This window comes from Meriones unguiculatus, chromosome 15, assembly GCF_030254825.1.
Source record: "Meriones unguiculatus strain TT.TT164.6M chromosome 15, Bangor_MerUng_6.1, whole genome shotgun sequence".
Taxonomy (NCBI): domain Eukaryota; kingdom Metazoa; phylum Chordata; class Mammalia; order Rodentia; family Muridae; genus Meriones; species Meriones unguiculatus.
In genome coordinates this window covers 40339229-40411317 of record NC_083362.1, presented here as the reverse complement: position 1 = coordinate 40411317, position 72089 = coordinate 40339229, and positions in this window count along the sequence as shown.

Here is a 72089-nt window from a genome sequence, read left to right as displayed (position 1 = left end):
AAACGACAGCCTACAGTTTGGGAAAGGATCATCACCAACCCTGTCTGTGACAGAGAGCTAATATCCAGAACATATAAAGAACTTAAGAAGTTAAACACCAACAAAGCAAATAATCCAATTAAAAAATAGGGAACAGAGCTAAACAGAGAATTTTCAATAGAGGAATACCAAATGGCAGAGAAACACTGAAAGAAATGTTCAATGTCCTTAGCCACCAGGGAGATGCAAATAAAAAAAAAAAAAAAACCTGAGATTTCACTTTACACCATCAGAATGGCTAAGATCAAACACTCAAGTGACAACACATGCTGGAGAGGATGTAGAAAGGGGAACCCTCCTCCATTGCTGGTGAGAATGTAAACTTGTACAACCACTTTGGAAATCAATCTGGCACTTTCTCAGATACCACTCCTAGGCATATATTCAAAATAAAAAATATTTTTTAAAAGTTATCTGTTTAAATGATTAATAATCATTATATACACAAAATGTTTATTTAACTTAATATAAGATGTTTCAATTTATATTATTTAATCTACATATGCAAATTATATGATCACCTAATATATACATATATAAAGCATTTAACTAAAATAATCTTAAAATGATATTTGTCTTCCAGTTAAACATTTTTTCTTATTTTTTATTGAGCTCTCCAGATTTTAAAGGGTTGTCTTTACCATGTTTGCAGTAATGAGTCAATCTGTTTAAAGCTTAGGATTTCAGATTGCAACTGCTTCAGCTCTCCTTTACTTTCCAATTTACAACAAGTAAAATTACCCAAAAGTTTGTACAGTTTAGTATAACAAAATTTAGCAAACCGGGGAAAGAATTGTGTGCATCTCTACTGCTTAAAAGAAAAATCAGGATATTATAACTTCTTTCCTGAAAACCATTTCTTACTCCTTAAAATGAAAATTGAGCTTAAAATGTTTCAAATCTAAATTAAATAATCTATTATTAGTTAATTAATATCTTAGCCTTTCCTGTGCATTTGAAAGTTAAAAGAGGTTCAGTTCCTTAGTCCTTCAGTATTTTGCTGGAGCTTTCATGCATTAAAAGCATTTTAATAAAAGTGCAGTTGGCATTACCCAAATCCATTCATATGAAAATAATATGATCAGATATCTGGACAGTTATGACATACATGTATTACATTATTTTAATCGCTTATTGTTGTATTTTTAATTCACTTTACATCTTTGTTATAGCCCCATCCATCCTCCCCTTACAGTTCCCCCCACCCTCTGTCTCTCCCTCTTGCCATCCACTTCTCCTTGGAAAAAGGGAGCCCCCTTTACCATCCACCCCAGCTCATCAAGTTGCATCAAAACTGAGCAAGGCTGTCTTGCCAGGGGAAAGTGAAATAAAAGTTGGCAAGTGAATTTGTGTCCAATACAATCCCTCTTCCTTTACAAGAGCACCCACATGTAGCCTAAGCTACTCATCTGCTACATCTTTGTAGAGGGCCTAGGTCCAGTTCATGCATGGTCCTTCTTTGATCCTTCATTCTCAGTGAGCCCCTTTGGGCCCTGGTTAATTAACTCTATTGGTCTTCTTGTGGAGTCACCTCCAGGCTCTTTTCTCTTTCCTCCCACTTTTCTACAAGACTCCCTACTCATCAACCAATGTTTGTCTCTGAGTTTAGGCATTTGTTTGGAGGCACTGCTGGGTATCTGTCTCAAAGGACAGCTCTCTCAGGCTGTCTGTAAGCTTAGCAGAGTATCATTCATAGTGTCAGGGGTTGGCACTCTCCCATAGGATGGGTCTTCGGTTGGGCCAGGCATTGGTTGGGCATTCCCTCAATCTCTGCTCTATCTGCTCTGTGTTTATCCTTGCACATCTTGTACACAAGGTAAATTTTGGGTCAAAGTTTTGTAAATGGGTTGGTGTTCCCCACCATCTGCTAGGAGACTAGTCTCTATTACCTCTGTACTAGGAGCCTCTCCTTGAGTCCCCGTCATACTCTCCCAGGAACCTATCCTGACTAAGGTCTCCAGCTTGTCACAGAGGTAACCCCAAACTGAGTTTCTCTTTTCTCTACAAGCCTTCTTTCCCCTCATCCTTGCTCTCCCCAGGTCTGACCTCTACCCTTTTAACTCTCTATGCTCCCTCTTCTACCTTGTTCCCTCTCATTCAGCCACTACCTCTATTTTATCTCCCCTTCCAAGTGAGATTTATGCATCCTCCCTTGGATCATCTATGTTACATATCTTCTTTGGGTCTGTGTGTTGTAGTATGCACTGTATGGCTAAAATGCCCAAAAGACACTCCACCATAAAACAAGGTTACTTGCTCAATTATGTTCATAGCAGCTTTATTTACAATAGCCAGAATCGGGAAGCAACCTAGATATCCCTGAACCAAAGAATGGATCAAGAAACTGACATATTTGCATAATGGAATACTACTTATTAGCTATTAAAAACAAAGAAATCATGATATTTGTAGGCAAATGGATGGAACTAGAGTGAGTTCCGTCCATCCTGAGTGAGGTAACCCAGACCCAGGAAAACACACATCATATTACTTACTAATAAGTGGATTTCCGCCATGTATTATATTTCTTTTTTTTTCATATTTTTTACACTTTATTCATTTTGTATCCCCCCATAAGCCCCTCCCTCCTCCCCTCCCGACCCCAACCTCCCTCCCCCTTCTTCATGCATGACCCTCCCAAAGTCCACTGATAGGGGAGGTCCTCCTCTCCTTCCTTCTGATCTTAGTTTATCAGATCACATCAGGAATGGCTGCATTGTCATCTTCTGTGGCCTGGTAAGACTACTCTCCCCTCAGGGGGAGGTTATTAAAGAGCAGGCCAATCAGATTGTGTCAGAGACAGTCCCTCTTCCCATTACTATGTAACCCACTTAGACACTAAACTGCCATGGATTACATCTGTGCAGGGGTTCTAGGTTATCTCCATGCCTGGTACTTGGTTGGAGTATGGGTCTCTGGGAAGACCCCTGTGTTCAAATTTTCTGGTTCTGTTGCTCTCCTTGTGGGGCTCCTGTCCTCTCCATAACCTACTATTTCCCTTAGTCACGGTCCTTTCTCTTGATTAGTTTCTTTAGATGTACAGATTTTAGTAGGTTTATCCTATAAGTCTATATGAGTGAGTATCTTTCTGCTTCTGGGACAGCTCACTCAGGATGATCCTTTCCAGGTCCCACCTTAAAGGAAACTTTAAAACTTGTACTAAAACCATTAAAATGGAAACAAAATAGCAGTTGAAATAAGACTGTTGGTCTTAATAACATCATATCTTGATGTTGTCAACATTATCCTCTAATATCTGAAATAATGCACTTCAAATTGTCCTCTAACATGTTTTTATAAATTCTTAATATCAGGATTAAACTATAGCTCATATAAACTTAATACTTGGCATTCATGTTTAAATTGGTCTTAGAAAAGTATAATATCAAAATTAGTTTTCTAATTTATGAACTTTTTAATAAAATGGAAAAATTTGAGTGTGTATGTGTTAACATTCATGGCTTTTATCCATAAATATTCCTAGTAACATAAAGTAGTAACCAGTTAGATTTCTTTAATTCAAATTAAAATTGGTACAGAATCTTCTTAAATATTTGTATACTCTAAACTAATGCAGGCCTAACTTCAACATTACCAATTTATCATTACCTAGCATGCCATACTGACTCCCTGCTGTAAACATAACATTTCTTCCCAATCAGTATATGATTTGTTCAGGTGTAGTGAGAAGTGTGTAATTTTTGTTTCCTTAAAAAGAACAGAAATATTATGGGAATATATTTTTACTGTAATCACAGGTGTAGGGATAATAGGCTGCTTCACAGCAGCTTACTATGATTTGCCTCATGCTCTAGCAGGGGTGTGGTTTTTGTCCACTGAAGGTAGTTTCTACAAGTGTGTGATATTTGGAATTCTGAGAACTGAGAAGGTATATAAATGATGGAACCACGAGAGCTGGGATGTGGTTGGTGGTTGGTTTGCTATTGGTTGCTTTTATTGGTGGTTTGTTAAGTAGTCATGCACAAAGCAATGAGAAGAAGAAATGAGGTATCCTGATGGCAAAGATCAAACTTGCCCCAAGGAACTCAATGGCTCAAATCAGCAGGAAGTAGTCTAATGACAACATCAACCTTTTCTCTCTGTCCTATTTTCTTTCTAGTGTTGGGGGTGTTAAAAGGGTAGAGAATCATGAAAGAGAAAGGAACCTACAAAGTAGCAAATGCCAGCTACAAGTGGTACCCAGAGGTAGGGCAAAGCATATTGGGAAATCTGATTTCAAATCCATAGAGGAAAAGGCAGGGAATACCACCACCAAAAAAAAAAAAAAAAAAAAAAAAAAAAAAAGCTCTTTCCATTGGATTTTTCCCCTGCTTTGTTCCCAGAGGGAAATTTTTGTTTTGTTTTCTTTTTTTCTCTTCCTATATTACGTCTCAGTAAAGGTTGAGAGAATGGCTGAGCAATTGTAAAAATGGTGGGTGGTGGTTGAAGCCCCTAGGAAGGGAGAAGCCCCTAAGAAGTGAGATCAGGCTCAGATCTGATGACTGATCAAAAGAATGGGAGTTTTCCCTGGAAGGGAATAGGAAAAACTGTGCTAGGAGACAGATCAAGCCCCAATCAGGGCCAGTCAGTTTTGGTTGCCAGTCCCAAAAGCCTCCAGGCTGGAAAAGGAGCCAGGTACAAGGAAGAGGCCAGGCAGAATGGCTGAGTCAGAGAAATGATGAAACAGCTCGTTTTGAGAGAAAGGGTTAATCTTGAACCAAGTGTGCTGCTAGAGATAAAGGAAGGCTGGCTATGGCTACAATATCATCATTAGCTTTCATAGTAGTCCCATAGCATATGCCTGCTGATGGGGTATAATGAGGTTATCATGAGGTAGGGTGGCATCTTATAAAAATCATATATCAGGGGCATTTTAAAGAGGCCATAATTTCTTATAGGATGCGTTTACCTTTTGAGAAACAAATTCTAAATAACTGGACAACTCAAAAATAGAATTATCCCCCAAGCCTAGAAGGGATTGATGACAGCTGTACTAGATACCAGTCCGCAGTTATAATGGTTGATGTGATGGAGAGAAGAAGCTGTGAATATTCAACAGTGAAATAGAGTGAGCAGAATAAATAGAGCAAAAGATCAGTTGCTCAGTGAAGAGCAGTACTCTCACATACAGATTCGGTGTGATGATGCCACTATAGACAATGTCACTTCATGGCTTTGAGAACTAGGGACAAAGTTGAGGAGCCTGGGGAAAAGGTCTACCTAATTTACAAAGATTATACAAGGCTCTTCACTGATTTCCTACAAAGATCAGTTTCAGTGTAAACAAAGCTGTATCAGACCCTGATGCAATACAGTTGTTGACAGAAACTGTCTCTGACATGAACTGATTGGCCTGCTCTTTAATTTCCTCCCCCTGAGGGGGAAGCAGCATTACCAGGCCACAGAAGAAGACAATGCAGCCACTCCTGATGAGACCTAATTAACTAGGATCAGAAGGAAGGAAAAGAAGACCTCCCCTATCAGTCGACTTGGGGAGGGGCATGCAGGCAGAGGGTAGAGGAAGGGAGGGATTGGGATGGGAGGAGGGAGAGAACCATGGGGGGGGATACAAAGTGAGTAAAGTGTAATTAATAAAGAAAAAAAAATTAAAAAAAAGAAAATGTGAATACTGAAAGTAAAAAGTTATTAGACCTTTAGAGGTGTAAACAGTGCGGATGGGCAAATGGAAAAGGGAAGCAACCATTATTTGTTTTCGTAATTTCCATGCTAATATCATAGGTCAAGCTATAGCTAAAGGTCTTAGAAATCAAAATGTCCCCATGTTTCAATTGTGTGAAGTCTAGTCATTTGCAAAGAGACTGCAATCAAGCCACTGAATCTCATAGATCTCAAAATGCTCGGTGCGTTAACTCTGAGAAATATGGCCCTTCTCACCAGAAAAGTGAACAAGCCATTTTTAACAACAATCGCTTTCCTAAATATGAAACATAAAAAAGTTCTAGGCTTCTAAAGGTACGCAGGTGAGGTGGCAAGGGCTGCCATTAGACCAACTGGTCTCAGCTCAAGAGAGATATCCCAGGCATTTTTTTTAAACAATTTATAAATGGCTTGGGGTGGGGCTAGCTTAAGGCCTTGGAGTGAAAATTACTAAGCATTTTAAACAAGAGCAGCACAAAAGACCTCCTTAAAACCTTTGCCACTGATCCAAAAAGTGCTTATTTCATGGAAAATGTCTCTGCTTATAATTTCTCACTGCACAAAGCATAATTAATGGCTTAAATTAATGGTGGCTGCTGTTGGTGGCTGCTGTTGGTTGCAGTTTGTTAAGTAATTGTATGCAAAGAAATTCGAAGAAATCAGGTATCCTGATGGGGAAGATCAAACTTGCCCCAAGCAACTTGACTCTCCTAATCAGCCGGAAGTAGTTTAAGAATAACTTCACCCTTTTTCCCCTCTATCCTTTATTCTCTCTTCTCTAATGTTAGGGAGATAAAAGGATGGAGAAGGTTGGACGAGACAAAACAGAACCCACAAATGTGGCAAATGTGGGCTACATCCAGGTTTCATGTTGTTCCATTTGTGGCTGTTTCCAGTGATCACAGGAAAAACTCAATATTTAGTGGTTTTTGAAAAACCCCTATTTTTGAGTACAGAGCAGCTTAGGATCTATCTCTTTTAACACATAGACAGCAAAGAGCCAATATGTACACTTTATTCAGTGTGATAGCCACTTTGAATTAATATTCTAGATAGTTTTGATATTAGCTAAAATCAGATCTTGTTTTCATTCAGGTTTATGTTCATCACACACATGAAATATAAGGAACACAGGAATGCCATGTCATTTCTGTGCTCTACAATAACATTTTTATAAAAAATTAATAAGACTTATTTTTACTGCTTCATTAACATCAAATTTGGTTTAACTATTTAATAATATTGCAATATCAAATCCAATAAACAAAAAACTTTTTTTTTACTAAGTGTCTCATGAAGAAGGTGTAGAGTGCAAATTTCATGACTACTGTATCTTAATGCACACCATTAATCCAATCTCTGTTAGTAAAGTACAATTTGAAGCTATGTAATTTATAAGTAAATAGGTATATTTTAGCTTATAGTTCTAGGGACTGGTAGGTCTAAGATAAGACCCCAACATCTGCTTGGCTTTCTTTCTTTCTTCTATTTCTTTTTTCTTCTTCTCCTTTTAATGCTCCTCCTTTTTTATCTTGTTTTTTAATCATAAAGTAGGCTTTAATTTAGTAGAAAGAAATATTTCCCTTTATATCAGGGATCAAACACAGGCTCTGATCCAAATTAACCTAATTCTTTCTTGCTAAATCACAACTGCAGTCTCATGTCTTTTAATTTAATTTTCATTTTCATTTCTTTATGTTTATTAATTACAGTTTATTCACTTTGTATCCCCCCTGTACCTCCCTCCCTCCTCCCCTCCCAATCTCACCCTCCCTCTTCCCACCCGTGTCCCTCTCCCAGTCCACTGAAAAGGGAGGCTCTCCTCTCCTTCCCTCTGATCTAGTCTGTCAAGTCTTATGCCTTCTAACTGTTAAGTAAAATCTAATGTATTCACAGTGCTGTAGTTCTCAACTGTTGGTCTGACCCACTGTGGTGGCGAAACAACCCATTCATAGTGGTCACATATCAGATCTTCTGCTTATTGGATATTTATATTACAATCCTTAATGGTAGCAAAATTACAGTTATGAAGTAGCAATGAAAACAATTTTAAGGTTGAGGGGTCACCATAATATGAGAAACTGTATTAAAGAGTCATCATTGGGAAATGTTAAGAACTACTATCTTATAGCAAACATGTGGAACTAGATCAGTGTTATTACAGTATTAGTGATATTTTTGCCAATAACAATTATAAATATTTTCTTATCATGCAATAGCTATTATTTCAAAATTATATAATTAGACTGCCTATTAATTAACATATTAATTAAAAAATACAAAATACATTTAACATTTTGATTGCTCTACCAGTTGACTTCCTGCACATTCATGTTGGAAATGAGTGTGTATGGTGAGAACAGAAGAAAGTGTGAGCAAGCAATGACAAATAATATGTGAAAGATTAGAAAGTATTTTTGTCTTTCAAAGCCACTGTTTTAGGAACAAACCTCAATAAGGGCTCTGCTGGAGGAAAATTCACTCAAGTCAAAGTGTAAAACATGGTGGCCATTGATAAAATGGGTATTAGATCACAGTGCTTTAATTTTTTTCTCTTGTTCTAGCATGTATTATTTGCACACTTAGAGACAGAAGAGAAGAATAAAGAAATATCCTATTGATTAATTTATTCAAAAGATTTTAGCAATGTTATCGGTGGTTAACTTTTAAAATTACACATTAGGAGATAACAACAAAAATTACACTTAGCATCTTTATCTCTTTGTTACACACTCAAATTCTGGTTGGGTTTTACTCAGAAAACACAAACAAAAAAAATCTGGAACAGAAAATAAAAGCTGGAACCATGAATTAAAAATTATGTCTGGAAATGAATCAGAATACAAGGAAAATAATATGTAGTAGATAATTAAAAAAATTGACTCCAAGAAATATTAACATTGTATCAAATCTTTTTTCATGGATTATAAGTGATCCATATTTATACTTCACTAAATTTGAGTTTTTACTTTTGAATAAAGAATCATGATTTTAATGAAATAATTGGTTTTGATAGAGCAGCTAACAGCAGTCACTAATACAAACTAATCTTTTAGTTTCAGTTTATCCAATTTTTACTTATATAATCTGGTTAGTGACATTTTTAATGTAATGTGTTAATCATAATTTTGTTATTAAAACACAAGAATAATCAAATACCAGGATAATCAAATCATGAAGAGTTTTGGAGGTTTTATTACATGATTTATTGGTCCATTCTGAGCCGATGTTGAGGAAGCAGGTGACAATGCCGAACACCGGGTCAAATCATGGGCTATATCTGGTCTGATTAAATCCCCACTTTACCTCAAAGGAAGCCTATTTCTGTATTTTGGGAAAAGATTAAAAACACTTCATGGCCAGAAAGCAAGAGAGGAAGTGTAAGAGGCCTGAGTCCACTGCTCCTTTTAGAGTGTCCTTTTATCCAAAAGACCTGAAGACCTTCCACTGTGCTCCACATCCTAAATTTTCTGCTACTACCCAGTGGCGCCTCAAGTTTTACCACACAGATTTTCCATGACACTTGTCTAAAACATGGTATATTGACCTCAATTTATGTGAATAAACAACCTTTTTCTTATTTATTGCCTAACTGCACTCATTTTCTAATGTAGTTTAGCTTTGAAGTCTTTCTTCAAAAGAAAAGATGTACTCAGAAGATCAAAGTTATTTATCAAAGAAGTCTGTCCTATCAGAATGGGATCACTGGCTAACCTCCCATCTACTTACCCTGCCGTGGCTCACCTGGGGAAGGTAGCAGTGAATCTTTGAAGAGACTAACGCATGTAAATTGCATACACAGTCACACTTAGTGAGCTTCTTTACTGTTGGTGAATCAACAGTTTCCCTCAATGTGTGCAGTGCCCAACCGTGGGAGAGCTTCTCGGGGAGATAAGGTGGTTCTAAAGGAATCTCTGAATAAGATTCTTCCAATCAAAATTCAGAAGAGAGGTATCAGTCTCTCAGCTGAAAAGCTGTTGGCAGTGGATGGCTATTGAAAGATAATGGCTCACCTATAGGAACATGATATCTCGTCAGTTGTGTGTGGCCCACGCCCATGCACATATTGTTAACTGAACTCAAGGGGTTAACGACAATAATTAATAAAAAGTGACCAAAGGTGCTAGGAAGATAGTATGGAGATACCAAAGAAGCTGGAATAATCAGTGGTGAATGTATATGTTCAAAATACTTTGTATTGTGTGTGTAATCTTCAAATAATGCCTATGAAATAGGATTTTTCATAATCGAAGTCTATAACCTTAAATGGAATATTTTCATCGCAAAATCAAAGTATTTCTTTTTCAAAATGTGAATTATCTGACAAAGTTTGTTTTTTTTTATGAACAGTGAGTTAAACAGCATCTGCAACACAAAATTTATTTTGTTTTTACTTTTATTCTTCCTTTGTAACTATCTCGAAACTAAGGTTCAATTAATTCTTTTGTGGTGACCACTCAGAAAGATGGCCATTAAATTGAAGGAATCTTTGCAAGAATGGTATCATGTTACTTCAATAGCCAGTCAAGTTGAAACATAGTGTACTCTGTTGAGCCTTTGAAAATTATGTACTAGGGGTCACACTGGAAGCTCTTCTCTCCAGGCTTCCTTTCCATGTAGGCAGCCGAGGGATAGATAAATTTTTGAGACCAACTTAAATTTGATATCCTTTTGCAATACCATTGACCCAGAGGATGATCCACAATTTCTTTCTATAACAAATGATATACTCGCAAAGCAAACTACTCCTGGGATGCCTGAAGTTTGATCTATAATTTAAATGATTTTTTCTTTCTACTTTAGGTGAAATACAGCCTACAGAAAGTCATCACTTAAAATTCAGCTTCAAATATGTTGGTTAATATTTCTACAGCATCACTTACTACCTAGATATGCCACATTCTTAACTCCTAAGTATCTGATGTTTGTGGGGAATAAATGTCACACAGCATTGTTTTTTTCTTGATGGTTCAGGAGAATACAAGGAATCCTAAAACAATTTTTGCTAATGACATTGCCAAAGTAGGAGGGAAGTCCCTATTGCTGAAGAAACAACATGCACTGAGAGGATTTGACCAAGAATTGAGCCAAAGCCTCTTATTTGTTTGTTTATTTATTTATTTATTTATTTATTGGATTATTACAATTTATTCATTTTGTATCCTAGCTGTAGCCCCCTCCTTGTCCCTTTTAATCCCACACTCCCTCCCTCTTCCCTTCCCATGCTCCTCTCCAAGTCAACTGATAAGGGAGGTCCTCCTCCCCTTCCATCTGATTCTAGCCTATCAGGACTAGTTGCATTGTCTTCCTCTGTGGCCTGGCAAGGCTACACGCCCCCCCACCCCCAGGGATTGGTGATCAGAGAGCCTGTCACTGAGTTCATGCCAGAGAAAGCCCCTGCTCCCCTTACTAGGGTACCCACTTGGAGACTGACCACGTCTGAGCCAGGGCTTAAGTTCTCTCCATGCATTGGTCTTGGTTGGGTATCAGCCTCTTCAAGGCCCCCAGGGCTCAGTTTTATTTTGCTCTGTTGGTCTCCTTTTAGAGCTCCTGTCCCCTTCAGGTCTTCCTATTTTCCCTTTCTTTCATAAGAGTCCTTGCACTCTGCCCAAAGTTCGGCTATGCATTTCAACATCTGCTTTAATACCCTGCTGGGTAGTCTTTCAGAGGCCCTCTGTGGTAGGCTCCTGTCCTGTTCCCTGTTTTCTCCTGCTTCCAATGTCTATCACATTTGTGCTTTTGAATAGGCATATATCCGAAATACTTTCAACTCTACAACAAGGAAATTTGCTCATCCATGTTCGTAGCATGACTATTTGTAATAGCCAGAATCTGGAAACAACCTAGATGTTCCTCAATGGAGGAATGAATACATAAATTGTGGTACATTTACACAATGGAATACTACTCAGCTATTAAAAACTAGGAAGTCATGAAATTTGCAGGCAAATGGTGGGAACTAGAAAAGATCATCTTGAGTGAGATATCTCAGAAGCAGAAAGACACACATGGTATATACTCACTCATAAGTGGATATTCCTGTATAATATAGGATAAACATACTAAAATCTATAGTCCTAAAGAAGCTAAACAGCAAGGAAGACCCTAGGGAAGATGCCCACTCCTCATTTAAAAACCTCCTTTTTAAGGACTAACCTTCACAGTCTCAAAATGTGATATGCATGCTGCTAAGGGAGAAAATCAATCAACAGTCCTACTTAGCTGTAACACTTATGAGCCAAAATAATGGCCAAAATGGCAAGACATCTCTGTCATAGCAATTGTTGGCATTTATACATTGTTCATTACTAATAGCTGTCTAATTAAAATCAAGGTCAACTTATCAGAAAGGAAATCATGGCTGGTACTGTAAAGCTAACAATACTTGGCTAGTGCTGCTATGAATCTTAAAGGAAAGCCAATGTCTAAACAAGCATAATTCCTAAATGCACTTACGATATTTAGTTCAATGTTCATGGAGAAGTATAGATCTGACCCTCATTGAAGAAGCTTCTTTGTCCAGAGGCAGAAGAAACTATTACAGAAAGCTATGCTTATTTAACATGCAGAGAATAACTGATGTGTCCAGCCACAAGAGATACATCTACAGCACAGCTCCTACACCTAAGGATCGGGAGACATGATGGAAGATGACAGACCATAAGAGCCAGGAAACCAGCAAATCTGCTGTAAGACAGCAACTTTTTAGTTATGACAGAGAAGCTGCACCGATGAAGTCTCAAAAACACGACTGTGTAAACAAGTACAGAAGTAGTCCCACATCAGCTGACATCCCAGTGTAGATGAGTGGAACCTCACAGGTCTCACTCCAAGATGCAGGGCTACATCTCTCTCCTGAGAGGGAGAGAATTAGTCTCTCCCAGGGATTTTGCTGCTGGTTAGTTAGCCAATACTAAATGTCGGGACTAGATTACATACATGCAGGCAAGAGTGAAGAGAATCAGAGGGTTTTATTTACAGTTAGTTGCTTATATACACATAAAACAGCAAGGGCTAAAGAAGAGGAACCTTTGATTTTGCAAAGGTGTAAACATGGGAAGAATATGAGTGTGATGTAATTATATTTTATTATATTTACTAAATATTAATAATTTAAATATTAATATATTCCATAATTGTTTGAATTCGCATATGTAATCACAAATGAGTCACTTCTAAAGCTAAAAAGTCATTTTACTTTTAAAAAATTATTTATTCACTTTCTATCCCTTCTGCAGCCCCCTCCATCCTCTCCTCCCAGTCACCACACACCCTCCCTCTTCTCCCCCTGTGCCCCTTCCCTAGGGGGGAACCTCCTTTCCTTTAACTGATGCTAGCCTATCAGGTATCATCAAGGCTAGCTGCATTATCTTCCTCTGTGGCCTGGCAGGGCTGCACCCCTCAGGGGGAGTTCATATCAGAGATTGTCCCTATACCCCTCGCTAGGGAACCCACTTGGAGGCTGAGCTATGAACTTCCTCTGAACAGAAGGTATAGGTCCTCTCCATGCACGGTCCTTGGTTGGAGTGTCAGTCTCTCCAGGCCCTCCTGGGCCTAGGTTTTTGGCTCCATTGCTCTCCTTGTGGAGCTCCTGTCCCCTCCAGGTCTTCCTATCTCCCTCTTCTTCCATAAGGTTTCTGCACTCTGTCTAAAGTTGGCTATGAGTCTAAGTATTTCCTTCGATACCCTGATGACAATTGCAGCAAAGTTGTCAGTACACTTTTAAATAAATATGCTAATTATTTAAACTGTATTTATATTGCTTAAGTCAATACATTTTACATATAATAGAGTTATCATTTGTTTAGTGGGAAAAATATTAGAAATAGGATTAATACCTAATATAGGAAGAAAATTAATATTTTAAGGCATTTCTGGAAGACCATATGGATTACAGTAAGTTTATATATAAATATAAGACAAATATAAATCGGTAAATTGATTTTTATATCTTAATTTTTAACTAAGAACTACTTATTATTTGTGTGTCAGTCACTGCAGATGAGACATCACATCAATGTCATCACTTTAAAGCTTCCAAAATGTCCCAGAGAAGAAACACAGTTTTTCAGACCAATAAAAGAAATAATACAATAGTCCATGGAAAACAAATATTCTCATATCAAGCATTATATTGTCAAAATCAGTAAGTGCACACGCTTGTGTAGTCCTTTTACTTGATGGAAAAATCTCAAAGATAACTTGTAGTCCACTATTTAATTCACCTTTTTTGGGGGGGATAATGTAGACTATCATCCTTACTATGTAAAATTGTCAACCGTTTCCTCAGTCAGAATATTATAAATAGTTTTAATATCAACTAGCCTTTTTTATTTTACTATTTTTATTTTTTTTACACTTTATTCACTTTGTATCCCCCCATAAGCCCCTCCCTCCTCCCCTCCTGATCCCATCCTCCCTCCCCCTTCTTCATGCATGCCCCTCCAAGTCCACTGATAGGGGAGGTCCTCCTCTCCTTCCTTCTGATCTTAGTCTATCAGATCACATCCACAACTAGCCTTTTTAAATGTCAGTTATATGTGAGGTATGAAGACAGTGGTTACCATTCACAGTACAGGTATGTTTGAGAGCCATGAGAATGAGATGGAGGTATGGTCAGTATAGGTTAAATTCATGTGCTTGTGTAAATTTTCAATATCTAAATTTAGTTAAGGAGAAAAAAAAACAGAAAACTTATCTGTTGATAACAGAATCAATAACAAAAAAAGAATGGACTAATATATACTTAGAAAAATAAGAATGTATGAGAAATAACTGCTCATTTAATTTCTCTTAAATTGAATACATGCAGCAACAACCATTTAGAATTTGTATTTTTTTATTTTTAAAAAATTCTTTATTAATTACACTTTATTCACTTTGTATCTCCCCTGTGGTTCCCTCCCTCCTCCAGTCCCAATTCCTCCCTTCCTCCACCCTCTGCATGCATGCTCCTCCCCATGTCCACTGATAGCGGAGGTCTTCTTTTTCTTCCTTCTGGTCCTAGTCAATTAGGTCTCATCAGGAGTGGCTGCAGTGTCATCTTCTGTGGCCTGGTAATGCTGCTTCCCCCTCAGGGGGAGGTGATTAAAGAGCAGGCAAATCAGTTCATGTCAGAGACAGTGCCTGTTTCTATTATTATGGAACCCACTTGGATACTGAACTATCATGGGCTACATCTGTGCAGGGGTCTTAGGTTATCTCCATGCATAACCTTGGTTGGAGTATCAGTCTCAGGAAAAAACCCCTGTGATCAGATTTTTTGGTTCTGTTGCTCTCCTTGTGGAGTTCCTGTCCTCTCCAGATCTTACAATTTCCCACTTCTTTTCTAAGATTCCCTGCACTCTGCCCAAAGGTTGCCCATAAGTCTCAGCATCTGCATTGATAGTCTGCAGGGCAAAGCCTTTCAGAGGTCCTCTGTGTCAGGTTCCTGACTTGTTCCCTCTTTTTGCCTTCTTCTGATATCCATCTTCTTTGCCTTTCTGGATAGAGATTGAGCATTTTAGCAAGGAGCCTCCCTCTTGATTAGTTTCTTTAGTGTACAGATTTTAGTAGTTTTTTTTTTTTATCCTATATTATATGTCTTTATGAGTGAGTATATACTGTGTGCATCTTTCTGCTTCTGGAATAGCTCACTCAGGATGATCTTTTCCAGATCCCACCATTTACCTGCAAATTTCATGATTTTTTTTTTTAATTTACAGTAAATAAAAGTAAAAATGAAAGGCAGAAAAAGTAAGCCAGGAGACTTTACCCAGCAAGATATTGAAGGAGATGCTGAGACTCATAGCCAAACTTTGGGCAGAGTGTAGGGAATCTTATGAAAGAAGGGGGAGATAGGAAGACCTGGAAGAGACAGGAGTTCCACAAAAAGAGCAACATATCAAAAAATTCTGGGCCCAGGGATCTTTTCTGAGACTGATACTCCAACCAAGGACCATGTATGGAGATAACCTAGAAACCCTGCACAGATGTAGCCCATGGCAGCTCAGTGTCCAAGTGGGTTCCTTAATAATGGGAACAGAGATTGTTTCTGACATGAACTTAGTGGCTGGCTCTTTGATCATTTCCCCCTAGGGGAGAACAGCCTTACCAAGCTACAGAGGAAAACAATGCAGCCAGTCCTGAGGAGATGTAATATGCTAGGGTCAGATTGAAAGAGAGGAGGACCTCCCCTATCAGTGGACTGGGGAAGGGGTATGGGAGGAGATGAGGAAGAGATGGTGTGAGGGCGGGGGCTACAGTGAGGATACAAAGTGAGTAAACTGTAATTTATAAAAATAAAAAAAAAATTAAAAAATGAAAAAAAATTAGAATGCCAGGGGTGATTTAATTGGCAGTTACTATTCTCTGAAAGTCTACCCAAGCGGAAAGGAGATGAGCCAAAAATTTACATATATTCAAAGACATCACCTCCAAGACAATAGAAAACTACAGGCAATAAATGTTTTCCAAACCTAGAATAAGATTAGGCTTTTTATGCAATGCATCAGAAAAAATATAAATTTTGGGAAGTAGTTGACTATTCATACTATTTCAAAAGGTTTTATTTTTTAAAGGATTAGGCTCTGTATGTCAGCTATATTGGCATTTGTTCTGGCAAGCATGAGGAATGTGTGCATGTCTTCAGAAACTCAAAGGCCAATTGGGGTCAATGGTTTGAAATAAATGTATAAAGACATAAAAATGTCTACAAATAAGAAAAGAAACCAGTAGGCTGTCTCACAGATAACTAGGAATTAAATTAAATTCTATGATTGTAATCATAGTAAAAAAAGTGATTTTAAATAATTTATGTTATTATAGTAACTAAAGCAATGCCATATATTAAGTGATCATGTTTTTAAAAATATGGTTTAAAGATACTCAGAATATTTTAAAAATTATTTAGTCTTTGATTGTATCATGAACAGATTGGATCTACACATGGAACTGCAGAATAGGAAGAAAAGAGTAAAATTTGTTGAAGTTTGACTGATTTCCTCTCATGATTTTCACAGAAATCTATGAACAGTAACTGTGAGGGAAAAAGAAAACAGTGGAGCTGATCAATGAACTTTCTCCTGTCGTGCCTCTGAAGGATGTTGTTTAATTACACATAAGCGGTGAAATGTGTTTCATATTTCACAGTCCAAAGAACAGTGCCCCTAATTTAGTAGCACCGTTATCTGATTCTTCTCATGCCTCTTTGCTGCTAACTGCTTGTGCACTGAGTCTGATTTTCCCCAAACCTGGCCTTTTTAGTAAAACTCTTCTTTGAGAAATTTTACAAAGTACTTCCACTCCCAATTACCTAGCTTCACCAGGATCGCAAACATGTCTCATTACATGTATGAGATTTTGTACAGGATGATACCTTAAGTTACTTATAATTAGCTATGGTGTTTTAAGATGATATATATGAAATTCAGCAATGTTTATTTAAAAGTAAGTTACCACATTACCCTTTCTAACTGCTTTCTCACTCCATTGGAAATCTCTTGGACAGAATATTGACTTCCCACAGTTCTCTGGTTTACTTTGCACGTTGTGTATTTCTGTAGTGATTCAGCTCTTTGTATTAAAAGGCTCTAATGGCTCTAACCTCCTTCAGGGTGTCCATATCTTCATATTCAAGTTACTGCGTTAGTGTGTCACAGTTCTAAATAAAACCGAATACACTCCAAATAACTGTCCCAGTCTGCCAGGCAGAAGCTGACTGTTGGTGCAGGGTGAAACATGGAGGCACACTGTGAAATTCCCGGTGTGACCCTGGCAGGAAAAGCCCTCCTGAAGTCCTTAAACAGCCAGGTGGTGATGAAACGCACCACCATTATGTCATTTCACAGACTGGACATAGCTCAGCATTGCTTCTCGATGGATTTCCTGCAGAGAGCACAGTTGTAACATACTCTAAGCGTTGATACATATATCTTGTGTGAAGTCGCCAACATAGCTGTGAGCTGTTGGAAAAGAGTTGAAGAGAATGAAAAAGTGGGACAAGGATATATGAGAGCATCAAGGAAATTTTTAAAAATACATGTTCCTTATTTTTTACATATTCTTTAATTTTACTGTTTGTGTGTGCTGCAATACATTAAACTTAAGGTTTGGAAGTCTATTACACATAGCAGTGTAAGCATGCTTTTCCTTTCATCCTATATCTTTGATTTAGCACTTATGTTAGAATTATTTTCAGTTGATTTAAATACAATTTCATTTGTCAATCCTGATGTTAAACATGATAGGCAATTTTATAGGGCAAATACCAAGCAAGCACAATTTCAACCACAGACATATTAAATCAACACACAAAAAAAATTAAGTTTTAACACACTGATTCCCAGCTTCTCATCTCAGTAGTTTCCCTATCTGCATCTTTTCTTTAATGTTCCTCACACATGAAGTTATAAAATGTAGTTAGGGTAAGCTTTTGAAATGCAAACTTCTTGTAAGGAAAGCACAAGATTCTCTTGAACTTTTAATTTATTAAAAATTACTGCATCCCATCATTCCAGATTATCCAAAACAAATATTTTTAATCTAAATATTTTATATAAAAATCATAGGTGTCATTGATACAGGTAGGGAAAGAGATACATATAAGCCGTACATATCTCACATAACTTAATTAGAATTTGTGTACATTTAAAATATGTAATCATGGTTGAGCAAATGTCCTTGTTGTGTACTTGAGCATCTTTTGGATATATGCGTAGGAGCGGTATAGCTGGATCTTGAAGAAGCATTATTTCTAATTGTCTGAGATAGCGCCAGATTGACTTCCAAAGTGGTTGTACAAGTTTACATTCCCATGTTTGTAGCAGCTTTTTTCATAATAGCCAGAACCTGGAAACAATCCAGATGTCCCTCAATGGAGGAATGGATACAGAAACTGTGGTACATTTACACAATGGAATACTACTCAGCAATTAAAAACAATGAAATCATGAAATTTGCAGGCAAATGGTAGGACCTAGAAATTATCATCCTAAGTGAGGTATCCCAGAAGCAGAAAGATACAAATGTTATATACTCACTTATAAGTGGATACTAGATCTATAAGATAAGATAGCATAAACATACTAAAATCTGTATACCTAAAGAAGCTAAACAAGGAGGACGACCCAGGGTAAGAAGATCAATCCTTACTTACAAAGACAAATAGGATGGACATTGGAAGTAGGAGAAAATGAGAAGCAGAATACGAGCCTACCTTAGAGGGCCTCTGAAAGACTCTACATAGCAGTGTATCAAAGCAGCTGCTGAGACTCATAACCAAAGTTTGAGCAGAGTGCAGGGAATCATATGAAAGTAGGGGGAGTTAGTAAGACCTGGAGAGAACAGGAGCTCCACAAGGACCAAATATATCTGGGTACCTGATTCTCCAACCAGCGACCATGCATGGATATAATCTAGAACCCCTGCTCAGACGTAGCCCATGGCAGCTGAGTATCCAAGTAGGTACCCTAGTAAGGGGAACAGGGACTGTGTCTGACATGAACTCAGTGGCTGGCTCTTTGACCACCCCAGCCCCCTTGAGAGCAGCCTAGCTAGGCCACAGAGGTGGACATTGCAGCCAGTCCTGAAGATACCTGATAAGCTAGGGTCAGATGGAAGGGGAGGAGGACCTCCCCTATAAGTGGACTTAGAGAGGTGCAAAGAGATGAGGGAGGGAGATACAGCTGGGACACAAAGTAAATAAACTGTAATTAATTAAAAAAATAAAAAATATATAAAAAATAAAAAATATGTAATCATATATCAGTGCTACCTATTATGTATAAAATATATTATATTATACATATAAATTTTAAACTTACACAGAAGATGGTATAGTCTCTATTTCTCAAGTGGTAGTGAAAATTTTCTCTAATTTTTTATTCTAAAAAAATCACATAAATTTAGATGACTGTAATTAACTGTTATAAGTATAGACTTGGCTACTAACAGATTATTTCATACCGTTTGTATTTTAATAAAATGAAATTAACTCACGGCTTTGGTAACTTGGGTCATAATTCAGATTTTAAGTGTTTTTATTTGTATTCATTTGTTAGTTATGAGTGATGGAAAATTAGTTGAAACAAATATTTTGGTCTACATTCCTTTAGCAACATTAACATTATCAATGTTAAATTATTAAATCTATATCAAAGAATAGATGGTCTAGAATTTGGTATTCTGCTGTTAAATCTTAAACATTGGACAAAATAATTTCAGACACTAGAATATTAAGAATGCAGAAATCTACAGCTTGGGAAAGGAAAAAAAATAACATTAGTAGTTATTGCAAGTAGTGACCAGAAAAAAATGGAAAGATATCTGAACTGCAACAGAGAAATATGTTCACTCAAAGTTGTGGAGACAAAGGGCAGGGTGATAGAAATGTATGTGGGAGAGCTCTGGAGAGAATTTTCCACAGGAAAAGAGAAAATTATTCAGATGATGATACATACTTTCTTTAAGATTTTTCTACACATAAATATTATTATAATATTCCTTACAAATTAATTGTAGATAATATAAATAATTTTAATAACAAACAATTATTTCAAAATTATATACAGGATAGTTTCTAAAATCCAGTATTTATAAGGATACAAATTTTTCTCAGCCATATTACAGACCCCTCAATAACTATGGAGTGATCATTAGAGATTCTAGAGATTCTAGATTCCAAACAGTTAAACATAAACTAGAATTGCATACCAGTAGGTCCACCCTAGTGCATAGCTCAAACACTGAGCAATCAAACTGATTTGAAAATAAGTTTTGCTTCCAGTTAAGCTCTGTGCCAAAACAAACTTTGAAAGTTTAAAAACTGTTTAAATGGGTATAAGGTGAAATCTCAGGGTCACTTTAATTTGCATTTTCTTCATGACTAAGGACAATAAGCATTTCTTTAAGTGTTTCTCTGCCATTTAGTGTTCCTCTATTGAGAATTCTCTGTTTAGTTCTGTACCCCATTTTTAAATTGGATTACTTGATTTGTTGCTTTTTAGCCTCTTGAATTCTTCATATATCCTGGATATTAGCCCTCTGTCAGATATAGGGTTGGTAATGATCCTTTCCCTAAGATTTCACCTTATCCCCATCAGAATGGCTAAGTTCAAGAACTCAAGTGACTTTACATGCTGGAGAGAATGTGGAGAAAGGGGAACCCTCCTCCATTGCTGGCGAGAATGTAAAACTTGTATAACCACATTGGGAATCAAGCTGATACTTTCTCAGAAAATTAAGAATAGTGCTACCTCAAGATCCAGCTATACCACTCCTAAGCATGTATCCAAAATATGCTCAAGTACACAACAAGGACATTTGCTCAACCGTCTTTGTATCAGGTTTACTTGTAAGAGCCAGAATCTGAAAAAAACCCAGATGACCCTCAGTTGAGGAATGGACACAGAAATTGTGATACATTTACACAATGGAATACTACTCAGCTATTAAAAAGGAGGAAATCATGAAATTTGTAGGCAAATGGTGGACACTAGAAAAGATTATCCTGAGTGAGATATCCCAGAAGCACAAAGACACATAGGATATATACTCACTTATAAGTGGATATTAAATATATAATACAGGATAAACATACTAACATCTGTACACCTGAAGAAGCTAAGCAAGAAGGAGGTAAAATGATCAATCCTCACTCATAAAGGCCAACAGGATGGACACTGGAGGAGGGAGAAAACAGGGAACAGGACAGGAGCCTACCACAGAGGGCCTCTGAAAGACACTACCCATCAGGGTATTACTCACAGCCAAACTTTGGGTGGAGTACAGGAAATATGAAAGAAGGGGATGTGGAGGGGACAGGAACTCCACAATGAGAACAACAGAACCAAAATATCTGGGCAGAGGGGTCTTTTCTGAGACTGATATTCCAACAAAGGACCATGCATGGAGATAACCTAGAACCCTTGCACAGATGTAGTCCTTGGCAGCTCAGTGTCCAAGTGGGTTCCCTAGTAAGGAGAACAGGGGCTATTTCTGACATGAACTCAGTGGCTGGCTCTTTGATCATTTTCCCCGTAAGGGGAAACAGCCTTACCAGGTCACAGAGGAAGACTATGCAAACAGTCCTCTTGAGACTTGATAGGCTAGGATCAGACAGAAAGGGAGGAAGACCTCTCATATCATTGGACTGGGGGAGGGGCATAGGATGAGAAGAGGGAGGGTGGGATTGGAAGGGATGACGGAATTAACTACAACTGTGATACAAAGTGAATAAATTATAATTAAAAATGATTTTTAAAAACTGACTAAATGTTTGACAAGTAACATGCACTGTCATTATGGAACGAAAACAGAAGAAGTGAAAGAGCAAGACAATAGAAGTATGGTAATATCTTTAGAAATTCAAAGAAGAAAGAAGAGAAAGAAAGTGAAAGAAAGAAAGAAAGAAAGAGAAAGGAGAGAAAGAAAGAAAGTGGTTCTTCTTGTGACTGAAATATTGAACTTTCATCATATTTTCCTGAGTCCATTTCTCTCCGCTACATCCATCCTAGATCTACCCTAATCTTGTGTTTTCCCAACATAGTTTCTTCCATCTGTCAAGAAATCTCAAATTCTGTTTTATTTCTTCATGTCAGGTATGGACATCTTCGTATATTCTTGACATAGTTTTCCTTTTCAAATTATTGTCACACTGTGGTTAAATATTGCAATTCACTAAAATGACTTATATTGTCTCTAGAATGAAATTAATTTGTAAAGGAAAATATATGTCATTTTTCACTGTCAGATACTAGAACAGTCCCTTACACATAGCAGGTAGTAAAAAATAGTTAAATAAATGTAAAAGAAAAATGAAAAAATTAAATAAACAAAAAATTTTTTAAAAAGGAGCAATCCCCAGGCTATGGCCACAGTGATGCTATCTTTAGAAATGTCCAAGGTGTTTCATTTCTAACATGTAAGGTGGGCTTAGCATTCACTTAATATGCACATGACAAAATTGTTTCCATTTAAGAAATGTTGTTAACTTCAGTGCTGACACAAATATCATCATAGTCGTGTTGTATTCTCATAACTGTTTAATTCCATGGTGTAACTAGAATTTGTGATTTTTAAAAAGTTCCTTTTCCCAACATTATATGAAACATGCATTGATTGAAGCAACATTTGCCCATAAAAACTTTTATAAAATCCCTGATTTTTACCTTGAAGCAGAGACCTTAGACATTATAAACATTTTTGGATAATAAAACTGTACAACATAATGTTAAAAGAAAAAGAAAAATGAAACAAATTTAATTTTGAAACAAAATAATATTTCATTCCTTGTGTTTCATGTTATAATTGATAAATATGTGACGTTAACACCAAATCTATACTTGCAAATATTTTCTAACATTTAACTAACATCTATCTCTTCCTTCTGCAGAACTGTGAGCGCATTACTGCTGAGTTCAGGATAGAGATCAATTTTAAATTCCCAAATGAGGCAAGCATCCAATACAGGATTGTTCCAACCAGTAAAATTCTGATGTGTTTGTTTATCTTCCTAATACCTTTAAACATACAGTGTGAAGGTCTGTTGATTGTATTGATCATGCCACATCCTGTGGAGTTTTGTGTTGCTCTCGTCCAAATAATAGGCTCACCTTGAAAATGTAAAGGTCAAAACATGGTAAAGGTTAAAACTTCTTGATTGACAAGCATTTATTTCTTTCATGGGATTAACTTTCCCCTAAGTCACTGTCACTGATTTTCTTCTGCCAGAAGTTATAAGCCTTGTCCAACAACCGTAGAAATTGAATGAAAATAAGGAATAGAAATAAATCAAATCAAACCATAAGAGAATCAGCAAGGTGATGAGACTCCTTTTGATGGAATTTTGCATTGTGTCACATATTTATCTTAAGTGTTGTCGCAGATTTTGACAGTTTTTAATGTTCAAAATTGCAGTTATTTATACTGGATTTTGTTTTCTGCATTATTAAACAATCATATAAGAAAGTCCTTTAATCAAATATTGTACAAGGCTGTTTTTTGTTTTTTTTTTTTCCTCAAAGACATCTGGAGACTGACTATGACATCTTCAGAAATCATCTGTAAAGTTCAACAATTCTTATCAACTAGGTTAAAATTTCAACTATGGAATATGAAGAATTTTACAAATATGCTCAGTGTTATCTCTATAATCATCAATACTATAGGAAAAACCTAACTTTTTGAAAGACTAGATAATGCCTTATGAACAGTTTTAAAGGTTAGTAAAGCTTGTAAAGTATAATTATGCCAGGATTTGCTTCAGAAACTCTAACTGGAAATGTTTATTTCATGTCATGGGTTTAGTTGAAAAAATATAAAAACAAAACAAAATAAAAACCAACATTCAAAAACAGGCACAGAGCTAGTTTCAATAGTATGTTCATGCAAAACTGCAGCAGCACTTGTTTGTTTTAGTCACTAAGTTTATTTTTATAATCTAGCATAAAGGGATATCAATTCTAATTATCACTCTACATAGAGTAATGAATTCATGTACAAGGCTTCTGTGCAGAAAGTAGACAGGGCTGCAGCTAATTTCCAAAATGAATTCCACATCTCCATTAACATGATGACTGTCATTATGAGGAACATGTGTTTATATGATTAAGAAGGAAATGTGATGGGAAAGAGTCTGGTACTGTCGTAGTCCTTATTGTATTCCAAAGGCGCTCACTCCATGGATAAGCTCAAACATGAATTGACACTTTAAAAACATATTTTAAACAGTCACCATTTCAGTATAATTATAGAAATTGGATTTTATATTAAAATAAATGAATTTGAACTCAAGTCAAAGAAATTATCCTTAAGATGAAAGCATTTAAGAAAACTGGAAATTGAAAGCAATCAAATAATTTCTTCTTTATAGTCATTCTTATAGTTTGGCAGAATAGTCTGTTTCTAGTGTTTCAAAATTGTAAAAATGTTTTTTTCTTACAAAGGATGGTCTGTAACACATTAACATAGCAACATGGTGCAAAGTTACTCACTAAAATTTTAAGATATTAAAAAATGTTAAAAATTAAACCAAATAAGAGGTGGAGAGGTCAGGAACTCCACAAGGAGAGCAACAGAACCAGAAAATTTGAACACAGGGAACTTCCCAGAGACTCATACTCCAATCAAGGATTATTCTTGGAGATAACCTAGAACCCTGACAATGCAGCCACTTCTGATGAGAACTGATAGACTAAGATCAGAAAGAAGGAGAGGAGGACCTCCCCTATCAGTGGACTTGGGGAGGGGCATGCATGCAGAAAGGGGGGAGAGGGTGGGACCGGGAGTGGAGGGACTTATAGGGGATACAAAATGAATAAAGTGTAATTAATAAAAGTTAAATAAAAAATTTAAAAAATTAAACCAAGTGAACTTGTATGCATTATGTCCTTTTCTGCATCATGCTTCAAAAAATGGTTTGAGTCTTCCAACATTACTCATTCATTCATTCATTTTCTCATGTATTCATTCATTCAATCAGTCAGTCAGTCAGTCAGTCATACTTAGGAGGGAAATTTCTTTCTTCATGACTTACATTAGCCTGAATAGTTATCTAAACTAAATTTTAAATTTGCATTTCATTTAAGTTAGACAAAGTTGGACATTTCACATGTAAATGTCAAGAAAAATATTCGTTATGACTTCCAAATTTCCCCACAGTGTTATAGATATGTGATCACCCCCAAAGTTGGAGGAATTGGAGTTTCAAATTTCCAAAAAATGACTTGACTTCAGGCAATGTATTTGTTTGCCAATAGCCAACAAAAATGTTTAAAACCTATCATTAAAATAATATATTCTATTGCAGAGTATGTTTCAGTAAGGAAGTAAATACTTTGCACTTCATGATTGTCTATATCTAAGCTTAGACAGCAGCTCAATCATGTAACACCTGAAACATCACAGGCAAATTCTGTAACTTCTTTTGCACAAATTTCCAAAGTGACCAAATATATTACAAAAGCACTTTCCTCATTGCACTACTCTGAAGCCTCTCACAATCATCTGTCTCTCCCCACTTACTCCTGTTGCCATAGCCTTAAGAGTTTAATTCTGCCAAAATATTTCTACTTCAGGAGTGGACCAATGTCGCTGTTTTCACAGTAACCTTGTTTATCTACGCGTTTGTGACTAAGTAAAATAAGTAAATCTTATAAGCGACTCTCAACTGAGAAAACAGCCAGACTCCATTTGGTAATCAGGAGCTATTTCCAAACTCTAGTTCCATTAACATTTCAGTTTACTGTAAAACTTACTTCCATTTCTCAGAGTTGGGCTCCACCCCACCACCCAATGGCCCTAAATTTTTCTGTAACAGATGTTCCTGAAAGATTTCCAGGACTGCTGCTCTTGCTTCTGTAAGTATGATTGCTTGTAAGGCACGCCCCCTCCTGCCCCTGCGGTTTTGTCCTATTCAAGGAATTTGAGAGATGTGCTCACTAGATTCATAGGTGAAGACAGCTGTCAGTCTGGCTTTAGAGGTCACCGAATAAAGCTCGCTTTGCTTTGGCCATAATTTGGGTTATTTTCTCCCTATGCTGGTGGGATTAACACAACCAGAACTGCTTTTACTGAACACTAATTTCTTCTAAAGGATTTTCAGTCTTGTGACAGCACATACACACAAACAGTGATCTTAAAAGGCCAATAGATACATTAAACAGGTTGAGTTTCCCAATTATTTAGCTACTGATATGTATATCCAAAATAAAGATATGAAAAAGGAATCCAGGTAAAAGTTGGTAGAAAACACCAACATATCAGATTATGTAAAATTTACATGTGTATGCTGATTAATAAAAACATTATAGGAACAGAAGAAAATAAATACTGGTATAGTGAGACCTACATAATACATTAATGCTTTAAAGTTTATAATACTGAAATGTTTAACTTTACACAATTTAATAAAAATAAAAAATGTAAATTGTGTTACATAGATAGATAGATGGATAGATAGATAGATAGAATACAATATAACTACTGTGTGTTAGCACAGAAAATGTTATTAAGGACTATATTTTAATCACACAATTTCAAAAGAAAACGATTTTCTGAATGTAGATTTTAAAATAACAAATCAAAATTCCACAAAGAAAAATAATTTTAATTAATACAATACCCTGTAGATTTGTTTATGTACTATTGAGAATAGTATGCACTTAATACATATTCAGAAGTGATGCCTTCATTTTAAGTACTAAGAACTGCCCAAACATTTATTTATAATCAGATATAGCTTGCAAAAAAAAAAACCTTTAATCAATAATCAACACAAATATTACCTAGGTGAGCCATTTAGAGTTTAAGAAAGTGATGCAAAAATAATAGCCAAATCTTGGGCAGAGTCCAAGGAATCATATGAAAGACAGGGAATTAGTAAGACCTGGAGAGGACAGGAGCTCCACAAGGACCAAATACATCTGTGCACAGGGGTCTTTTCTGAGACTGATTCTCCAACCAAGGACCATGCATGGATATGACCTAGAACCCCCTCCTCAGATGTAGCCCAGGGCAGCTTAGCATTCAAGTGGGTTCCCTAGTACGGGGAACAGGGACTGTCTCTGACATGAACTCATGAACTCAGTGGCTGGCTCTTTGACATCCCCCCCGCCCCCCGCCCCCCCCCCCCCGCGCCAAGGGTGGAACAGCCTTGCTAGGCCACAGAGGAGGGCATTGCAGCCAGTCCTGATGAGACCTGATAAACTAGAGTCAGATGGAAAGGGAGGAGGACCTCCCCTATCAGTGGACTTAGAGAGAGGCAAGAAGGAGATGAGGGAGGGAGGTGGGTTGGGGATGGAATGAGGGAGGGGGCTACAGTTGGAATACAAAGTGAATAAACTGTAACTAATAAAAAATTAAAATTTATTAAAAAAAAGAAAAAATAGTAAACATTTTAAAACTATGTAGTTTGAACTAAAATTTAAGTCTGCATTTGTGAGGATAAAATATTTTTTGTTTTTTATTTTAAAAAGATATTCTCATACAATGTATTCTGATCACAATTTCCTCTTCCCTAGTTCCTTCTTCTTCTACTTCCAGCTCTGAAACCATGTGTGCATCAGTCTTCTTGTGTCTAGAAAGACTTATTTCATTGTTGCCCTCCATCCAACTGGCTGTTACAATCTGTCTACTCTTTGGCATGCTTCTTTGAGCCCTTAGTGGGAAAGACCCACTGCAGACTATGTGTAGAAATTGAGAGACCTTGAAACAATGTCTTTCAACAGTGGGTCTCTTTATTTGTTCCCATCTGCTGTTGTATAAGAAAGCTTCTCTGAGGATGGCTGAGCAAGACACTGATTTATGAGTCTAGCAGAATATCATTAGGAGTTACTTTATTGCTATGTTCCTTTAGCAGAAGAGTAGAATTTGGTTTTCCTCTAGGTCCATCATCTCAAGTTCTGGGCCACACAGGCAGTGTTTGGCATGGGTTCCATTTCATGGAGCAGACTTAAGTTCATCAGATACTGATTGGTTGCTCCCATAGTTTTGTGTCACTGTTGCCCCAGCATATTTTGCAGGCAGGTCACTATTGTGTATCAAAGTGTTTATAACTGGTTTGGGGTTTAACTTTCTCCTCTACTTGTATGCAGACTACTTTAAGCACCATGAGCAATAGTCAGCAGTGGTGAAGGCTGCAGATAGGCACCAGCTCTACTTTTCCATAGCCAATTGAGTTATGTACATGGTGACTTCAAAAATAGGTTCTTACCAGAATTTGTGGAAAGCCAGCATGAGCCTTGGCAATAACTTGAGATGTTTGGGGGTTTCATAGGTCCTCTTTGGATGGCAACTCAATTAGATGTAAGCCATTTCTGGAACAGGAAATTTCATTCTGTGGAAAGATATGTCTAGTTGGAGCTTTTTCTCCCCTTTCAATTGATTTCATTTAGAATTATTTTACATATTTTTAAAAGCTTCTACTGTAGTAAGTTTCCATACAATCCCTTGTGACCGTTGGTTAAAACTGTCCCTGATATGCCTTTACTTACCCCATCTCCAGTTCCCGCTTCTCTGTCCATCCATTACCACATATCTTGCTTCTCCTCCCCAAAGATTCTTCTGTTTCTCTAATCCCTTATTCTATAACTAATGAAATATCTGAAACACTGCCTTCATGATAAAGAAATATCAAAGTAAGTAGCATTAGCAGAGAAACACACACATGCATGGTGTCATTTTAATAGAAAAGGTATGATGGGAATATACATTGCACAAAATGACATGTTCCTAAAGTTCACGTATATAATATTATGTAGAAATAGAGAAAGGATTAGACTAATCATATTCACGAATCTTCACACATAGACTATAATGTCAGTTATCATTAATTACCCTGCCTAAAAGACATGCAGGGATAAAGAAGGTGCTGAGACTGAGGAAATGTCCAACCAATGCCTGGCCCCACCTGATACTCACTCCATAGAGAGCCAGCCTCTGACACTATTAACGATATTCTGCTATGCTCACAGACAGGATCCTAGCATAGCTGTCCTCTGAGAAGCTCCACTTATCAGCAGATTGAAGTAGATGCTGAGACTCAAGCCCAACATTGGGCAAAGTATATGGAGTCTTATGGGAAAGTGAAAGGAATGATAGAAAGACCTGGAGTAACAGGAGCTCTGCAAGAAGACCAACAGAGTCAACTAACCAGGACCCAGGGGAGCCTGTGGAAATTGAAGGAGCAACTAAGGCCCATGCCTAGGCTGGACCTAGGCCCCTACACAGATATAGCCAGTGGGAAGCTCAGGCTTCATTTGGGTACCCTAGTAAGGGGAGCAGGGGTTATTTCTGACATGGACTTTGTTGCCTGCTTTTTCATTACTTCCTCCTGGCAGTACTGCCTCATCAGGCCACAGAGGACAAAGACACTCTCAGTCCTGTTGTGACTTGATGTGTTGGGTTGGGTTTGGAGGGGAGATACTCCATCTCTGAGAAGCAAGGTAGGGTAGATGAGGGGAAAAAAGGGATGGTACTACGGGAAGGAGAGGGATTAGAGGGTTATGATCTGGATGTAAAGTAAATAAATTATTTTTTTAAAAGAAAAAGGGAATTTAAAAACAACTAATAGAATCTATATCCTTCCTTGCCTCTCTTCCTTGACATACTTCCCTTCTTTCACCAACGCCCTCCCAATTCATTTATTTTAGAAGCAATTGTTATCAGGTCTCATCAGGACCTGATAGGCTAAGGTCAGATGGAGGGGAAGGAGGACCTCCCCTCTCACTGGACTTGGAGAGGGGCATGGGAGGAGATGAGGGAGAGAGGGTGGGATTGGGTGGGAATGAAGGAGCAAGCAACAGCAAGGATACAAAGTGAATAAACTGTAATTAATATAAAAATTAAAATTTTTTAAATAATAAAGTAAAAAAGTAATTGTTGAAACTTCTTGTATATAGTAGTACTTTGAAATCAAATAAATGTTATCAAGATAAGATTATAAAGTAAATTTTTGAAAATAAAATGTGAGAGAAAATTGAGAGGTGTATTATCTCATCAGAAGACTCAGTTGCATCTTCCTATATAGCTACATGACTAGAAAGGAGTTAGTCCCCTTATTAGGATCAGGAACAACGTCTTCTTTGTGTAAGGCTATTGTTAACTTGAAGCTTTGCTTTACTGTAGTGTCTCAAATACAAACAAAGCTGTTCTGAGAGGAAAAGGGTACATTTCGGTATTGTCAATCAGTTCTTGCAAAACTGTCAGACTAAGGGCGAGGAATGTGACTTTTATGTGAGGTTGCTGTGAATCTGACATTTTCATGTAAAATTATTTTCAGTGACATTTCCAAGGGAACACAAGCAGATAATTTGGTGGCTATAATTTTGAATCATTGATGTGTATGTGTTCTATGATGTGACTGAGTCAAAACTGATGGAGCCCTTAAAATTCTACATTATGTTATTATCTAAAATAATTGTTTTTTGATAAAAATTTACCTGAAATATCCCTCCCTTTAAAACATACATCATAATATATTTTGTATTTTTTGATTTGGTTGAGATTATTTTCATGTGAGAAATAATTATAACATTTTGACAAGAGTCTTGACATACAAAAAAAAATTTATGAATGAGCCAGGCATGATGGCATACACCTGTAACCCCAGCACTCAAGGAGACAAAGACAGGCAGATCTCTGTGAGTTGAAGGCCAGCCTGATCTACAAAGCAAGTCGAGGAGAGCCAAGGCTAAACAGAGAAATCCTGTCTCAAAAAACCAAAACACAAAACAAACAACAACAACAAAAACAAAACAATGAATGAAACTTAATTTTAAGGACAAAGAAAAGAACAGTGAAATTCTACAGAATTCTTAATATATAAATCATAAAGGTTATTAATTATTTCGGTACCATAATTGCCTCTTGTCACTCCTTCATACACACACACACACACACACATATGTATACATATATATATACATATATATGTATGTATATCACATGCACATATACATGCATAAATATATATTTGTAGTTGTACAAAATAAATTCAAAGAAATTTATTGAATTTACTTTAATTTTATGAAATTATAAAATGAAGGAGGAAAACTGCAAATCACTTTAAAAAAACTTCTAAATCCTGATGATATCAATGATGTACTGAATTTGCAGTTATTTATGATGCTTTATTATTTATCATACAGTGCAAACAATGTTATATGCCAGGGGACAAAGATTAATAATGCATTTCTTCATCCTTGAGGAATATCTAATGGGATTTTATGTCTTCTGAATGCGTAGTTGCTACCGTGGCAGTTTTCTCCTTTCCTTACTTTATTCCACACTCAGCACAAACTGAAGGGTGATCCTAAACCAAAGCAAACCAAGCACTATAAAGTCCAAAGAGCTCTAGAAATGCTGGGTTTCCTCAGCTCAAAGGAGAGTTTCATTAAGATCCTAAGGACTCACCCTTTTTTTAAACCAGTATTCAGGCTGAATTCTCTTTTAAGTTTTTTGTTTGTTTGTTTGTTTGTTTATTCAATCACTTAATTAGTGCATACGACTGTGTCTGTGTGCCTGTGTGTGCGCGACTCTGCGACTTTCTTTGTAGCAGATGCACATTCTGAATTTGTGCTGTCATTTTCTTGGCTAGTAGGGAAACCAGTTCCCGGTGTTTCTGCTATTTCTGCCTCTCTCGGAGCTGAGGTCACAGGGATGTGTGGGAACACCTGGTTTGTTACATTGCTGCTGAGAGAGACTATCATCCTTGTGATTTTAGGCCAGCCACTTCTGCCTGCAGAACAATCATTCTAGCTCCAATTTTTATTTTAAGCAATGAATTAAAGTAAATGGCAAATCTGGAAGTTCCGAACTCACACTCAAATAAATCTAATTCATATTTCTGAATTTTTTTTCCACAGGGAGTTTTGATGCATTATTATTTTCTGTAAATTGACCATGTATTTGAAGAAGCTCCTAGAACTATTTGAATAATAAGCATGCCTAACATTTAGACTTTCTAATATCTTATCAACATTTTGCACTTGGCAGTGCATTCATTATATCACTGAGGTGTTAAAACAAAGTTAGATATCTTTTTACTTTTTTTTTATGTTCTTTGTTATGATTCTGCCAGACTTTCCATTTCACAGATGGCAAAAATATGCCTTATCAAGCCCAGTAGAATTTTATTTTAAATTGTCATTTATTTCAAAACAGGACTGATATACTACTAGTCAAATCCCGCAGTTCTGTTTTGTATGTCAGTACAAACACCAGTACATAAACCCAGCACACAGATACATATGTGAAGATTGTATGAATTATTCAAGATTTAAAAGAAGTGAAAGTTATTAAGATGTGGCCAAAACTGAATAAATTACACATACAATTAAAATTGACCTTGACCAGTAGAACTGCAAGAGTCACCAGGTTTTCAAAAGAAATAAATCCCATGGTTCAAGAAGGCATTGCACCTCTATCATTTTGGTTTTCATCATTTATTCCTCACCTCTATCCTGAAATGATGATAATAATGGCCTTCATTGTAAACCTGAAAGCAGTGAAGGACACACATGAAATAACTTGTTCAGCAGAAGCTACTGTGAAGCCAGCAAAGTCTCTTCCAGACTGTCCTGTCGCCTCTAAATATAAATCACAGTACTCACTTGACCTCTTTGAATCACACCCTATCCACCTTTGTCTAGAAATTACATTTGCAGATATACATAACAACAATTCGTGGGGAACACTGAATTTTGTCATGACTATATGGCATGCTATTCTGTGTTTGATAAGGCTCTGCTGAAAGCTAAGTGGCTTAAGCAACATACGTGCTCACACAACATTCATGGAACTACAAAATGATATGGGAGTGGGTGGGAGTCTCGGGTGGTTTTGGTTGACACAGTCAGATAAAGTGCACACCTTATGTATCCAAGGAGAAGGACAGACATCATGAGGAAAAGTCCTTAATGCTTTCTTAGTCCAGAGTGGCAAATATCATGTTTTATGTTCATCACTATGACTAGTTGATTCTAACACCGTTAAGTACAAGTGATTTGAATACTATTGTTCTCTTTAAGAGGGAAAGTTAAAAAGAAAACAAAACTGGATGTTAGAGAAGAGGCATGGAAATTTACAAGGTCAGTGAAAGAAGGCTGCATGAAGAAACAAGATGTGTGAAGATTTTGATTGATGTGATGAGGGCCAATATGAGAAGTAATACAAATTGTGCTCAATCTAAGATTGCTTCCCCCAAGGCAGAAAGCAGTCTAGCCACCTTCTGCTGCAGAGTGAATGGAAAATAATGATGTCATTTAACACTCCTAAGAATAAACAAAGAGACCTCAAAGATTGAAAGATACTTAAAAATAACCATTTGGTCACATAGTATTTTATAATGGCTCATGGATTTTATAATTGTTTCTCACAGTGCCAGAGAAAATCAGAGTAGTACAGGAAAGGAAAAACAAAGGCAGCAGCTGAAGTCAGCAGTGACAGACGCCCCACAGAGTGCCGAAAGCTCCATTATCTTCTGTCATAGCAAGTCTTCAATCAAAGGAAATAGTGAGACGGAGAAATAGGAAATAGGAGACAGAGAAAAAAAAATAAAGCATATGCAAATTGCCCAAATTATACTAAAATGTACTAGCAAAGGCATAGTAAAAGAATAATAGAAAAGAGCATGCATTTTCCTCTTGGTTATTGCTTAAATCCCACAAAAAAATATGTGTATTTGTTCTCTTACAGGAGATAGAAGACAACCTATGAATAATCAAAGAGGTGTCTTTTCTATTTATTTTCAGTTATTAGAAAGCTCACAGTATCAGTATGTTCTCTATTTAAACCTCCCCCTGAGTGCCAGAAAATACACACTGCTTTCATACACATTAAGAAAACATTTGGAGATTCTAACCTGAGAATATGGTTGTGCATGGGAGGGCAGCTGTGTTTCAACAGAAAAGACATGAAGACACATATTTCATTATGAGAGAGCCTGGCTAAATAAACCTGACTAATTCCACGATGGGCTTCACTTTCTTGCTGAGATCAGACAAGCCTGAGTTTTCCTTTCCTCAGAAAAATAAACTGCAGTTGCAGGAAAAAATCCCAGAATATTGTTGGCCAGGACAATTAATTGGCCTAGGGAGATAAGGTTGTTCAGCTACTGCTCTGAGAAGACCCTAAACCCTGATCAGAGTCATGTAACCTCCTTGGGCACCAGCCAATCCCAATAGAGGTAAGAATTCCCCTCTCTGGCTTTAAAAGAGGCGCTCAACGCCCCTCCCATCCCCCCACCCTTCACCCCGCCATGGCTACAGCCATGTTGTGAAGGTGGTGATCCCAGCATGCTGGATCTCTGCATAACAAATGCTTTTTGTTGTTTGCATGCTATGAGAGTTTGGGGTTGTTCTTTCAGAGTCCCCTGGATCCTAAGAATTACATTGTTGTCATTGGTGGATGTTGGGGGGGGGGATCAACATTTTAGCATCATAAGGATGTGTTAGGCTTATTATCTTTTGTTCATGATACTAAAGGAAAGAACAACTTTGTATTTACAAAACAGGCCAATGAACAAGAGTAAAATTTAACCAAAATAATCTTACAATGTAAGTTGAACGCAATATTTCATGTCATTTAAATATAAATCTTTTTCAGTTTTTGAATCACAGAGAGAACTACAATCTCAGGGTTATTAATCTGATCTCACCCTTTTGTTATTTCTTTTAAGACGCAGAACTGGCATGCCAAGTCAGGAAGCTCTACACTGACAGCTGTTCAAAATGACCCCACTTCCTACAACAAAGAGAACAAAGAAACTTGCTACACATACATTCATTTATTACTTTAATCACTTAAATGATCTCTATAATTTACTTCCTTTGTAATATTCATAATTAGCCTGCCTTCTAAAACCAAGTGAACAGTTTTATTTAGTTGTATTTTAATTAGCATTAAAAGTAATGAGTTTCATTACAGCATTCTTGTCCATATTTTTAAACCAGTTTTCTTATCAGAATTCTTTTCCCAGCCTGTCTGCTCTCCTCACAGCCAGCTTTTTTTCACATGAGTCTGTGGGATTGCTTTAACATTATGTATACTTTGATATAATCCTTTCTTTCTTTCTTTCTTTCTTTCTTTCTTTCTTTCTTTCCTCTTTCTTTCTTTTTTTCTCTTTTTTTAGCTATTCTTTTCTTTGAGAGATTTTACACCACCTCATTCTTTAGTTTCATGGCTCTACCCATATCCTTTGTCTCTCTCTCTCTGTTGTGCTATCTCTTTCTCTCACACACATGCATGAACAAATCAGATTCTAAGATCTTCATATGAGAGAAAACATGTAGTACTTGTTTTCCTTAGTCATAGTCCTGTTGACTATTTTATTTCTATGCTTTTTTTTTCTTTTTTCTTTTCCATTGCCTTCATGTGGTACAATATCAAATAGGAAAGTCTTAAGAGCTAAAAATTCTAAATTAGAACTCTTGAATAGGAAAAATGGAGTAACCAGAAAAAGAAAAACAATATTTCTGAGCTGTTTCCAATACAATTGGAGTTTTAATTTATTTTCTATCAATTTAATACTGTGTCCAGATTTACAATTTTATGACGATTTTATATAGTAGTCTTCAGTAGTAGAACTCTGTATGAATGCTATGATCATTTTAGCCTTCTGAAACACAAAAGCAAGATACCTTCATATTCAAAAGAACAGCCTAGTAAATTAAGAAGGTGCAATATTTTTAGAAACAGCATGAGAGAGGCCTTGACTGTATTCTTTGAGCTATAAAAAATGATTTATGTTTTGGCACCAAGTTGCCTTCTAAATATTAATGTTTCTACCATGACATGTGCTACGCTTAACCTCAATTAGAAGTTGCTTTTTGTAATACATGACTGTGGATGCAGAGATGTATGACTATTCAGGATGTTGAGACTACAAATCCAACCCTATCCAGAACATTTATACCACACCTAAGGTTCAGGGATCATGATACAGGCTTCAGTGTTAAGAGCCTGTATATAAAGAGAAGGACTGCAGAACACTGTTTTCTTCATCATACACAACACCTATAAACTCTGAATGCCTGCAGTTATTCTTACTAAGACTAGGCCTGTCAGCATTACAGACTGATGATGGACTCACAGAACACTAACTTTCCCTGTGAATTATTAGATACTGATGGATTCTGGGGAAGGACCAGTTATTGTTTCTTGTTGTGTATATTCTGAGGAACCCAACAGGTTCTTCAAGATATCATAAACACATAGTCTTACAGAAGATCCTGGTACAACTCAGTGAATCTTACAGAGAAATAAAACGACATGGATGTGAGAGATTTTAAATGGAGGTGTTAATAGGATCAGAGAGAGAATTAAAGAGGATGTGTTTATAGTGCTAGAATGGACATTACAAATACATAAGATAGCCAAAGAAATAATTAAAGTTATAAAAATTGACCTATGAGAAAGCCCAAATTTATTTGTAAAGTGGTTGTACAAATTTGCACTCCATATCCTTGCCAGCATGTGCTGTTACTTGAGGTTTTTTTTTAATTTTAGCCATTCTGATAGGTGTAAGATGGAATCTCAGAGTCATTATGATTTGCATTTCCCTTAGTCATCAAGTGTTTCTCCACCATTTGATATTCCTCTGTTGAGAATTCTCTGTTTAGTTCTGTACCCCATTTTTAATTGGATTATTTGGTTTGCTGGAGTTTAATTTCTTGAGTTCTTTATATATTTTGGATATTAGCCCTCTGTTGGATGTAAGGTTGGTAAAGATCTCTTCTCATTCTTTTGGCTGATGTTGTGTCCCATTGATAGCATCCTTTGCCTTACAGAAGCTCCTCAGTTTCACGAGGTCTCCTCTATTAATTGTTGACCTTAGAGTCTGTGCTGTTGGTGTTCTATTCAGGAAGTTATCCCCTATGCTAATAAGAACAAGTGTCTTCCCAATGCTTTCTTCTAACAGATTTAGTGTTTCTGGTTTTATGTTTAGGTCTTTGATCCACTTGGACTTTACTTTAGTGCAAGGTGATAAACATGTGCCTTTTTTGCATTTTCTAAATGTAGACATCCAGTTAGACCAGCACCACTTACTTTTCCCCCCATTGTATGGTTTTTGGCTCCTTTGTCAAAAATCATTCAGACAATTAGGAATAAGACCCAGCTATACCACACAGAGGCATATATCTGAAAGATGCTCCACAATTCAACGAGGACATTTACTCAGCTATGATCATAGCAGCTTTATTTGTAATAGTTAGAATCTGGAAACAACCTAGATGCCCCTCAACTGAAGAATGGATACAGAAATTGTGGTACATTCATACAATGAAACACTACTCAGGTATTACAAACAAGGAAATCATGAAATTTGCAGGCAAATGGATGGAACTAGAAAAGATCATCCTGAGTGAGGTAACCCAGAACCAGAAATACATACATGGAATATACTCACTTATAAGTAGATATTAGCCATATAATACAGGATAACCATACTAAAATCCATAGACCTAAAGGAGGAATCCTATGGTGGATGCTTAATTCTCATTCAGGAGGGCAAATAGAATAGACTACACCTACCAGAAGTAGTTGAAGAAAGGGAAAAGTATGTGCGCCTACCACAAATGTCCTCTGAAAGACTTCACCCAGCAGGGCCTGAAGCAGATGCTAAGACTCACAGTCAAACTTTGGGCAGAGTGCAGGGAGTCATAGGAAAGACTGGGGGAGTAGTCGAAACCAGAGTGGGCAGGAGCTCCATAAAAAGACCAACAGAGCCAACAAATCTAGGTCCAAGAGGGATTGCAGAGACTGATACTTCAACCAAGGACCATCCATGGAGAGGACCTAGAACCCCTGCACAGATATAGCCAATGAGCAGCTGGAGCTGTCTCTGGCATAGACTCTGTTTCCTACTCTTTGATCACTTCCCCCTTGCCAGGCTACGAGAAAGAAGATACAGGCAGTACTAATAAGACTTGGTTGGCTGGGGTCAGATGGTAGGAGAGGAGGGCACCCAATCTCTGAAGACTAGGGGAGAAGAACAGGGAAGAAAAGAGATGGAGGGTGAGAACAGGATGAGACCAGGGAGGGATGTACAACTGGAATGTAAAGTGAATAAATTATATTAAATAAATTTGAATTCAGAAAATTGATTTATGTTTATAGAAAAATAATAATTTTTCAAAACTTTACACCATTGGGAATATATTTCTTTCTATAACACTAACAAAATGCTCTGTAATCAGATCCAAAGGTTGCAATAAGTCAGAATTTGTTGATTTATTTATTAGGCATTAAAGGATGATGGAATAAATTGTTTCCTTTAACTGAATTATATAGGCTTTAAGTGGTATAGTAAAAAATCCTAAGTATCATATTCCTATTGATAAATATTTTAGGTCTAATTATCAGAGAGCTAAAGAGTAGGTGCAGCTATTTTTGCAATTTATCAATAGGGAGATGAAGAACAGAGAGTAAAACAACTTGGCAAAGTTCAGTATGGTAACTCAGAGCTATGGATCTCGGGGGATTCATGAGGAACCTGTGCTTCCTAAACTTCTTAATTTTACTCTTTTTTTTTTTTTTTAGTTTGTTTTTCTCTTATCTATAGGAAATGTATGTTAAGGCAACATGTATTAATATTCAAATTTTTAGAATAAATTATGACAGATTTTTTGAAAAAGATTCTTCTGTTAAATAATATGTTCTGATCTTAGCATTCAAATCCTTCACTCAACCTTTCCCTACACATTCCCTTTCCTCTCACTCAACCCTGTATCCAATCCTCCTCCATATTCCTTCAGAAAAAGAAGGCAGACAAGACACAGCAGCCAAACTTGACAAAACAAAATACAATAAGACAAGGCTCCAAAGCCCTCAAACTGAAGCTGGACAAGGCAACCCAATAAGAGGAAAAGAGTCCCAAGAACAGGCAAAAGAGTCAAATACACAACTGGCTTCCACAGTTAGAAGGCTCACAAAATGACCAATATAACAGTCATAACAAGTACACAGAGGACACAGCATAGACTCTTGCAATGTCCCATGTTTGCTACTATAGTCTCTATGAGCTCATATGAGTCCTGCTTAGTTGATTCAGCGGTTCTTGTTTTCCTAGTATCCTCCATCCCCTCTAAATCATAACAACCTTCCTGCCCCCTCTTTCATGGATTTCCTGAACTCTTAATGGGTAGAGATCTGATAGACTCTCTTCAAAATATCTGGCTGTGGATCTCTGCATCTGCTCCTCAGAAGAGCCCTCTCTGGTGACAACTAAATAGCTCATGGGATCTATGAGTATAGCAGAATATAATTGAGAATAATTTCATTGTTTTTGTTTGTTTGTTTAGACCAGTTGTGTATGATTCTACTCTAGGTCACTGGGCTATCCAGTCTCCAGTTCCTGATGTCCATTGTTTCTTTAATACCTGAGATTCTCTCTTCCACATCTTACATTGCTTGGTGAATCTTACCTTTATAGTTCCTGTTCAAATTCCTATTTTTTTTATTTCCACAATTCCCTCAGATTTTGTTTTCTTTATTGCTTCTATTTCCATTTTTAGTTCTTGAAGATTTTTATTCATTCTTTTCACCCATTTTTCTTCTATTTTTTTCTTATCTTTCTTCAAGAGCTTTACTAATTTTCTCCAATTGTTTCTGTTTTCCTGAATTTCTTCTTTATTTTCCTCTTTATGGACCTCTATCATGTTCATACAGTTGGTTTTAAGGTCTTTTCCTTGCTCTTCAGTTATGTTAAAGTATTGGAAACCTGCTGTGATAGGAGAGATGGGCTCTATTGGAGACATATTATTATGACTGTGATTAATCATTTTCTTACGCTGGCATCTAAACATCTGAGTTTTGGGTGATTACAGGTCTAGATGATGATTTCTGAATTTGACTTTTTCGATGACTGTTTTGTTCCTTGGTTTCTGTTTTGTCTTTGGACTTTCATATGTTATGATGGCTGTGTGTTGACTGTTTTACTAACCTGCTTAAATGGCATCAGGGGAAGGAAGTCAGGAGAGATTGTTGTTGGCAAACAGTCATCTCTATATCCAGCCTCCAGGGGACCTGACAAGCATCTCTATGGGCACCGTTGGAAACTCAGTGACAACAGGACCTCACATCAGCAGCTCCACACAATCAAGGCATGGTGTGTGTTTGTCCTATGCACGCTGGGTCATCTCTCTCTCTCTCTCTTTCTCCCTCTCTTTCCTGCTTTACCCAGAGACTGTCTCTGTAACACCTCTCCTTCCCTTAATAATAAAATCTCCCATGTTGCACTTGTTGAGTGTTGTTGAGTGGCATGATTTATGAACCAGCTGCATAAGTTTGTCACATAAACCCTAACAATTGGTATGTGGAATCCACAGAAAGAGTTCACAAGGAAAGAGAGAGGGTAGAGCTGGTGTTATGTTGTAGTAATAAGGAAGAACCTAATAGATCTGTTCTGCTGGGGGAACACAGAGGAAAAAGAATATGCAGGCAGGCTACCTTGTCATCTGACAGGCATGGCCTATGATTGAGCAGGGAGTTGTATGCTTAAGCTAGAGGCTGGATCACAGTGGTGAATGGAAGAAGCAAGGACAAGGGGAGATGGCCTTTGGATTCCACAGGAGTGGACAGTGGGGAAAGGAGCCTGAAAATGGCCTTCTGTTGCAGTGTTAAGGAAGAGCATGAGGGATTGGGTCTGTTGGGCAAACATAGAAAGCAGAGAAGTTTGAAGGGGAGGCTACCTGGTCTCCTGGCAAGTGTGGCCTATAGTTGAATAAGGGGATTACAGTGATTTTCATAGAGTGGGTTATATAGTCTGACATGATATAGAATCCAGCTCCTGCACTCAGAGGAAACTCTGTTCACTTTCTAGAATTCCTGTGTTGCAGCTAGAAGTGTTTCTCTTGAGACCTGGATGAGAAGATTTAAAAAAAAGGCTACAGCCAGAAGAGAGTTGTGTTCTACGTGTTCTATGTTCTCACTTCACCTCCTTTCTCTTTGTGATGTATAACTCAATAAGTACCATTTCTTGCTGACTCTTGAATATCTTCATAAATTCACAGATGTAGTCTTCTTATTAGGAGAGTGCTGCAATCATGCAACTTTCTACAAACTGAGCCATTCCATGCAACTTACAAAAGGTAGCCTTTCTCTTTCCTCAGAAGGTATTCAAAGTCCTGGAACAAAGAAAGGGTTGGACATTAACACCTGCACACAACAATATTTCCCTTCAGATAGTATGCTGTTAGCAAATTACTTACGTTCAAAATTTCTACAATAGTTTTATTTGCATAGTGCAATTTCCAAGCCATTCTGTGTATTTATATGAACCCATGTAAACACAATTGTTACACATTGAAAAAAATTGAATAGATCTCAAAATCAAATAGATGTCTTAGAAAAACATTGCACTAATATATCACTAAATAGCAATATTGAGAATATTGACATCATTTTTATTATAGTAGTTATAAGGTTAATATGACCATGATTATTTAATTTATTGAAAGCACAATTATGAAATTTGCCACTGCAGAAGAGTAAGTGGATTGTTATTATTTCATCTCTTTACTATTAACTTTATAACCATCTTTTTCATGACGTAATGAAGCACTACCATCTTTCTTCCTGACACGGGAACTCTCACACTTTATTTTTAAGCTACAATCTTAGGTGTTCTAGTGAATATTATTGCCCACCACAATGTAGTTCAAATGTGAAGAAACTCAGTGTTACAATCTCGTCCAGGATCTTTCCAAAACAAAGATACTTAAGAAATATATTGTAGCTTTATTTGATTCTGTCTTTTCTTCCTCCATCTCCTCCTTCCCTCTTCCACCACTTGCTCCCACTCCCCTCCCCCACCTCCTCCTTATATCTCTTTATGCAACAGAAATTTAAACTGAAGCAAAATTTTGATAACCTAATTAGCACACTCACCTATATCTTCAAGTAGAGCAGTCTATGGTAGGAATATAAATTTTCTTTGGGAAATTTCATTTTGATTTGATTAGATGCACAATTAAGAAGTAAGCTAATGTTGGAATGCAAATGTGATTAACTTGTTTTGAAAACATTTCATTTAGGTGGACAAGGTAATTTTTTCATTGCCTGATTAAAAGTCACAAGCCCGAACCAAGAACATTTTTTAATGAAGTGAAGACTTATTTGCTAACAAATGAAAATCTACTATTTAATGAACTTTTCAAATCACTGACCCAAAACTATGATTACACAAAATTTTCTATAATTTTTTTCAGACTGAACTTTTTTTTTTTTGTTCACCAAATATACTTCTGGAGTTTATTCTCAGTGCCATTGCTACGTCCAATTTCACACGTGGCTGATCACTGAAATGTCTCAGTAATTAACTCCTGTGTAGCATTTCTGCATTCCATTCATTCTGTGTCTCAACTTACCAACTTATCAAGATCATTCTTTTATAACTCTGGGGTTTCAGGCTGTCCGCTGCTCAATATAAACCTTCCTCTTTATCCTCCCCGGAAGCCTGAATGTACTACAAAAACATAAACAAAATGTATAAAAACTGTAAACCTACTAATAAAAGCTGCATTGGCTAGTGCAGTTTTCTCTACAGTCCAATGTGGCTGGTACTGAATACAAGAATGTGAGAGAGCTCCAGAGCTGTACAAAGAAGTGCTACAGTGGCATGGCTATGAGAAAGAAGCTTCATCCCTGAGGGAAGATCAAGGGAGAACACCCACTGGGAGAGAAATGTAGAGAAACAAACTAAAGTGAAATGTTCTTTTTAATGTATCAGTTGGGTAAACTCTAGAGCTCCTGGTGGGAAAATGTAAAGAGATGGAGATGGGATACCTCCACAGGGGAGGAAACATCAGGAATAGGGAAGAAATATTCTCACTATCAACTTCTGTCTTCATGCTATTTCCTTTTAATAATGTCTTCCACAACATATGTACCCATGATAACACACGCTACGTGCAGTCATTGAATGCACTTCATAAACTTTTCCCTCCTGCTCCTGACAACAAATAACATAATTCCTAAGTCTCTCTATTATCTAAAAGTCTTTGTGTCTCTCACATATGTGTTATACTATTTCTTTATTGGATTCACACTGAACTACAACTTGCTTTGCAGGTTAATCATTTGTCACTCCTGCAAGGTGCTCAATGTGTGAATCTGTATTGCTTATTAGTTCCCAAACCACATGTTACATCTTCTTTAAAGGTTGTCTCCTCTTTATGAAACACACTGCCTTTGACTTCACCTCTAGACTGCATCTCTAATAACCAAGATTTGTATTAATTTTTTTCATATTTATTGAATTCGTTTATAATGTTGATGACAAAAATATTCCTATATTGGTATCTCTGTGTTTGAAAGCCCTTATGATGGATCTACCCACATATACTAATATCTAACACTAACTAGAAAGCGAAGCTGGGAGGTCAATGTTTAATTACTCTTGTCAAAAAAGCCAGTGAAAAATCCCAACTCAAGTCATCTTTCATAATGTTTCTCACAGTTACTCTCTGGTACAGTGGAATTGACCCTTTAAGATGTTATTCAAAATAACAAATGCAAAGAAGTATGAGAGAGCTCAAATTTAGAAAGACTAATATCTAGATTCTATGACAGTAACAGTATTTTTTCTAACTTTTATTAGTTACACTTTATTCACTTTGTATCCCTCCATAAACTCCTCCCTCCTCCCCTCCTAATCCCACCTTCCCTCCCCCTTCTTCATGCATGACCCTCCCCAAGTCCACTGATACGGGAGGTCCCCCTCTCCTTCCTTCTGATCTTAGTTTATCAAATTTCATCAGGAGTGGCTGCATTGTCATCTTCTGGCGTGGTAAGGCTGTTCCCCCCTCAGGGGGAGGTGATCAAAGAGCAGGCCAATCAGATTATGTCAGAGGCAGTCCCTCTTCCCGTTACTATGGAACCCACTTGGACACTGAACTCATGTGCTACATCTGTGGAGGGGTTCTAGATGCTCAGTCTTGATCCTGAAAGGCAAAGAGGATGGACATCAGAAAAAGAAGAAAACAGGAAACAATGCAGTAACAGTATTTTTAAGTCTAGTGCCTTGTTAAATATCTTTTAAAGATTGTAGTACACTATGCTTTCATTAAAATATATTTCTACTTACTTATTCTTTGAGGAAGTTACTCTTAGTATAATCCTAGAATCATTTTTATACTATTGTATTATATGCTAATAATATGCAGTGGATATTTTCAGAAAAGCATATCTGTAGTGCCCTAACGGTGTCACAAAGATCATATGTACAAAATAATTTTTAATGATAAAATGGGGTGACTTGACTTTAGTAGTAAATAGTATTAGTGAAAGAGATATTAAAATCTTTCTCTTACTATAAAGATCAATTGGATATTTTAGCTATTTAATATGTAGTGATTAATTTCTGTCTTTGGGTTTTTGAAGGTACAAATCTTTGTATCATATGCATGAGGTTACTTTACTATTTGTAAAACATTCTAGAAGAGGTACTTATATATTCTGAAGGAAACATTTGTATCATAATACCTATGTATACAGAAGCTATGTTTATGGTCTTCAAAAAAAATTAACTTAATTGAGCAAGAACTGAAAGTCTGTTAACAGCTCTGGTTGGCTGACACGCTGAAATCTGTAGCCAATCTATATTCAATTCACAAGAGATTAACATTTGCAAAGACTCAGCTGCATTTTTGAGATATGTAGAATCAGCTATAGTTTGAACAGTAAGACTTTAAGAAAAATATTATGTTTTTGGACTCTTAACCGTTCATTCAGCAAGGAATAAGGTGCCATGAATATTGATCAGATCTTTGTATATGTGCTGTTTATGAAGTTTATCTGAAAACGGAGTGTTTGTGGACCTGCTAAGCAAGGAGACCTGTCACTTGAATCCTTGACTAGGTTCCTCTTTATATTGGCCATCTAAATCCTGGTACTGAAAAACACAATTAGGCATACCACAAAATTTGTTTGAAACAACAAGTTAATTTACAAATCCAGGAGGGAAAGGCAGCACACCTGGATCATGTTGTGTTTGCATTTCTATGAACCTCTGAATAGATCTCTGAATAAATAGATGCAGTGTCTCAGACTCAAAGGAGATGCATCACTTCAGGGAAAATTAGGAAATACCTGGCTCTTCTACCGGATTATTTATTGGAAAGTGTTTTTCCCTAAGATTTCCTACAGAGCACACAAAAAAAGGGACTGCTTTCCTGCTGAAAGAGAAAGTATTAAGAAGGAACCACCTGACTAAAGGGAGATGTGCATTAGTTTTCTTGATAGTAAGCACACAACAGACCTTCATGCCGAAGTCTGGGTGCACCCTATGGAGCCTGTGAACTCTGCCCAGCAGTGTCTTCCCAAATGCTTTTAAGTGCTGCTTAAAGGAGAATATCCTAAGAATGAGAAAAGCAATGAAGCAGTGATCAAGAAATCCACACTTCTTCCACCTCAAGAAATGTGAAATGTCCCAACATTTTCACATTTGAAGTTTTCTATTTGTTATGCTATTCTGCAGGCAATTCAATTGGCCTGCCTTCAGGGGCCTTTTAGGTCCTGTGTCACCTGCATCCTATGTCATCACCTAGGCCAGGTGCTCCAGAAATAACCTGTCTGCCACTCCCACCTGGTCTCTCTCTCTCTCTCTCTCTCTCTCTCTCTCTCTCTCTCTCTCTTTTTCTCTCCACCTTCATCAAAAAAATCTCTTTGATTTCAAACCTGTGCAGGGGTCCAGCTGTGGCCTTTAGGGAGGGACTGATTCACTCACTTCCCAGCAGTACAACCCAGGCTGGGTCCAGCTCTTCCTACAAATGAAAAAGGGAAATGGAATGGACCCAGCCTGGGTTGTGCAGCTGGGAAGTAATTGACTGAACCCCTCCCTAAAGGTTAGCTCTGTACCCCAGTAATCCCCTTCCATCTCTGGGCATTGATCCAGTTGTCACAGCTGGGATGGGGAGACTGGGTTCCACACCAGCACCTACAGATATATAAGCACATTGCCCATGGACTTAGACAAATGGTGGGGTGTGAGTGGGATAGGAACACCAGCAGAGCTCTAGTAAGTCGGTGCAGGAAGATTGTTAGCAGCTACTCACAGGTGTTCTTGTCTAGCCTTGCAGACTGTGCCAAGCTGGACCTGCACTTTCCCTCTTCACCACAGATGTTTTCACAGATCCTGGACAGCATCAAAATAGCCTATTCTTTCTGGACTTGGCCAACATTTATGCCTTTTGGCCTACCGATTGTCTGCCCCAGAGTCAGCAGGTAGTAGCTAAGGATGAGTGATATCTTTGCTCATTATCCATTTCTTGTCAACAAAAGGCTGGAATAGTGTGCTTCAGACCTGGGACAAACAGCTCCAAGTTCTCCCAGGATTTCTCAGTCCCTATCTGCTGCTGGGTATGACTGGCAAACCCCACTCTCTACCCTGAACTTTCCAGGTCAGGGACTTCCCTTCCTTCTCCTCACCATGTAATCTGGCCATTTTGGTGCTCTTACTCTCTCTCTCTTTCTCTCTTTTTCTCCCATCTCTGTCTCTTAACCCCTTGAATAGCAGCCAAGAGCTGCTTCCTATGAACCTATGTTAATATATGTTAACTTTCCTTGCATGAGAAGTCCAACATCCTGATTTCTGCCTCACCACCCCTCCCTAGCGCCTCATTTTTTAAAAATTAAACAAAAAGGAGGAATATTATGTTGTGCAAGCAATTCAACTGGCCTGCCCTCAGGAACCTTTAGAGTTGTGACAATGTCCTATGTCACCACCTTCATCCTATGTCATCATCTGGGCTTCTTCCATCTTCTCTCTCTGCTTCAGTTTCTTTCCCCTTCCCTCCTCTCTGTCTTTTCTCTATCTTGAGCAGGGGGGACACTATACTCTTTCTATTCTCCTCTAACTTCTCTCTGCTTTCCTTCCCTGGGATACAAATTGAATAAATTGTAATAAATGATAATAATAAATAAAATTAACAAAAAAAACAACTGTACAACAACAAAAAAAGAAAAAATATATCCTAACAATATTTATTGGGGATTCTACTGTTTTTTTAAGAAAAAAAAATGTAGGAGAGGATTTTATTCATTATGGAATTATGATAAAAATTCACATCTTAATTAATTTGAAGACAATGATTGTTCTTTCCTCATTATTCACTGTTGTTTACAGACCTGGGGGAAACGATTATAAAGTAAAACTAATACCATGTTGGAGTATTACATATTCATCTTTCATTTCAGGATTTAACACCAAACACTAAATGAGCATTATGCAAACTGTTAGTTCTAAGGTTTAAATTTTAGGGAACTGATCATGTTTTTGCTAATCAGTTCACATTGAAAATCACATTGCCTTTAAGTTTCTTGATTAAATACATTATTCAGGTAGCTAAGTTTTAAAAAAATATGTCATATGCATACTAAATATTAAATAGGTTGCTAGATTAGAGTCAACGATTCCTCTGAATTGATAGAATTTTTGCAAAAGTAGCATGTTGGAAAATTAGATATTTCTAATTAATTCCCTTTGATAATGGCTTAGTTATATTTATGATTGTTTTTATTAGGAAAAATAAACTCTAACATTTTAATCTTCCCCTTTCTTTATTGCTTTTTCAGAATTTATCTTTACAGCAAAACTCTAAAGAAACAAATGTATTCCATCTTATTCCCATGACTCAAATATTCTCACCTGTGAGAAACCATAGAAAAAATAATTTTGCAAATTGTCTGTGTTGTCATCACAAGTTAAAGCACCATGTAAATTTGAACTTACATTCAAAGCACTGTGTGTTTTTGTTTTGGTTTGGTTTTTACTTTTGATATACTGGTATAGAAGAAAAAAATAATACGGTTGTTATGTGTATGTAATATATACACACAAAAGCACATCTACATCTGTACGTTGACGTACAGACATAAAGTATAGGGAAATACCATCATGGAATGATTAAAACACACACCGTTACTGCTATGAATAGTTTCATGAGGAGCCATAGAGACAGTGCGTTCTATTAAAAAAACCAAGTGTGCTACCTTTTAAAAATATGTTTAGGGGATCAAAGTCTCTGTACCTTGACTCTTCTTATAGGTTTAAAATAATTTCAAATGAGATTATCTTTATCAGTCGTTCTCAACCTTTTATGCTGAATCAGTTTAATTCATTTCCTCATGTTGTGGTGATGTGACCCAACCATAAAATTATTTTTGTTGCTACTTCATAACTGTAATTTCGCTACTGTTGTGAATCCTACTGTAAATATGTTTGCAGACAGCGAGCCACTGATCAATAGTCACTGAGGAGTGCTAGAATGAGCAAGAAAGCGATTTTGGTTGTAAGGATAGGTATTGGTCACAATAACATTGTTTTATTCAGTCAGATATTTAGTGTCCTCATTCTGTGGCATTTGAGAGATCAAAAGTATATAGCTTATCCATTATGAATACTTTGGAACATGTTTAATGCCAAAAGCATGTTTTGATAAATCCTTTTTTAAATTGCAGGTGATTTTCATATTAACTTATAAATAAAAAATTGCACTATATTTATTTAGTTATGTGTGCATGTGTATAACTCTATCTGGGGTGGGCTATGTGTATTTCATAGATCATCTCTGCAGAGGAGAGACCATGGGGGGACCCCTTATCAAATGGATCCCAGGGATGATGTGCAGGCTGTTATTCTTGGAGGAAATTGTGCTTAACAGCTGAGCTGGCTTATCATCCACAAATCATGAATAAATTATATAATTAAAATGCACTGTACATATATATATATATGTGTGTATATATATGAAATTCTCAAGAAATATATAAAAATAGAAGAAATTAAAAAAATTAACTCTTGTAATATATTGAATTTGCTCAAAATATACTTGGTTGTTCTTTAATTGCATATGCAATTTTGGAGAAGAAAAATTTTGTTTTTTAAGTTACCCCTTTTCTGCACGGTATAGATTTTTAATGTATGAAAAGATCTGAAATTCCGTGTTATGTTCCTTTTTACTCAATAGGTTTTAGTTTTGTTTGTTTGTTTGTTTTCTGAGACTGGTTTCTCTAGGTAGCTTTAGATGTCTTAGACTCACTCTGTAAATCAGGCTAGTCTCAAACTCAAAGAGATCCTTCTTCATCTACCTCCGATAGAGCTGCAATTAAAGGTGTGTGCCACCACACCTGGCTAATAAGTTTTAATTTTTTAACATTTCCTCAGAGAAATAAATTTAATTTTTCAAGTCTTATTTGTTGTAGGGTCCAGAGAAAACCTAGCACCCAGGATGCATCAAGGTTTGTTTTTTCCTCGGCTCTTGTTATGTATATATTTAAACTTATTTTTTATAATTTATTCACTTTACATACCTTTTGTAGCTCCTTTCCTCATCTCTGGTCCTGACCTCCCTCCTTCTTCCCCACTATTCTTCTTCCCTATTCCTCAGAAAGGGGGAGCCCTCCTCCCCTATCATCTGACCCCAGACTATCAAGTCTCATTAGGACTGCTTGCATTGTCTTCCTCTAAGGCCTGGTGATGTCCCCCTCCCCCCACCAACAAGGAGAAGTAATAAATGTCCCCTAAAAAACTCCATCCAGCAGGGGATCAAAGCAGATGCTAAGACTTACAGCCAAATTTTGGGCAGAGTGTAGGGACTTATAGGAAAGAGTGGTGGTATAGTACTGGCCAGACACACAAGTGTAGGTTCAGTGCTGGTCAACAGCGAGCAGAATAAAGGCCAGATGAAACTGATGGAGTTTCTGCAGATACTGAATTATATTACCTGGAGTGGATGGGACCTCCACAAGAAGACCAACAGAGCCAACAAATCTGGGACATGGGCGCCTGAAGAGACTGATGGACCAGCCAAGGCCCATGCATGAAGTGAACCTAGACCCCAGATGCTCAGATGTAGCCCATAGACAGCTCAGTCTCCATGTGGGTGTCTTGGGATCAGGGGCTGTCTCTGACATGGACTCTGTTGCATCAAGGTTTCTTAACCAGAGCAACTTTACTGATTTGAACAGCAGACAGACTGGCTAGGGACCCAGCACAGAATCCAGAGCTGATACTACAACCCTGATTCTTCTGGGTGATAGGGTTTTAATCCTTAAAACCACAAATAACATGTGTAAGACAACATCACAAGATCAAAATCTACAAGTAGGTGGGCTATCTAAGATTATGCAAGAGGGAAAAAATAGCAGTTTGGCTCAGTAATAATAGGTTTCTGAGTCATGGTTCTTGTGGCTGGAACCTTAAAAGAAATCAGAAAAGAAAGAAAGAAAGAAAGAAAGAAAGAAAGAAAGAAAGAAAGAAAGAAAGAAAGAAAGGAAGGAAGGAAGGAAGGAAGGAAGGAAGGAAGGAAGGAAGGAAGGGAGAGAGAGAGAGAGAGAGAGAGAGAGAGAGAGGAGAGAGAAAAAAAGAAATAGAACACCCCTATGCCCTTGGCTTTACCTTAAATGATATTCAAGCCCAACATATGGGTGGCTGGCTTAAGATAGTGGCACTCAAGCCAAACCTCATCCTTTCAGTATTAAAGAAGAACAAGACTTTATTTCTCATGGAATAATTCATATTTGCAGGAGCACCATTGGTTCCATCTGGCCCTTATTTTGCTCGCCGTTGACCACACTGAACCTACACTTCTCCTGTGTCTGGCCAGTACTATACCTGTGAATCACGAGTCACTTGCCAGTATAGCATGTGTGTAGGTTGAACGCTTGAAACGTTGTCAGCTTGAAGAAGGGAGGGCACGTTTTATTTTCTCTGTTGCTAATTGATTTATTTTCATTGATTAAACAAGATTTTAATATGTATACCAAATTGGCCTTTGAACTCACAAGAATTCTCCTGCCTCACCCTCTAAATGCTGGTATTACATACGTATATCAAATGCTCAGTTTATTTAAATTTAAATTGTTATATTGATTAGTGACGCAGGATAGCAAAGATCAAGTAACGTCATAACTGTTTTGTTCCACCTGGCAATCTGCAAATGTACCTTCTAGGAAAGTATTTTCAAATAAAATTTGACACTGTTTTCTCAACTTATGTAAGATTCTATTTAATTGTTTTATTGTTTATAATATTAAATAACATAAACCCCCCAGAATCCCGTGCTTTGTCTGTCCTTTTCTTGTCCCCTTTCCTGGCTGCACATCTGTCTTTTCAGGTATCTATATGTAAGTCTATAAACTGTGACTATTTCCCTCTCCTGTGGTACTTTTGTAGTTCTGTTTCAATGAAGAAAATGACTCAAGTATATTGGCTAAATATAAAATGTAAAGATTCACTAAAGTTTTGCTTGCTTGTCTTTTTGTTTTGTTTCATTTAAGTTTGCTATTGTTTGAAACAAGTTCTCCCATAGTACCTCCTATGGCCTTGAATTGATAAGTCTACCTGTTTCAACTTCCCTGCTGTTGGGATTAGAAATTTATGAAGTAGTACCTGGCTGTGCATATGAGTTATTTTTATCCTTGTTATGACCAGATAGCTCAAAAGAAGCACCTTCAGGAAAGCAGACCAAAAAGTAACATAACTCAGAAGTCAGGACATTTCCTGTCTTATTGTACCTGCAGCCTCAAAGCAGAGGATTGGAATTGGGGTAATGCTATCAAACTTAACTTCTACCACCAATTGAATCACTAACTGAATAAGGAAAAATGAGAGCTATGATCGTGCAATGTTTAATTTTGTTCATCACTGTAACTGGGTTGATATCTACCTAGAGGTTTAGCACGCAACACTTTTGGTGTTTATAAGAATGCTTCCAGGGAGGGTTAACTCCAGTATATGTCATGGAAGCATATGTTGCTTACTGTGAATGGTGATGTGTCATGGGCTATGGGAAGAGACTGAATTTATTCAGTCAATGGGAATGGTGGTCCAAAAAGACAAGGGAGCACCCAAACTCCATTTTCTCTACTTCATAGCCATTCCTTTTGTATCATTAGCAAAAAACAGCCCCTCCCCTCTTAACATGGATCTTGTCATGTTTTTGGTCATAGTGATTAGAAAAGCAGTCAATAGCATTTTGATGAATTATATATATATATATATATATATATATATATATATATGTATGTATATAGGTTCTTCCCATGAGCCAGTCTCTCTTGCTTTGCCTGCTGTCCTTACAGCTACACCTTTAATGCAGTTCTTAAGTGCTGTTGAACCTCCTGCTCTTATGCTGTGATGAAACTAGATCCTCACAGCAACATGGAAGAAACACTGTAACTACTTGTAGACAACAGGTGTCCATTTGCAGGATATCAGCACATGTGACCTGAGTTTGAAGAGCATTCTGTCTTACTGCTGAGTTTGCTTTTGTTTTTTCTTGATGACATCTAAATAGTTAAGTTTTTTTTTTTTCTTAATTGGCTTCCATTAAAATGTTTGGTTTGTTTTAATATGCAGAAAGATGTAATAATTTCTAATGTAGACTGCTTTTGAATCTTCTTTAAAAAGACAGCTTGTGTGCACACTTATGTATGCCAATAATTCAAAGTGGAGAAATGCTGAGAGGGCTGTGCCATACCATGCTACAGAGGAGAGGAAAGCAATGCAAATGAGTAAGAAAAACACAGGAGAGAAGATTAGGAATTATGTAAAATCTTTTAAAAAGAAAGTGAAATTATGATAATAGACCCTAGTGTGTGTGGATCAATGAGTCTTAAACCAGAGATTTAAGGAAACAGCATAGTTCTTTTCAGCTAACATATATAAAAATACATAAAAAGTTTATGAAACTAATTATTATAAAATATTCTTTTTAATTTTATTTTTCTTATTAGTTACATTTTGTTAACTCTGTGTCCCAGCTGTATCCCGCTCCCTCATTCCCTCCTCAACCCCACACTCCCTCCCTCATCTCCTCCCTGCCCCTTTCCATGTCCACTGATAGGGGAGGAGGTCCTCCCCTTTCATTTGACCCTGTTTTATCAGGTATCTTCAGGGCTGGCTGCAAAGAACTAGAAATATGGTAAGACACTAGACATTTGTAACCTATATTGATAAAAATATAGTTTGAAAGTATGTATCCATCTTAAAATAATTAAGCTCACTAATTTTGGCTTGACAGATCTTACTATACTTACTATACTTAAAATGAGCAGTTAGCAAATTTTTCCACATATATTTGATGCTTAGGGATAAATATTTTCAGACCTATATTATTTAAAATGGGTAAGTTCAAATAATTGTTAGGTGACAAATGATAAAATGAGATGCAGAAAATGCATTTTTCTCTTACAATTTTATGAAATGTTTTATGTGTTGTTCAGAAGGTGGTTTGAAATAAGCGCAAATTGTAGAATGTCCGCCAGACTCTGTTTTTACTTATTAGAACTATATCAGGATGCAAGAAGTGCCACTAAGAGGGCTCTTTTAGCCATGTACTCATAAGAAATCACTGATTAGTCTTTTGGCTCATAATAAAAATAAAACCAGACAGTTCAAAATTTAGTAGAATTTAATTGATGCTAATTCTTTTGTAAAAACACACCTGGGTATTTTTTTAAACTTTCTCATTCATAAGCTTAATCATTTACAAGTAATTATAAATAAAATAAGAGCACATTAATAACATCTGTAAAGGAACTATTTTAGTTTTATGTTTTGCTGTTTTAAAGTATAGATTATATTTTCATTTACAGTTGAGGATTCAATATTTATATATACCTAGACAAATGGAAATGATTTCTCTGTATGGAAGAAACAGATATTTGGTGTAGTAACCTTTGTTAAAGTAATAAGTAGCAAGCTCTATGATTCTGAGCATTAACCTTGCATGGAACCATGTGTAAGAGTCTCAGCAACTTTACATTGTATGGTTACAAGTAATTACTATTGCTGTCTGTAGTAAAGTATGCATGTTGTGTTATTGTAACAATTTACATTTTTTTCCCAATAAATTTAGAACACTTTTTAAAATTAGGTCTTTGGAATTCAGATAAAAATGAGCAAGACTTTTGCATTTTATTAAAAAAAATGCTGAAGCTTTAATTTCTTTTTTTTCTACTTTTCTTTTTCTTTTTTTAGTATTATTTTTTTATTTTTTTACACTTTATTCATTTTATATCCCCCCATAAGCTCCTCCCCCCTCTTCTCCCGATCCCACCTTCGCTCCCCCTTCTTCATGCATGCCCCTCGCCAAGTCCACTGATAGGGGAGGTCCTCCTCTCTTTCCTTCTGATCTTAGTCTATCAGATCCCATCAGGAGCGGCTGCATAGTCATCTTCTGTGGCCTGGTAAGGCTGCTTCCCCCTCCGGGGGAGGTGATCAAAGAGGAGGCCAATCAGATTGTGTCGGAGACAGTCCCTCTTCCCATTACTATGTAACCCAATTAGACACTAAACTGCCATGGATTACATCTGCGCAGGGGTTCTAGGTTATCTCCATGCATGGTACTTGGTTGGAGTATGGGTCTCTGGGAAGATCCCTGTGTTCAAATTTTCTGGTTCTGTTGCTCTCCTTGTGGGGTTCCTGTCCTCTCCATAACCTACTATTTCCTACTTCTTACATAAGATTCCATGTAGACTGCCCAACAGTCGGCCTTAAAGTCTCAGCATCTGCTTTGATAGTCTGCAGGGCGGAGTCTTTCAGAGGCCCTCTGTGGCAGGTTCCTAGGTTGTTTCTGCTTTAATTTCAAATAAAGGACAGAAAGATAAAAGAAGGACTAGAAGCATGCTAGCTTAAAAACAGTATTTCTCTTGCCTCCTAGAGATTTTCTGCATGAGAATTCTAAGTGGTAACTCAATCCCTCACTTTCATATATTTTTTCTTTTTCTTTTCTCTGGTAGCATTTATTTTTTAAAAGTATTTAAACAGTTTTTTTTTTTTTTTTGAGATTAAGTTACAGCATTTCAGCCTTTCCTTTCTTCACACCAAAACTTCCCTTCATACATTTTCTTGATTTTTTTTCAAGTTCATGGCCTCATTTTTCATTAATTGTTATAAATGCATATATGCACACATACACACAAATGAATGTATTTATGTGTATGTGTACTCCACATAGATAAGTAAATCCTTCCACATCTCTATAATGTTACTTGCATTTATAGTTTTAGGCAAAAGGATTCTAAGGGGCAGGGGCTCATTCGCTTTGTTGAGACTGCTTTTCTTACTAATATCGGAAGATTCATCCATAAATTATAAGCAACATGCCTCCGTAAACATAAGCCAGAGAGAGCAGCTTCAGTAGACATAACTGAGTGGATGGGGAAGACCACAAGTCCTCAACCCTACACAGAGATTCACAAGTAGCCGAGGAATGACTCAATAAGGGAAATAGTCTTCCTCAAGGAAGAACATGACAACCGGTTATCAGGCTTCTCTTTTCAGAGATTTTTTTCACTTAATTACTCAAATCATGGTAGATGTAGGTTGTCCTCATTTCAAACTTTTTCCGACATTCAGATTTAAGGCCACTGTGACAGTGGGCATCTTGAGACACCCATTGCCTTCTTGTCTTTGAGTCAATACCTCCAGGATCAAGGAAGCTGCAAGGAAGCAGCTCCACTCTGCTGTCCTAGGGACTGGGAATAACAATCATTTACAGCAATAATTCCGAAATCCAGCCATTGATTTCTGAATACTTCCAGCTGAAATGTTCTCTGTTCCATCCCATTTCAATGAATTCACCAAAACAAAGTGTATAATGTTAGGAAACTCAAATTGTTTAAAATCAATTTTCTATTGTAAGCACTTAAAAAAAATTGTCCATTTCTGCTTCTTAAGAGATCACTTTCTGAGGACTTAGTTTATTTACTCTAGTTAAGTACAGTTGTGTTCACCCTAGACCTTATGAAATATTTCCTAAATACAGTAAAGATAGAACTTTAATATTTCAATATAAATGGTAAATATTTAACAACCAGCACCAATACTTTACATGTGAGTAAAGGATTCACTTGAAATGCCTGTTTTATCTGCCTCATACTCTTGAGAACACATTCACCTGTGACATAAGCTATCAGGAACTGCTATGTGGAAAAATGAAAACACAATAAAACATATTCCAAATATATTTCTACATTTGTTGATGTAAAATGGTTTGTTTTAAAAGAGAAAAAAATGTGCAACAATTTTTGTGCAAAGAGGAGTTAAATGCCAGTGATACCATTTAGATATCACAGAACTGATAAACCTGTAATCAATAAGCTCCAAGATACTGGATATAATACCCACATGCCTGCATTTTAAAATTAACATTTTTCATTTTAAAATCCATTTTATTTTTTAATGTGTATGTGTGTGTTCTTTTTTGAGTACGGGTACCCACAGAAACCAGAAAATAATGTTGGCTCCCTGGAGCTTGAGTTACAGGCAGTTGGGAGCCACCTAACATAAGTGTTGGGAACTCAGGTGTTCTAGAAGGTCAAGCCACTGCTAAGTCATATCACTGGCTCCTAAAATTGGAGCATTCTATTTTAATACAAGTGTTCAATGCTTAAGGTCTGTAAGCTTGAAAAAAATAGCTGTCAGGAATATCACAAAGGTGTATGGGAAATTTGTCACCCTCAAAAACAGAATACTGGTTAATAACTGTACTGAAGTTAAATAAAGTAACTATTCTGTTTTATTCTTTTTATAACTTAGTTTAAAAACGACATGCATACTTCGTCTTAGAATGAAAAGAATTTCAGCAGATTAAATTACCCAAACCATCAATAATGGATTATATTAAAGTTTTATTGCTCTTTTCAGAATCAGACCATGTGAGACTTTGATGAAAGTAGAATTTCTAACATAGTTCATTAAATTATTGGTAATAAGTCTTTAAAGTTTGTTACACTCACACATATGCAAAAATATTACATTTACAGAAAATCCTGAAGTATATTTTATGTGCCACCAAATTCCTAGCTCTATTACATCTTCTACAAGAATGACCAATTTCTTTCATGTAAAATTGTTGTATTGATAATATAGCTTTGCTGCAGGGTATTTGATCCCATCTCGAAGCCCAAAATTGTGAACTCAAAAACCCTGTTTCTTGTTTAGTGTGGTTGATCCCTATCACACACCTTTAATCCAAAAACTGTTTATTCTAACCAGGTGAATATGGTGTGGTTCACCCAGTCCTCGCTCACACCTTTAATCCAAAAGCTTTCTCTAGACAGGATTTAATAAACTTAACCCTAGGTCAAGAGGCAGACAAAGAAACCAGCTGACAGGGATTAACTGCTAGGAGGGATTTTGAGTTGAGGGCTATTTAAGACAACATGGAGAAGTAGAAGAAAGCTTTTAGCTTAAGCTCTGGTTTTAGCTTTGGCTTTGGTTCTTCAGCTCCCTAGCTTTGGGGGCTTTGAGTTAGCAAGCCTTTGGCCTTGAGTTTTTTGGCCTTTTGCTCCTGGGATGTCAGTTGTGCTAGTGAGCCTTTCGTTTTTTTGTTTTTTTTTTTTTTTGTTTTTTTTTTGTTTTTTTTTCTCACCCAGATCTGAGCTGAGAATGAAGCTTAAATGGGTACTTTCTCTGCCTCTCTGATCTAGCAGGTTTCCACCAGCATATAAATATTCCTATCATGTAAAATTAACTATCATTACTTCTTTGTAGAATAAAAAAACACATAAAATCTACAGTTTTAGAGATTATAAAATAATATATATATATATATATATATATATATATATATATATACACAGTTCTTAGAATTGGTATAACTTCTTGGCTAAATCTATTTCTGTCCCCTAAGATTTTGTCACTGTATTAAGCAGAATTCTCTAATAACATTGGCTTATTCCAAATTGCATCTTGTAATTATAATTTATTTTCAGAATCGTAGGCAAGACTTTATGGGTTTTAAAAAAAATTTTTGATATTGTGTGCTTGGGGACTTTGTGATTTAAAATGCTCACTTAATAATTATTTAATAAATTTACAACAAAAATAAAAGAAGTAATTGAGTATCTTGTAATAATATTATATGTATTTTTCCTATAATAAACCTCTAAGCCTATAAGACAGCCCCAATTAAACGTTTTCCTTTATAAGAGTTGCCATGGTCATGGTGTCTATTGGTAGCTATAAAACCCTCAGTAAAACAGCCAGTTAGGACAGACCCTTCCTACAGGGTTCTCTGTAGATATCCCCATATAGCATGTGACAATAATATCAAGAATAATAGTCTGAAAAAATGTACCCCATTTCCCTTAGACTATGATTCTAATCAGAAGACCTGCTCTATGGTTTAGACAGTCCAACAGTGAGTCTATACAACATCCTTCATCCCTATTTCTTTCAGCTGAAAACCTGAATGAACAAATCAACCGCCTGCTAAAGCACCAATTATTTAAATTGCCAAGGGGGACGTGCCTTCTAAACTGGAAGACTCTGCTGGTGGACTTCCAATTATTTCACTGTCTGCCAGGTTTCACAAACAGCCATGGCCATGATGTCTGACCTCCCCTGGTTGTCTTGGGTGTCATCCCCAATTTTAAGTCAGTGGTTATCAAACTTACTAGCGCTGTGATACTCTAATACGCTTACTCATGAGGTGGTGATCTGTAGCCGTAAAATAATTTCTGTTGCTGCTTCATAACTGTGATTGTGTTACTGTCATGAAGTGTAATGTAAAACATCTGTGTTTTCCAATGGTCATAGACAACCGCTGTGAAAGGTTTGTTGGACACCTCCCCAAAGGGGTTGTGGCCCACCAGTAGATAACCCCTGGGTTAAGTACAAGACTGCTCACCAAAATAACAATTTTTAATTTATATTTATGAATTCTAAGATTCGATTTTCATTGACTTTCTTTCAGGACTCCTTGTCCACCAGTCACTTATGTCCTGGTGAATTATGATCCCCTGATCACAGCCACCAAACGTCAAAACCCATCTGCTTGCTACCTGAGCGTTATTCCTTGGGGACATGGAGAGTCTCTGGCTGCATGTCCTACTTACATTTACTAGATGCATCTGATAGCTATAATCCTTAGTGTCTCTGACTTCTCACATGAAGTCTATGTGAGACTTCATGTGAAGTCTATGGTGTCAAAACGTAAAACACAGTAAAAGTCACTAGTATAACTAAAAATAATTTGCATCTGATGGACGTCATTTATATCTGAAAAAGATCCTGTGGTGCATAATCATGAAAAATCAGACATATTGCCCTGGATGGAAGTCAGAATGAATAAAGCACATGCTCAAAAGAGGTGCAATGTCTTTCCTAGCCTTCCTTGACATTAAACCATTTTTTGATTATACAAGTACTGTCTGTGTAGGTCAAGACAGACACAATTCCTATGAGAATGCTTACAGTAGCTCTTAGTATAAGAATATTTATTTGATGTTTGAGTAGGAAGGCTCCTTAATGACCCCCAATGTCTACAAAAATCTAGGCTGGAGAAATTTTCATCAATGTCCTCTTTTTCCACAACTGCGCTAAACAGTAGCTAAGAAATTATCTGAAGCCAGCTTGCTAGCAGACCTGGACTATCAACAAAATCCACTGGGTCTTTATACGAAGTGGTCAGATAGTGTCAGGACATGATGAATGAACATAAATTGGAATCAAAGCTCTACACTTGATGAAAGGAAGACTGAATGGTGCACTGGATGCAACCTCCTTCCCCGGATTACTCTTGAGCAAGTGACTCTATCAAAATGCCATAACTTAGCATACAATTGTGTTGAAAAATATTTCCCTGGCTTTGATGAAAATATAAGTGAGAAACAAGGAGTGCTGCAGGCCGTTTCCCCTGTGAGACAGGTTGAGCAGTAGAGACCTGTGCTACTAGCTGCCACTGCAGTTCCTACACCCGGAACTGCTAACGTCCACGTTACCTCACCCGACCACCTGCAATTCTGACCCAATTTACTACTCCTTGACCACTACACATTCCCAAAGCACAAACCTTCATTCCCTAGCATTGCTTCTCAAACTTTAATATCCACGTACACCATAACCGAGACAATGGTGAGACTGTGTGAGCAGTAAATCTGGAGCAGTCACTCGACAATGACATTTCCTATGTTCATTCTCTGTGTACATCCTCCTGACACATCAAGGTGCCAGTCTTAGTTAAGAATAATACTAATAGAAACTATTTTTTTAAGTAGTTCTTCCACCTAGTTCTACTCGGTGTACTCACTCTTTTCTTCTAGTCAGGTTTTCATGTTTCAACATGTTTTTCTTATAATGTACAGGATGTGGCATTTAAAACTGGTATTGAACTGCTTTATTTGTGTCATACAGGATTTCCAGAATAGTGGGAGCAATCTACCTCCTTATATAGATGTTTAAACAAGCTTTATTTTGTAATGGCAGTCATCTCCAAGAAAAGAATATGTGGATTTATGAATGAACAGAAAATTTAGAAACTAATTTAATTGGACATAAATATTGAAATCCATTCCTCTATATGATTTTATGTCTGTTACACACTATATCAATATGTTCGCCAAGTGGTATGAGAAAACATGGTGTTTTGGAGAAGTCTCTTTTAAACTATGTTTCTATACATTCCCACATTTATCACACAAGCTTGTCATATTGTCTCCATCCTGACACAAGTTTTTTAAAGCTGACAACAGCCATTGATTTGGCCTTGTTAGAGTTTCCACTCTCATGTGGTTGCTATATAGTCGCTTTTCCCCTTCTAAGTCACATTCTTATTCCCCTTCTTATTCTCCCATACCTGACAGCTTTTATGATGAAAGTTGATAGTCAATGTCCAAACACATGAATCAGCTCTCAGTTCATTTAGTTTCATACACATGTTCTGATAAAGCCTGACCAATAAAGGCATGCTCTTTAATACCTCGTTCCTCCCTAGATCAGCTGTTCACTTTCCTACTCAGTTATTTTGGGTATGCCTAACCTCTCTGCTCATATTTTTTTTCATACAGTTTGATTTTCTTTTTCATTTTTTATGTTTCTAATAAAGTTCTCTCTCTCTTTTCCTGAGTTTTTTTTTTTATCTTTCCTAATTAAGGATTTTAACTAAGAATAGCTTTAATGATTGGAATAAACTGGATGTAGATAAAACACAGATATGAAGACATCTATCAAATTGATTTAAAGGGCCACCTGGTCATAGGCTAGACACTGACAATCTTCTAAAATTAAAAAACAAAAAACAAACAAAGAACAAAAACAACAAAATACCATCTGAAAGGTACACTGTAAACACCTAACACGAAAATCCACAAAATTTTGGAAAGTGTGTGTTGAATTTATGAGCTATCACACTAGTGATCTCCAGACCAAACTAGAAAAAAATATCAGTAAACATTATAACACAAGTATTTTTTTACATTCCTTTTTTTAAATTTTTTAATTTTTATTTTTAAAAATTTCAGTTTATTCACTGAGTATCCCACTGTAGCCCCGTCCCTCATCACCTCCCAATCTCACCTTCCCTCCCTCATCTCCTCCCATGCCCCTCCCCAAGTCCACTGATAGGGGAGGCCCTCCTCCCCTTCCAGCTGACCCTAGCCCATCAGGTCTCATCAGGACTGGCTGCATTGTTTTCCTCTGTGGCCTGGTAAGTTTGTTCCCATCCCCTCAGGGGGAGGCGAAGAAAGAGCCAGCCACATACTTCATGGCAGAGACAGTTTCTGTACCCATTACAAGGGATCCCACTTAGAGATTGAGCTTCCATGGGCAATATCTGTGTAGGAGTTCTAGCAGTTCTAGGTTATCTCCATGTATGGTCCTTGGTTGGAGTATCAGTCTCAGAAAAGACCATGTGCCCATAATTTTTGGGTCTGTGGCTTTCATTGTGGAGCTCCTGTCCCCTCCAGGTCTATCTCCCCCTTCTTTCATAAGATTCCCTGCACTCTGACCAAAGATTGGTTATGAGTCTCAGCATCTCCTTCAGTGTCTTGCTGGGTAGAGTCTTTCAACAGCCCTCTGTGGTAAGCTCTTGTCCTGTTGCCTCTTTTCTCACTCTTCCGATGCCCATCCCCTTTGCCTTTCTGCATAAGGAGTTATCATTTTACCCAGGGTCCTCCTCCTTATTTAGCTTTAGGTGTACAGATTTTAGTATGTTTATCCTATATTATATCTCTAATATCCACTTATGATATAGTATATTCCATGTGTGTCTTTCTGCTTCTGGGAGACCTCACTCACAATGATCATTTCTAGTTCCTACCATTTGCCTGCAAATTTCATAATTTCCTTGTTTTAAATTGCTGAGTAATATTCCACTGTGTAAATGTAGCACAATTTCTGTATCCATTCCTCCGTTGAGGGACATCTGGGTTGTTTACACTGTCATAAGAGCAAAATGACAGCTTACAGATTGAGAAAGGGTCTTCACCAACCCTTTATCTGACAGAGGGCTAATATGAGAATATATAAAGAACTCAAGACGTTAAACAGAAAACAAAATCAAGTAACCCAAATAGAAATGGGGTACAGAGCTAAAAGAGAATTCTCAATAGAGCAATATCAAATGGCAGAAAAACACCTAAAGAAATGTTCAACATCCCTAGCAATCAGGGAAATGCAAATCAAAACGACCCTGAGATTTCACCTTACATCCATCAGAGTGGCTAAGATCAAAAAAACTCAAATGAAAACACATGCTGGAGAGGATATCCCATTGTTGGTGGGAATGTAAACTTGTACAACCACTTTGGAAATCAATCTGATGCTTTCTCAGACAAATAGAAATAGCGCTTCCTCAAGATCCAGCTAAAGCACTCCTAGGCATATATCCAAAACATGTTCAAGTATTCAACAAGGACATTTGGCCAATCATGCTTGTAGCAGCTTTATTTGTCGTAGTTCACAAGTATTTTAAATGCATTATTTTACTCAATTTTGTCATAGGATTAAGTGTAAAAAACTTAGCATTTCAGTTGACAGGTCATCAAAATAAGTGTGACATTGTTGCTTAAGGGAGAATAATGGATGCAACACAGAGACAAACTTGAACTAAAATATAATGCTCAAGAGTGACTCCTTAACCACTGTTGGGTGGACTCTACATGAATTGAACCTTGAAATTGTAAGGAATAATAAGCCAGAAGAGAATCAGCTGCTCAAGGAACTAGGAAAATCTTGATGAAGGGATAAATTAGTGTAACTGTCCAGAAAGCAGTGTTATAATTGATTTGAGAATTCTAGTATGGGCATCTGAGAATGTCCATATACACTATAGAAAATCAGTGTGTTATTAAAATGTAGTCACATTATTACAAAAAAAATGGAATGTCAAATAACTGATTTTTGTGACTATAATTGTGTTTCTCAAATCTGTCTGAGGGAAATAGTATCAGTCAACAAAATGTGTTTGACACTTATATCTAAACCTGCCATATTTATGATGACATAAAAATCTAGATTTTGATTCCTGGGTTTTACTTGGTGGACTATTGTGCCTCCAATATTTCAAACTCAGATTTTTTAAATCATCAAATATTGAGAAGCTAGGTTGTAGCTCTGGTAGCCTAGTGTTCAGTTAGTACACAAAAAGCTCTGTGTTCTATCCCTAGCATGTAAAATAAAACAATGACATCCACCTGAGAAGGCCAAGGTAGAAGGATCAAATTATGATCAGTAGCATAAACACTTACTTGCTCACCCTATATTCATTTCCCCCTGAGTTTTAGTATCAGAACTCCAGTTTAAACTCAGTAAGTTTATGCAGCTAAATATTATGATGTGGCCACATAATTACACTAAAGTATAAAGGAATGTGCTTGCATGGGCTTTGATAAATCTCAGCAAAGAGAATAAATTATGTGCTTTTCTATGCTCCAATTTTTTTAACCATATAAGCTTATTTAAAGTAATACTGAGTTCGTTCAACTATAACTTGACATTAACAATAAACCTTCCTTCAACAACCATTGGGTCTATGAACCTTTAAGCTACATCTATAATATTTAGAAGAAATGAAAATACAACACACTGGCACCCTGAACTAGTAACACACTAGAAAAAAAACTGTAAGTAATAAAGCAGAACTTAAAAACCTTAAAGTCACATGTCAAAGGCAATTTCAAATAATAAAGAGCTAGCTTTGTTTCCGGGGTAATCAGAAAAAAAATAAATAAAATCCAAGGGATCAATATGAGAGCAGTAAAAACTAGACCAGAAAAGAGCAACATAGAGAACTGAAAATAATAGAAAATTTGGTAGAATAAAAAAAATGCCTTTTTTCCCCAAAGATTTTTGAAAAAAAAAAAAAAGAAAATGACCAAGAGAAATAGAAAACCCCAAAGCAAAATCCAAAGTGATATCAGGCATGTATGATACCACAAAAACAAAATTTCTCATGACAGATCACTGTCCATTGTCTGAGAAGAAAAGAAATACACAGCTTAAACAATTGTAATGAGAAAGAGAAGGAAATCCTAAGAGCTTCAAAAATATAAATAATATTTAATCAGTAATCAAAAATTTCAGAAGAGTGAAGATCATAGAAGCAAAAAGACTGTCAGAGCGCTGAGTTTCAAGAACATTTATAAAAGGCTACCAATCATCTTAAGGTACTAAAAAACTTAATAACAAGAAGCAATGGGATTATATAAAGTTCACTTAAATAATAATAGCAGGATGGTTTTAGAACTACATAGACACCACAGAAAAGTGTAACAATAAAGAAGAGAAACAAACACGTTTGCAGGACATTATGTTTCATGAATACAGATGCAAAAACATATACCAAGTATTTCCAAATTAAACACAATATCATAGGGAAAAGATTAAACTAGATAACCAAGGTAGATTTATTCCTATGAAGGCATAATAGTCAATAATAAACAAGTCAATTAATTTGATACACCATGGCAACACATGAAAAATGAACAAATGACACACATATTCTCAATAGGACCAAAGAAAGACTTATGAAATATAAAATGATTTCATGACTATAAAGAATTCACTGAACTTGGTACAGAATGAGTGTGTTAACAAAATAAAAGATAGCTGTAACCTGACATAGACTAACATAACTGATATAGACTCAAACATAAAGAGCTGTGCTGTATTTCTAGTGCCAAAATTAAGACAAGGAATCTATAAAACTCTATAACGTTGATCCTAGTGACTACAAGAACTGTGCAGTGTCTATTGACATTGCAGTCTTGTTTATGAAGACAAAGACATTTCTAGGAAAGAATGTTTCACATGAGAATGCAGGTAGTCTTATTTTAATCTTTCTGCTCTCTCTTCCATGATGTTCCCTGAGACACAGATGGTCTATTTTTCAGGTGTTATCAATTGGAAACGAACTCACCATGATTTGTTGATCTCTGTGTTGTTTCCAGTTTTGGATTCCTATCATGGTCAACACTTGCATTAAAGAGAGTCTTCTTTGATAGGGGCTTGCAGATAGACTTTGATCTGCAGGTTAAATAACAAGATTTACTTTGCAGAGTGGACAGTAAGTCCTGGAACCATAATCAAACAAACAACAAAAATGGCTCAGCAAGTGTGTGTGTGTATTTGTGCATTTGCATGCATACATACATGCCTATATACACACACTAAATACACACAGATGTGTGTTTGTAGCAATAATAATCAAAGAACAAGAGACTGTGAACTTGAGAGTGGCAAAACTGATTTAGAAGAGATTAGAAAGAACTAGATGCAAGAGAGGAAGGGCAAATTATATAGTTTCATTTCATTTAAAAATATTTAGAAGGCAAAGATGCTGTGTACTCACTTATAAGTGGATATTAGCTAAGTAAAGAATAATCAGGACCCAAAGATGCTAAATTGCAAGCACAGCTCAAGGAGGGTTGCAGAGATCTCTCCAAGAGAAGGTGAAATAGATTTAGTGGGTGGACTGGCACAGGTAGGAATGAGAACAGATGGCATTACGTGAAGGGGATGGAGAAAGACTGAGAGAGACAGGTGCAATTCTCTCTGCAGTGCAAGGGTGGGCATTTCAGGGGCAACATAGAAACCTAGTGCAAGGAAACTTCCTACACTCTATGAGGGTAACCATAGGGAAGACTCTAGTGATGGGGGATGAAGAAGATGAAGATGCTTAACAGAGCATCTCCCACAGCCAGGCAAAACTTCCAGTGCAGCTTTTGGGACACCAGTCCAGCTACAAAACCTTCAACCAACAGTTTGTCCTGCCTTCAAGTTGTACTTGGTTAAAGGTGGTAAAGAACTTGTGAAATGGCCATTGAACACTTGCTCCAACTTGAAACCCATGCCTTGAGGGGAAGCCCATGCCTGACACGGCCTTGATGGCCAGTAAATGGAGACTAGATAGCTCAGAGACCTAGGATAGAACCAAATATGACTGACAAAAGGAAAGTCAATGAAATTATTTCTAATGATATTCTGATATACTCCTAGACTAAGCCTAGTGTAACCACCATGAGAGAGACTTCATCCAGTAACTGGTAGAGAGCCTGAGCCAAACATTAGGCAGAGCTCAGGAAGTTCTGCAGAACATGGGGAGGAAGGATTGCAGGAGCCAGAGGGGTAAAGGACACTACAAGAGCATGACTGACATAATCTACAAATAGGGTTCATACAGGGCTCACAGAAACGGGACCATTCACTTCAGTTTAGTTCACACAGCCTGTACAAATTTGAGCTAGGTCCTCCACCTCTGTTATGTTTGTATAGCTTTTGTCTTTGTGGGACTCTTAATAGTGGGAGCAGGATCCGTCTCTGCCTCTTTAGCCTGCCTTTGTGATACATTTTCATCATTCTGAGTTGCTTTGTGCAGCCTTGATATGCAATTATGTGCTTAGTTTTACTGCAACTTGTTATGCTGTGTTTTTGGGTGATACCCTTGGGAGGCCTGCTCTTTTCTGAAGGACAATTGAGAAGGAGTAAAACTAGGGAAGAACTGGGAGGAAAGGGCTGAGATGAAACTGTAGTTAGGACATAATATATGAGAACAGAAAAAATACAAAATAAAAAGGAATATATTCTTATTAAACACATATTAAGAGGGTATAACTAGTGCTATGTGTTCTGACTACAATAAAATTATAAAATAAATTCTAACAACACCAAAAGAGACAAAAGTGAGAACATTATGTAGTTTGAGCAAATTTCTCAAACTTGTGTTCCTGGTGTTATTGAGAAGGTGATGTAAAAATGTCTATGTTGGCTTCCTCTGCACATATTTTATAGGAAAAATTAGTGACATCTAACATTTTTAAGTCAATGATTTTCTTGCATTTAATTAAGTACAGACAAACAGAAATAGAAAATTGGTGCAACTGAACTTGTGATTGGATAAGAAATGCTGTGTGCTATAAGGTAATGAATGGTTTCAGCATGTGCTTAATTGTAAGGTGCTCTCAGAATTATGAGGAAACAATAATACAGAACAGTTCCTAGGCACTGAAAATCATTACTCTTTTAAAGATAATGGCTAGCACAAGGAAGCCTATATGCTGAAAGCTTAGGGTTTTAGATGGAAAATATTTTGCAGAAAGAAAAACAAAAGAAAAAAAAAAAGAGTTTCCATATGCTAATTGTTTGTTACCACTCTTTCACTCTTTAATTTATACAGCAATTTTACTGGAGATTTATTTCCTGAAATATTTTACATTTTGAATTATATTCCTTGAAACCTTCATTTATTGGCACCTGCAGTGCGTGGGTGTACTTCAAGCTTCAGAGGCTGAATGAAGTCTAATTGACTTTATTGTTGGCAAACAAAGCATTGTTTCTTTTTGAATCCAGAATTAAAATGATTTGGCTATCCTTAAGATACACTACAAGTCCACCGAAATGCTTCTATTGAAACCCATGAGAGAATGGAAGTCCATTTGTATGTTGTCACATCATTTTGATTTGTTACTTTCCTTTTAAGATTCAAGCTGAATAACCATAAAGGAGAATCCTTAAGTACTGTACATAGAAAATCCTTACTGAACATTTTTGAAAGACAGTATAAACTCATCAGAGATGATTGAGCTGAGGGAAACTGCCTCGATATTTTCCACAGATGTACTGAGAAAATTAGGACTAGGCTATGATGAGCTCAAAAACATTCCAACTTTCAAAATATAAACATCACCAGGAATGTTATGCAAATTACAATAATGGTGAAAGAAAGTTTTAGCACCATCATAATATTCCATTTTAAAGTGAAAACATCTGTGAGATGCAGTAACTTCATTACCATCAACTAAGTTTGCAAGGAGTTCTCTTTTTCCATAGGATCATATATTTTGCAATGAGAGAGAAACTAGAAAGCAAATACATTTCATGATACCATGGCATTGTGTTCCATATTTAGAAACTGTAGCCACAGCTTCTCCTGTATATTTAACAGGGGACTAAAACTCACATGAAAATTATGTTCCTCTTTCAAAAAGGTTCCAGGGTTAGCTCACATATATTTTGAAAACTTAAAGCTCCTTTCTCAAGTACACAAAAAAAATTACTTTTGAGCTCAGGACCTACATTTCAGCCCACAAAATATATGGATTTTACTTCAAAGTAGCTATAAGAAACCACACTGTAGCTTCCCCAGGATACACTCTCTTAATGTGTCCTGTCAAGCCTGTGTCTATCTGAGAACAATTGAATAGCGTGATCATTAGACACCAAATGTTTTTGGTCACTAATATATAAAATTATCATTCAGAATTACTCTGCTCAAGACTGATCATATTTTATCCAGGAATACAGTTATAACTATTTTGACGTATTCATCTGTGAATCCTGATAGCAATAAAAGGTGAATGTGGAGTAAGGCTTATGCTCTGTTTGTGGGACCACCCCTGGGAGCTCTGTTTGCCTAATTTCTTCACTGCAGAAACTGCACAACGTTGATCCAGAAAATGTGGTAACTGATTTTCTCTTTGGCTGTGTTACTTTTTCTTTTCTTTTTTTTTTTTTTTTTTTTTCACAAACCGTTGTTTTATGCCAAAGTGCTTTCCCCCCAAATTTTTGGAACCACTTTAAAAATCAGCAGGGATTTTATTATTATGCAGCATGAACTTACTTTAGTGCCTGTCACAAATATAAACTATAATGTAATATGGCTTATGTTGTTTGGTTGGGGTGTGTGTGTTTGTGTTTTGTTTCGATTTTCTTGAATCTTAGGCAAGAGAATTTTCTGGAGCCCAGCACTGTCATGTATTACCATGCATTACAGTTCATCATTACCAGGAACAAGGAGCGCTATAACAGAGAATGCCGGGCAGAAGCACAACAGCATAGAACTATGCAGGGGAGAATGGTCTCACACACAGAGACAGCAGACACACACACACACACACACACACACACACACACACACACACACCACCATTAAGAAGAATTATGTCCTGAAGAGTACTACAGTGGCAGAAACTGCACGTTTAACCTTTGTGAGTGCCATCTCTAATCTTCTGGCCAGCCTGCCACAGCACTTCCTTCAGGAACTGAGGAGCAGGTCAATCTAATCTTCTCTCAAACGGATGTTGAAAACAGCAAAAATATTTTCAAATTCCTGACTTAACTTTGTTTTTTATTCTGAAGTAATAACAGTGCGTCACGGAGAACAAGTTTAAAAAAGCAAGGAACAAAATGATTTCAGTGCAATGTGTCTCCCCCCCCAGGCCAAAAAAATTAAAGATCTTGTGTGGAATTATCAAATTGCTTTATTATAAACAAGCTCAACGTTCTTTCTTTCTTTCTTTCTTTCTTTCTTTCTTTCTTTCTTTCTTTCTTTCTTCTTTCTTTCTTTTTGTTTTTGTTTCTCTGTGTAGCATTGGCTATCCTGGACTCACTTTGTAGACCCAGCTGGCCTTGAACTCACAAAAATCCACCTGCCTCTGCCTCCCTGAGTGCTAGGATTACAAATGTGTGCCACCACAGCTACATTTTCTTAATGATTAATATATGAAAGATCACACTGATATTTCCTGATATTATTAATTTAAAATTTTGTCGATGTGTGCTGGTGCACAAATATATACATGCATGTGACAGAGGTGAGCCTTGGCTAAGGAGCTCTTACCCTGTGGTTCTTAGCTGACTGAGTAGCAAGCCTCAAAGGACCTTCTATGCTTTGCCTCACCATCACAGGCTCTATGTCCACTTGCTGCTACCATGCTTGGCCCCTTCTTAAGTGGACTTTACAGAACCAACCAGCTTATCATTATTTGGTGAGCATTTTAAAGAATGAATTATCTCCTCAGTTCTAAATTGCTAAGATTAGAGAAAAAAATCTATTACAATCAAAACATGAAAAGAGTGAATTTTATTTTAAACAAAGCTAGTTTTAACTTCATCATTAGGGCTCAAATACTCCATTAGGAAGAAAGCAGAAAGTTTTATATAGCTTCTATAACTGTATAAAACTTGGAAGAACAGCTCTTGCAACCACAGATATGACAGATATTACACATGAAGCTCAAATACATGCTGTCAATGTCATTAGATGTTGCTAATTTTAAAAAACCTCTTTAATTTCTAAATTATCTTGTAGGTCATATGGAAATAGAAGTGACTATTTAAGGCCTAGGGAACTTTACAGAAATACATAAGTTGCAATTTTCTTCATGTTCCTAAGTGAAAAATTAACTGAGAGATTATAAACAACCAAAGTACTAAGAAAACTGTCTAAATGTGCTTAGTTACTCATTTTTTATGCTTGGCTTTCTTTAAGCAAATTTTATTCAAAAGTATTAATCACAATATTTACTCAATATAAATAACTTTACTGAAACACTCTGCTACAGAATGACACATAATTAAATTTTATTTAAGCAGTTTTTTTCAAAGATTTTTTTTTTGTGTAGACTTACTAATTTGGCATGGAAGATAAATTTATAACTAATTATTTATTCTTGATTTCCAGACCATCTACTTGTTAGATGGATTGGTTATAATTTCTAATTTCACCAGTGAATGATTAATTGCTACAATAGTTGGTTACCCAGTATAAACACCTTCCCAGCCACAGAAATTATATGAAATAAAACATCACCAATTTTAAAGGAAAGAAACATTGAGAACATAAACGATGAGAGAAGAAGCATTAAGCAGGTGGCACTCTTGGTCACTTTCTCAAGTATCTCTGTGCCACAGGGAAGTTAGGGGTGTCGAAAATCACCTCACAGTCTTGCTCAAGTTGAGGTAGAGGAAGCAGAATTCACAGAATTCTCAGAGTAAAATATTAAAAAAATGGAAGGCTCTTAACAGTATCATTTGTTTGTTTGTATATTATTCATGTATTGCTGAAGGAGGCAGCAGGATACTGTTCTGCACAAGTGAAAGGGGGCTTCCCTATTGCTGAGCAAGGAATCCTTACACAGCACGAGGTGCTGGGACAGACTCAGTAATCAAAGATGGGTAAGTACAGTTTGTATTCACAGAAATTAGGGAGCTTGAGCCTAAGAGACACTGGGTGGTGGCCTCAGCAAATACTTTCAGAAAGAGATTAAATTTTACACAAAATAAAGGATACTCTGTGGCAAAGATTAGAAACAAAATCTTTGTAGCAAACCCTGACAAAATCAAACATATATGCAAGTAACTAGAAAAGAAAAAATAAGCAAGGTCTTAAAACAACCATAAAAATCTTATAAATATTTAAAGATTCATGGAAAAATAATTATACTGGAAGTAAAGAGAAATGGAAGACAAAATATCAAATTGTGTTTCTGTAAGCAAAGTAGGAGGCAGTATTATAGAAAAAAAATAGATCATTGGACACAGTAAAAAGTATTAAAGAACTGAGAATTCACACACATATAAACCTCACCAAAATACGATTAGATAAAACTTTAAGGAAAAAAGAATTTCCCATCCGTAAATGTTAAGATATGAAACAGAAAAATATACATGTAACTGGAATATCAAAAACTAACAAACAAAATTATCTAGAAAGAAGTGAGTGATTTATAGAAATAATGACCATATATCCCCAGACTATGTTAAAAGCGATGGTATACAAATATTAAGATGGCCAATGAAACTCAAGTATATTAACCCCCCCAAAGAAAAAGAACCCTCAAAAATGTCATAGATAAAGAGGCAGCCTGTAGGTTAGCCAAAAGAAACCATAAAGAACATCACTATTATC